Source organism: Leptinotarsa decemlineata, unplaced genomic scaffold, assembly GCF_025532065.1.
Source record: "Leptinotarsa decemlineata unplaced genomic scaffold, Ldec_3_MD MMD2_tig00078363_RagTag_RagTag, whole genome shotgun sequence".
NCBI classification, from domain to species: domain Eukaryota; kingdom Metazoa; phylum Arthropoda; class Insecta; order Coleoptera; family Chrysomelidae; genus Leptinotarsa; species Leptinotarsa decemlineata.
This window is the reverse complement of record NW_027412728.1, coordinates 1,709,899-1,781,987: the sequence shown is the minus strand read 5'-3', so window position 1 is coordinate 1,781,987 and position 72,089 is coordinate 1,709,899. Positions and strand designations below refer to the sequence as shown.

The window sequence follows — 72,089 nt, the reverse complement described above, 5'->3', positions numbered from 1 at the left end:
TTCGTCGACGGCCAGTTTGACTTGTGCAAAGGATCCTTCGCCAATGGTCTCGAGTAATTTGTATCTGCCAATTGTATCCTTCTTCTGCATAGAGTTTTCTTTTGTAGATGCTGAGTCTCTCTCAGTCGATTCGTCTGCAATGTCATTTCTGGGAAGTGGAGAAACGTTCCTTAATAGACTTCTAGTGCACTCCATTTCGCAATTCACTTTGTATTTGTGATGTTTTTTTGTACAAGAATCTTCTTTTCACAACGGACCAGATATTTCTTTGTCTATACACAAACAATAATTTCATGCACACAACTCCTTGATCATATGATATAGATAGGTATAATGATAGAATCACTAATGGTAAGTTCGTCAAAGCGAGGTGTTATATACGACCAAGTACCAGCTTAGGTACCTGAAAGTAAGTAGGTAGTAGATAATTACCTGATCAGGTACCTGAAATTTTGTGGTGGATTTTCGAGTATCTTAATTGAACTGAACCACAATTAGAATTCTCTAATTGTTGGCTAGCCAAATTTACCAACGACATAGATGAGTTTCTAGATACCCGTCAAATTTTCTGAAATTCGGGAAATAGTATCGTTGTCTCTGCTCCTGGTTGTGTAAGAGTCTAATATCTGTGGAGAGAAGCATTTCAAAGCCATATTAGGAAGAGTTTTTCACCAATATTATTCACTACAAAGTGGATGAAATACTGTATAAGCAGTTGGGGCTTTTCCTTTGTTACTTATCATATCGATCGGAGGGTCATTATCTCCCAAATCTGGGATCTGTACTACAGGCTTCTGACCCCATAATCTATCATACAGATCCTGTACGTCCGCATTTGGACACCCGATCTCGGGGGCGTCCGACCAGTCCACGTTGTTACGGACGTACCTTGCCACAAGGGACGGATAATCGTTGTACAGGTCTTGGGTTTTGGCGTAGAGGTAGCGCCTGCGACTACCCCGGCCTCTACCCGCTCCCCTCTTAGGCTTTGGGATTTTAGGGCGGCCGTCGGTCTGGACGACGCTAAGAAACCACGAGTACATAATAATAATAATAATAATAATAAGACGTTTATTAATCCGAATTCACAATTACATGACCAGTATAATAATACATATATTTTGTGATATACAGATTAATTGGCCTATTGTCAGCTTTCTGATACGAGTTCAGGTGCTGTTGAGGCCCAGAGGGAGAATGTATATACTGAGACTAAGATTGAGATTATTATATTTCGAATATTATGAAAACTGTCAGGTGAGTACTAAATATCTTAATGTTGAGATAGCTTCTCTTTTACCATTCTTTTGAATGACGCCATCGATTTTGTGAAGTCAGTGATCCGAAATTTGTTCAGAAGATTTGCCGTGCAGTATGTGAAGGAACGTTTGAATATCTCTTTCTTATGGGAGGGTATAGTTATAATTCCTCTTCTACGAATATTTACATTATGAACATGGCTTCTAAAGATGATTTTTTTGTGTAAATAAGGAGGTTTTTCGTATTTTAGGATTTTATAGAAGAAACAGGTTGTATGAAGTAGTCTTCGATTATACATATTCATCCAACGTATTTCCTTCATTTTATGCGACACTCTCTGTCTTCGCCTTATACCAAATATCAACCTTACACAAGAATTTTGTAATTTCTGAATGCGCCCGGAATCTCTATTATCTAAACACGGCCCATATATGCTATCACAGAAGTTCATGTGTGAGAGAACAATTGAATCACATAGTTCTTTCTTTGTGCTTTGATTTAGAAATTTTCTCTGGGGGTAGATCATTTTCAAATTAGCATAGCCAATTCTCAACTTTGACGTGACATGCTCCGTGAATTTGAGTTTATTGTCAATTATCAAACCCAGATTTCTAGCGGATGTTCTGAAAGAAATAATCGCATTATCTATACTAATGTTCAAAGATGCCTGCAATTCTTCTCTGATTCTATCATTACAAAAAAGTAGAGCCATGGATTTTTTTGGATTGATTTTCAATAAATGTTCATTTGATATTTCAAAAAGTTTTTGCAGATCATAGTTGAGGGAGTATTCTGCTGCTGCAGTATCTGATGGGTTGAAGGAAAAGTATAGCTGCGTGTCGTCTGCATATAGATGATACTTGCAAAAAGTTAATGACTTTACGAACTGTGCAGTATAAATCGCATAAAATAATGGACCCAAAATACTTCCTTGAGGTACACCAGTTGTGACAGCAATCGCCGTTGATGTCTGATTTTTATACACTACTCGCTGCAATCTGTTCGTTAGGAATGATTTTATCAAATCGCAAGCTCGCACAGAAAAGCCGATATGATTTAGAATTGCAAATAGAATTCTATGATTCAACATATCGAACGCTTTTGTGTAGTCCAGGAGTACCAGGATCGTTGCCTTACTTTCGTCCATTCCCCTCAGAACATCATCTGACACATCAGTCAATGCAGAGCTACAGCTGTAACCTGGCCGAAAACCTGATTGTTTCGCTGGTAAATAATTTATCGAGTTGATAAATGGTACTATTTGAGACTCAATGGCTCTTTCGAGCACTTTCGAAAGAACAGGTAGAACCGAAACTGAACGTAAGTGTGAAAACTCTGATGGTGAACTTATTTTTGGCAGAGGATTGACGAGAGCTCCCTTCCATAACTGTGGAAAATAGGAGTTTTTTATACAAGAGTTAATTATATACGTTATATGTGGCACAATAAAGGGGCAACATAGTATTATGAGAGTAATATTAAGGTTATCACACCCAAATGCTTTAGACTTAATACCTTTCAAAGTTTGAAAAACAAATTCTTCATTAACCTCCACGAATGTAAAAAAATGTGGTAATTTTTCAGCAGTATATTCATCTAGTAAACTAGTGCTTGGCTGGCGAGAGTTTTTACATGAGTCAACAAAGTACCGATTGAGTGCCTCAACGTCCTGTAGTTTTTCTGGTAATGAAGCATTGTTTTTCTTTTTAATGTTTAGTTTTTTCAGTTCTTGCCATTTTTGTTTTTGATTGAGTTTTTTGAATTTATAGTTCAGATACGCTTTTTTTTCGGCCCTTACAGCAGCAGTGACAAAATTTCTCATAGTTTTATAATGTTCCCTATGTTCCACCATTTTTGTTAAGCGATAACGATTGAGTGATTCATTCCTTAATTTTTGCATTCTGCGTATATTATCTGTAATCCATGGACTATATGGTTTTCTTTTGTTTGTTACGTGTCGAACAGGTGCATGATGGTTGAAAAGTTGCAGTAAGTTATCTGTTAAAAAAATAATTTTCTGTTCTATGTTTTCAATCGAGTACAAAATGTCCCATGCTATGTTTTCGAGGTCCCTCTGAAAACAGAGCATATCTATGTTACCTAGAGACCTAAAACTGAATGAATAATTATGACAGGCTTTTAGTTCTACATTCATGGAACAGTAAACGAGCATGTGATCAGATATATCAAGATCCCGAACGCCAGAATCACAAACATCTTGAGAATTGGTGAAAATCAAATCAATCAATGTTGAAGAATTGCCAGCTATTCTAGTGGGTTGGTTGATAATTTGTAATAAACCAAATGTGTCCACTAGATTCTTAAGAGTAACCACATAGTTATCATTATTCATGAACATATTGACATTGAAGTCACCTAATATTATAATGTCATCAGTTTCACTGAATAATTCAGTTAAAGTGTCTTCGAAGTGATTTATGAATTGTGCAAAGTTCGAATTGGGAGGGCGATATATATTTCCTATGATAATTTTTCTATTTGGAATTGTAGTTTCAATCCATATCTCTTCCAAAAAGTCTCTGGAATCCTGATACAATATCTTACATTTCAAATGATTTTTTATATAAATTCCAACACCCCCACCTCTCCCATTCCGATCCTGCCTGATGAAATCATAATCTTTTATTTGTACCATTTTTCCACTTATACCTTCATGCAACCAGCTTTCAGAAATTCCCAGTATGTCATATTTGAAATTTTCTAAATGATCTCTAACAATATCGAAATCATTGAGAAGCGATCTCACATTAATATGTCCGCAATCAAACATTGTCAATGAAATTTCAATCAGCAAATCAAGAGATAACAAAGTTTATTGATATATTAGATGAATTAAAGAATACAAGAAAATAGATTTTATAAAGTGCTATCCAGATCGAGACGTACAATCAAAAGTTTGTTTTCACTTTTCTTTATTATTACGAGTCACGATTCTTTTTTCTGTTTGTTTTTTAATAGATTTTCTGTTCGAAGTCGCTTCTTCTTTTTCTTCTTGTGTTGATTTTTCTTCTTCCTCGTCGTTCTCAAAATTCAAAGCTTCTTCGAGAGAAAACTTTTTTCCATCGATTACTAATTTGTTTCCTTTGATAACGCAGCTATTGTACTTTCCTGACTTTTCCAATTTCAATCGATAATCTCTGAGATTTTTGTATTCGTTTCGCTGTGCTGGGGTTAAATCCTCAGAAATTGCAATTGGACTTCCTTTTAGTTTATTTCCGTTGCCAAGAATTTCTCTTTTTTTGGCATACGAGATTAGTTCTATTTTCAATGGTGCTGTTCTTGATTTTCCGAGAAGATGGAAATCAGAAATGTCTGTTTTTTCTATATTCACCTCAACCCGCTTTCCAATTTCCGAACAGATGAAGTCTGCAGAGATCTCTGTTGAAGGTTTATTTACTCCGAAGATGACTATATTTCGTTTGCGTGATGTTCTGTCCAGATTTTCAATTTCAGTCTTAAGCTTTTTATTCTCTTCTTCGAGCTGTTCAATTTTCAAAGTCTGGTCATTAATCTTATTCAGTAATTTCTTCTCGGTGGAATCTATAGCACCCTTGAGATCATTTCTGGCTCCTTGAATTTCTTCCAGTATTCGTCTAGAACTCTCCTCTATAGCCTTTTTTATTGCTTCATTCATCATTGACATTCGATGTTAATTTTTACCGTGTGAGATCTCCTTAACTGAAGTAACTTTTTACTGGCGAATGAGTGACAAAAAATTATTGTTTTCAGTGTACCTGTCCAATTTATCAGCAAGCCCAGATGATTCAAACTCTAATTACTACTGAATAATCGAATGTAATACATACAGTTTTTATCTCAGGGTGCACTTTGTGTTCGTATACAGTTGTGCTATAACTTTCAAATAGGTTGTTGCACTTGTTTCACCGAATTTCTACACTTTTTTCAGGAGCACACATAAAACAGTTCGTTCTGCTTAGTTTTGATCGTTTTATCAATGAACCCCTGGGGTACGTCATGGTCCCAAAACGACGACTGCTCCAAACCAGCACCCAAGTTCGTAAAAGCCGTTAATTCAACTTGAGATCGTTGGGCATTCTGGGGTATCTGTTGAGCGAGAACCGACTCAACGATCTCTCTGCGCCACTCCCTATACTCTAAAGTGGCGCGCTGGATGGATTCCAACTCTCTGACTTGGGCCGCAGCCTCTTCTTGCATAGCCAGGAGTGGATCCGCCACCCCGCGGGCTGGACTGTCGGGCAGATTTATTGTTTCCTCGATTTCATCGAGGTTTTCTTGGCGCCCTGCGGCTAAAGGAGGCTCAAGAGGTAACTCAATACGTATTCAAGAACAACTGGTGAGTGACTTTATTTTTTTGTGCAATTTATAGGGTTCCAGTGAGGGGGCCACTATTCCTGATTGAACTTGATGTGGAAAGTAAAGAAGTAGCCATTTGCTTCCACATACAATATTGCTGTCTTGGGCAAGTGAAATCGGTAGCTCTCAACTCAACTCACCGTCTGTATTCTTCTGAGAAAACTGTAGAACTTGTAGTTTTTAGGAGTGCTGACTTATTCAAATTGCAAGTTTTGAAATGGTCTTCCAGGTCTATTGAATTATTAGTCGATACCATTTTATTTGAGCCCTCTGATCCGTTAATTTATGCAAGGACAATACTAATAAAATTGGGATTTTGAAGAGAATTTCAAAAACGTTCTTCCTGAAAGAAAAATATATTATGTGTTTTGTTCCTAAGGTAACGTGTAAGCGACAACGTGACGTCACTGCGGTGCGTTAACTGAGTTTGTTTTGCCTTTTTGTTGTTGTAAGTAAATTTATATCAAATGTTAAGGGGCAATCCTATCTTTGGTGTGAATTGATTATTTAGTAATTTGTACCGATACGCTTAACCTGTTTATTATTGTAATATAATTGTTAATCATCTTTATATCGTTCCGATTTGTCTGTTCATACCCAGTCATTCTGGGCAGTCTACTAGTCAAGACTGGCTCATTGATGAATAGTGATGCCTATTAAAATCAACTCAGGAAAATCTAATAAAATTGATCTCGTGGACCCACCCCGACCGACACTCGAGCTTGGGTACGAGTTCACGCACCTCAGCTATTAGACAGATGAACAAGGTACATAACACTATTTGAGTAGTGCGTAACACAATTTTGGCGCCCAACGTGGGGCCCTAAATGAGTTGAGAAGCTACAGGTTTTGTCTTAAATACTTATAGGTCATATGATGAAAAAAATATAAATTTGTATATGTGTATATATATTCTGTTGTGGAAGGTTGTGTCACTATTTTCAATAGAAGATTGGTTATCGTTGAATTGTTATTCACACACTGGCTCAAAATGGATGTCAATAGACTTTTGAAGGATGAGGTGAAGTATGAATTGCTTGTTAGAGGGTTCTCAGGGCTTCAGGCGGAAACTGTTACATCTATGCGGCGTCAGTTACAAGAAATTATCAGAACAGAAACATTCGGGGATATTGTTACAGATGCTGGCTTCAACCCGGTTCCGTTAGATGAAATTCAAATTATCACGAAAAAAACGGAAAGTTTAGAACAGTTCGTAGATAGTTGGCGTGATAGTGGCAAAAAAAAGGGAATGGAGTTGTTGATACGAAACTGAAACATTTGTATGGTAAAGTAAAACGACTCAGATTAGAAGATAAGCCTGAGAATAGAGTTCTTTGTAGCGCTGTTTCAAACATAATGGCTCGGCTTGAAGCCATAGAGGTAGACGCCGATAAAATTCAACAAGCACTTCAGATGGAGTTTTTGGCTCGTAGCAGGGGTGATGCATTCTCGCAACTATCCAGTGAACCTACTAACTCAAGCACTAGTACTATTATAACTAATATTCACAAACATCAATTTGAACCTAGGAAATGGGAAGTATCTGCTTTTTGGGAGATTGTTGAAGAGAAAAGGCGAGCAAGCAATATTTCTCATGGCGAACTTCTGACTTGTGTTAGCGATCTTTTACAGGGTGTCGCAGCCATTAGGTATCGTTCAGTTCAGAATGGAATTAAGTATTGAAAGGATTTTGAAAATTTGATAAGGGAACAATTTCAACCCTATAACTATGAACAAGAAATTTGGGCCGAGATCAAAAGTAGAACGCAGGGTCCAGAGGAGCGTTTAGGCATATATTTTGCTGTTATGGATAACCTGTTCTAACGCCTACCTACGATCCCTACAGAAGATCAAAGGCTGACCATTTTGCAGCAAAATATACACCCTTATTTCATTCATAATCTAGGTCTTGCCTCATATAGTACCGTTGAAGTATTATTGAAAGTTTGTAAGAAATTGGAGGATGATAGGGATATGGTGGGTAAATTTGAACCTTCTCCCACTCAACGAGATAATTTACTTGAGCCGGACTTGGCTTATCGGGGTGACTCTTGTATGAGTATCCCTGGTCCTTCTAGGAGGTTGATGGCATCGAAATAAGTTTTGGAATTGTCTAGAAGTTGAACATCGGTTCTCGACCTGTTCAAAAGTAGAAAGAAGAGATTTTGTTTCGGCTGCGGATGAGATGGCGTCATAAGAGCTCAGTGCCCAAAGTGTTCGTGAAACGGTCATGGCGACGAAGCTACCGGACGTCGCTCTACAGGCCAATCCCGGTAGATCTTCCATAGCCGATTTAGCTGAACACGGTTGAAACCGCTTTAAAAAAACCTGGAGTAGACTACCTTTCAAATGAAGAATCTGAAGATCCAAGACCTTATGTTAAAGTATATATTTTTTAAGTTTGGTTTGTGTATTTGTTAGATTCGGGTGCAGCCCAGACAGTTATGGGTCGACAGGGTTGGCGAAAACTGCAACAAAGGGGCATAATTACTTTGACTAACAAAACATCCGTTTCCGTCATGGTGGCAAATGGTGCTTCATGTAAGGCTATCGGCATTAATGATATCATAATCGAACAGTCAGCAGTTCTTTCGTATGGCAAGGGCGGCGTGGTATTCATACGAGGTCTACTCCTTATTTTTATGTGAGAGGTTTTATATGATATCAACTAGTAAATTTATCAGCACGGTACATTAGTATTTTATTCAGCTGTTCGGATTGACTTCGTGAATATTCGTTCGAACAATGCAGTGACATTACTACCAATAGACTGAATTTTTCTAACCACTTCAATAGTTCAGAAAGGACGCAGATAATTTCCATGGTACATGACAAACTTTCTTGACTGATTCAGAATAGTCATTCAACACTTGATCTATTTCAGTACCCAACTATCTTCATCTACAACACCGAATTACTGATTATTCAATAATTAGTAATACAACATTTGAGAGCTGTCATCGGACGCATGGCAGCTGTGAAACATCGAATTCATTTTGCATAAGTTATATACACAAAAAACAAATTATGACAGGATTTGATATGTCATAATGTAGAGTTCCTGATTCCATGTTGTTCACTCAATTAACATTATTTTCATTAAATACAAACATTCATTTCCAATAGTGAAAACTCAATTATTTTAATCAGTGACTTCAGTAATAATTATATTCGATGTAGCCTCTGACGTTATTACTGTGACAATTGGTAGATGATCACTGAAATATTGTTACGGTTTGAATTGTCCACCCCGTAACTTCAAAAACTGAATTGGTCCGATAAGCCGTTCGCCGTCCGCTCGCAGCTCGTTTAAGTGGAGAATTCGTTCCTTGAAAAGAAAAGGGTGTATGTGAAAGATGATATTAAATATAATCACACTGTGATAAGTATCGTTGGGTGCAGAACAATACAAACTGAGCTGAATATAGAGCATCATCCAATCCTTATTACTGCACTGTATAGATCTCCTTCTACAAAGGCAGAAGACTTTATCACCAAACTCAAAGAATATCTGAAAGAAACAAAGAATCATAATTAAGATAATCGTATTATTATTGGGGATATGAATTTGAATATCAACAACGATATAGACGTAGTTTCTGATTACATAAACCACATGAGTGAATATAACTTTATCTCCATGATAAACAGAAATACCAGAATACAAAAAGAGTCAAAGACATGCATAGACCATATATTTTTGAGAGCGCGCAAATATATATATATATATATATATATATATATATATATATATATATATATATATATATATATATATATATATATATATATATATATATATATATACAGGGTGTCCCTGGACTTCCTCTTTTCCTCTCAGGAATGTATAGATGGGGTCAAAATATCACCAGTACTTCATATAAGTTTTTTTCCTAAAAGTCTTCGTAACCAAGTTACGGGCCCTCGAAGTTACAAAATGAAAAATGTTTTTCTTTGATAACTTTTCAAGTGAATATTCAAAATCATCCAAATTTTGGTAATTGACTAAACAAATGAATTCCGTCGATGAGCTTTCATGCAGGAGTCAGTTGTTTTGCTACAAAGTCAGGAACGGACTACCCCCGATGGTCCACACCCCAAAACTTTGAAATGACAGATATTTTTAATATTTTTCAACAAAATAAGGTTACTTGGACAATTTTATGAATAAAAGTACTCGTGTGGAAAGTCGATCGGAGCAACGAGTCTTGATAAAAATGTAGTTCTACTCGACGACATCAAAGCCGCTCGTCCACCATTATTTGAAATGAATAATTATCAAAGCAGAAATAATAATGCTAACGTTAATTCAACAACATTTATAACAGGAATAATACAAAGTATGCTAAAATGAAGTCGTAAACAAAAAGTACAGTACCTATATGGAAGTTTAAGTCACAATTGTGATAGCAGATATTTTTTCAAAAGAAATATCAAGTTCTGTAGATTCGTGGTGTTTTTAAACTAACAAGCTACTCTACTATGAAATATCGAATTCATTCCATATTTTGTATGTACATAATACGTGTGGAATAATCACGTTTCGTGTTGATCAGTTATCTGAATCTCATGAAACTCAACATTCGAATGTTTCAAATTCTTCTTCACAGCTAAACTGTTGAGGAGTTTCACTGATAATTATAATTTTATGGGAGAAATTCTTTAACACGAATCTAAATTTAGCTGAAAAAACGCACATCGGAAAAAATATTTACTATACTAATAAAAAGCAAACGAATGAACTACAAAAACGGCTGCACATGATCAGGTGAAAAATATCCAGGGAATAATTATGTTCCATTTCTTTCCCAGATGTTGACAAAAAAACCTTTTAGAAAGTTTTGATAAAAAATGAGAAACTGGAATGCGATTTTGTTTTGTTGAGTGTTGCGTTGTCATATGACTATCATTGTATTGTCAATATTCTATAGGATATTTTGAATTTTTTTGATATGGCCGAACAGTTTACATTCAATGAATATGCAGATATGCATGTACTTTATGGACGAGCATTTTGTAATGCTGCAGAAGCTCGTCGTCTGTATTCCGAGCATTTTCCCAATCGAAAGGTACCGTCAAGAGAAACATTCGAGCGTGTCGATCGCAGCTTGAGGGAGACAGGTATGTAATAATTGATAATTAATTTGAGCACGTTGTTTTATTTCGATATTATTGTAGGTACAGTTTTGCCAAAACGAGGTGGTGAGGGCGCTCCTAGGACTGTACGTACCGTTGTATTGGAGGAAAATATTTTGGAAGCCGATGATCCTTCAATGAGCATCAGAAATCTATCAGAACAGTTCCATACATCCAAGTCCACTATTCATAGAATAATTAGGGAACAACTGCTCCACCCATTTCACATCCAGAAGGTACATGCCATGACACCTCAAGATTTTCCAGCACGACTGGAATATGCCAATTGGTTCATGGATAGGCAAAGAGAGGATATGACTTTTATTAATCGAGTTTTATTCACTGATGAAGCAGGTTTCAGTAGAGATGGAGTTATCAACTCTCATAATCTCCATATATGGGCCGAAGAAAATCCCCATGGGATATTGCAAACCAAACACCAACGGAAATTCAACGTGAATGTTTGGGCTGGTATCATAGGAAACCATCTTATAGGACCATTCGTTCTACAGGACCGATTGAATGGAGAACGTTATTTGGAGTTCATTCAGAACGATTTGAATGGACTTTTGGAACATGTTCCATTGCAAACCCGAAGAGATATGTGGTTTATGCATGATGGCGCTCCTCCTCATTTTAGTTTGATTGTGCGTGAACATCTGAACCATATTTTCCACAATAGATGGATTGGTAGAGGTGGACCATATTCATGGCCATCGCGGTCTCCGGATTTAAATCCATTGGATTTGTTTCTGTGGGGACATCTAAAAAGCCTTGTTTACGCTACACCTACTCACACAAGAGATGCATTGTTGAATAGAATAACATTACATTGTGAAGCCATACGAAACGACCCTGGAATGCTATTTCAAGTACAGAGAGAAGAAAATGTATAGAGAGAGAAGGTGGTCATATCGAGCAGTTTCTGTAGCGGATTTTTCATTTCTGTTTGCTCTTGAGGCTCTTGAGTTTCGTTAGTTAAACGTGTTTGATTGATGTCGTCGAGTGAAACTACATTTTTATCAAGACTCGTTGCTCCGATCGACTTTCCACACGAGTACTTTTATTCATAAAATTGTCCAAGTAACCTTAATTTGTTGAAAAATATTGAAAAATATCTGTCATTTCAAAGTTTTGGGGTATGGACCATCGGGGGTAGTCCGTTCCTGACTTTGTAGCAAAACAACTGACTCCTGCATGAAAGCTCATCGAAGGAATTCATTTGTTTAGTCAATTACCAAAATTTGGATGATTTTGAATATTCACTTGAAAAGTTATCAAAGAAAAACATTATTCATTTTGTAACTTCAAGGGCCCGTTACTTGGTAACGAAGGATTTTAGGAAAAAAAGTTATATGAAGTACTGGTAATATTTTGACCCCATCTATACATTCCCGAGAGGAAAAGAGGAAAAGAGGAAGTGTAGGGACACCCTGTATATATACACACGACGCATGTACGGCGGCAATTTATGATACATGCATAACAGATCATAAAAGTAGCTTACTAATGATTCCAAACGAAAAAATGATGTCAACATCCAAACTAACTAGAGTAAAACATTACGTACAATACGAACTGGTTAAACAAAATATTAGAGAATCTGAGAACCTCACACCAGTTACTGATAACGAGATCATAGAAATAAAATTACTCTCTGAAGAATAGAAAATCGCCAGGACATGATGGTATCAGAGCAGAAGATCTCAAGGAATTAGCAACTGAAATCACACCCTTACCAACACTTTTGATAAATAATGTATTTCAAACCGGTCAATGTCCAAACAAGTTCAAAAAATTGATAGTCACACCCATATTCAAAAAAGGAAAACCGAAGGTAGTCAGTAACTACAGGCCGATATCTCTTGTAACAAGTTTCAATAAGGTATTCAAAAAAACACTGAATTCGAGGATAACTCAATACATTGATAAATATACGCTTATTTCTTGCAAACAATATGGTTTTAGTCTCTCAACTAATGATGCAATTGCTGCACTAACACAGGAAATAAACGGACACATAGATCAGAGACGGCCGGCATTATGTGTATTTTAAGACTAAGCAAAAGCTTTCGACACTGTTGACCACGATCAGTTGTTGGAGGTATTAAATAAATCAAGAATACGAGGCAAAACACAACTACTTTTCAGAAGTATTTGAATAGCAGAAGGCAAATGGTGAAAGTGAACAATACTCTCAGTTCTGAAAGAGAAATTACTTATGGTATACCCACAGGGTACTGTGATTGGACCTACATTATTTTCATTATATATCAACAGCCTAATTACCATGAAGGTAGATGGTTCCATTTACAGTTTTGCAGATGATACGGCCATAAAATATACTGATGATAGTTGGGAAAAATCGAAAATGAAAGTTGAAACTCAAATTAATGTATCGCAATCAATTTTTGAAAAACAAAATTTCTACCCTTTGCAAGTTACTACCCAACTATAATGAAATAATAATTAATAACAACGGAAAAAAGTAGAAGTTCTAAGAACAGACCATAATAAATACCTGGGAGTCACAATTGATTCACATCTTAGATGGAATGAACATATTTAAGGAATAACTAAATCATAGAGATGTTTTATTCTATAAATTGAAGTACTTGAGATCCGTTCTCAATATCAATCACCTCAAAATAATTTACTGCGCATTGGTACAATCTAGGATCCAATATGTCATTCTCATCAGTTGAGGTGGCATATTAGACATTCACCTGAAAAAAGCTGAGGTATTACAAAAAAAAATAATTGAAATTATGTACATTAAAAAGAATGGCTACCCCTCTAATTATATTTTTAGAGATTCAAAGCTACTTGATGTACGACATTTATATATGTATAATATAATATTGTATATCTTCAAAAATAAAAAAATCTCTTCAGCAAATCGGTCATGATTATAATATTCGCACTGAAACAAAAGGTAATGTACAGCTATACGCAACAGAAAAGTCAATTGGGCAACACTCTTACAAATACCACAGTGCAAAAATTTTTAATTACTTACCTGATCTGTACACAACATACATTCATAAAATGAATAATATTAACCTGATGAAAACCATCTTCAAAATGTATGTATATACCTAATACTGATAGAGATATCATTCATGATATACTCATGAATAAATAAATAATTCTCGTTAGTACTTTAAAATAAAATATCTACGTTGTCATTGTTCGTTCACACTCGTTCACTGCTGAATGTATTTTCATTCATATATATATTTTCTCAATTTAATATTAAATTTTTGTCATCGCCTTGTTTAAATGTAAAATCAACTCTGCACATCAGTTATGCATCGCTCAACAAAAGAATTCCCATGCACAACTTCGGTTTCAGTGGGTTTCCCCATGTTTGTTTGTATTGCATTGTTCACGTGTTACTATCTTGTGCTGTTGTATATTTATAAATAAACATTGTTATTATTATTATTATGATATTATTGCACAGATAAATGCACACTTCAGTTATGAAATATAAAAGTCTAATTGCCTAACTGATGACTGCTCACTCCCACTTTCTAAATTATCAGTGTCAGACATATTTTATTTTCAATTGTTTGAAAGAATTATTTATCTATTCGAACACAGGTTATGTATGTTATATGAAATTATACAATGGCTCATTATCCAGAACTACGTCGTATTAATGGCGCAGTTATAGAAGAACCTTGAAATCAGCAAAGACTCAGCATTTCCTGTTTACCAGTCTAGAAATAGAACACAAAGGACTTCCAGTAGGAATTACCTATAAAAGCAGGCAAGACCCGAAGTCAGCGTTCATAAGTTATTATTACTTGTATAATTCACTTCAGCTCATGAAGTTCAATAATTGTATTTGTGAACCAAAATAAATTGTGTTTTTAAAAAGCTCATATTTGAAAACCAAATATAACAAAGTGGCGCAATCGTACGGATTTCTAAAAACGTAGAAACCCCAAGCCAATAAAGAAGAGAGGCACCAGAGAAGTTCGTACGGTGATCCAATATCTTCAAAGAGAAAAGAACCAAAAAAGCAACCCAAGTGGAAGGACGGTCTCTTCAACACTGAAGAAACACGTGTAAGTCGCAAGCCGTTACTCATCTGCAGTGGAGTTCTGCCTTATGAAGTAGGATTTCATACTCCACAAAGAAGGGAAGCCCAAGAAACGAAACCGCATAGATTTAAGAAGAAACCAAACCAAAACCCCGTCTTGAGAGTCCTGTGGATTAGGAACACCTAGTGAAGCCTCTGACAGCGAATCGCAAGACAACCCCAATCGTCAAAACCCTGTTGAAACCTCCTGTGGACTAGGAACACCCAGTGAAGCCCCTGACAGAGGATTTCAGCAACCCAGCACCGCAAATGTAAGTGACTTTGAATTATCATCTTAATTGATTGTAATTTAAGTTCTCTTATCCATTCCATTCTCACCCAATTTCATCCAAAACCATCTTGAAACTATCTTCATACAGCTGAAGACGAAAGACAACTGAAAAAAGAAATACCTTCATACTGCTGAAGAAAACTGAAAGTAACAACATCTGAAACTTGTATATTACAAAACTTTCTAAAATGCCAAATCAAGATCCAGAAGTCGAATCATACAAACTGTCCGAATTATTTTCACTAATACCAGATTATGATGGCGACACTATTTTATTGAACACATTTTTGAATGCATGTGATCAAGGGTTCGCATTAGCTACCAACGATCAGAAATGTCTGCTCATCACACATTTCAAAAATAGATTAAAAGGAAAAGCAGCAATTTTGGTAATTTCTCAAAATCCTATAACATATACTGCTATTAAACAATTATTAACTACTCATTTTGGTAATTCTCGTGATATCAATTCACTCATTCGAGATTTGCTACGAATGAAACAGCCCAATGGAGAATCAAGTATTGCTTTCCACTCACGCATACAAACTCACAATGCTAAAATGATTTTTTGCGTTAATAAATCAAACTCTACGCTAGAACAAAAAGACGCACAAATTACATTAATAAATAATATGTCATTAAACACCCTTTTGACAGGTTTAGAACCACGAATTGGACAAATAATACGTGCAAGCAACCCTCAAAACATGACGGAAGCCGCACAAAGAATAAAAAGAGAAACACAACTTTCATATTTTGTGTCCCAAAAAGCCTCAAAACCAAATTTCAATCCATCACAAAAACAAAGACCGAATCAAAACTTCAGGTCACATTTTCCAATACAATCAAATCAATTTCCAAGACAAATAAATCAATATTCAAGACAAACACAATTTCCACAAAGTCAAAATCGGAGTAATTTTCAAAATCGAATGAATTTTCAACGTGCAAATTTTCAAAATCAAAATCGACCTAATTTCCAAACTCAAGTACGTCCCCAAGTAAACCCCAACTTTTCTAACAATGCACAATCACAAAGACAAACAAACATTCAACCAAGATCCAACACGAATTTCCAACAACAAAAAAATTCTATCATTCAACCCAATCCGAATTTTCAAAGACCCAATATTCAAAAAACACACTGTATGAATCCTGAATATAATTATTATGAAACAAATGAAAACACTTATTACGACCCAAGTTATGATCAACCCAATTATGAATATGAATGCATTGATTATACTGCTAATCAAGAATCATATTATGAATCTGAAACGCAATATGACACGCAACAATATTATCAATAGGAATATGATGACGCTTCTAATTATTTCCAAACCAACCTTGAACCAATTAATGACTATCCTACTGAAAACAATGAACAATACCGGGATTTTCAGATAGACCACCTATCAATAAAACCGCCTATCACCAAAATGTCCAGCGAGACTTCAGACAAAGACATCTCACAAGAAGTAATAACCCAGATATTCCTAATATAAATGCCAGAATAAAAACAGTTAGTCCGAATAATTTATACTATATTCATGATATAACAAAAACTTTCAAGTTACTAATTGATACGAGAGCAGGTATTTCAATTTTGAAACCTAAAACAGCCGCAACACTCATAGAACGAATTTCAGAAAAATTAACAATCTCAGGTATCACTGAAGAAAAGATCCCTGTAACAGAATCAACCCTCGTTCATTTCCAACCAAATGATCCACATAAAGTGTATATTTGTGATTTAGACATCGAATTTGATGGAATTTTAGGATGTGACTTCCTAGAACATTATCAAGGAACTGTTGATATCAAAAATCGTAAATTAATATTGAGCTATAAAACCGTTCCATTAATGAAAGCAATTGACCCAATTGCAGAACAACAACAAAATGAAATCCAAATAAATACCCCTGTAACTCAAATTCTAAAAGTAATGAATATAATTGAAATTGAATCACGAACAGAAAAAATTTTCAAATTAAATTACAACTTAAAAAATTGCGAAGCAATATTGCTTGTTTCTGAAAAAGAAAAAGTACGCCTACCAAACGCATTAATGAAAATAAATGAAAAAGGTGAATTTCTTACAACAATAACAAACCCAAATGCAATTTCGAAAACAATTGATTTTTCTGATTTAAAATTAGAACCAATTGAAAATTCAAAAAATCATATTGAATTAATGCATTTCAATGAATATTAAAATGAACCTATTATCGATCGAAGACATGAAATAAAAAATAACCTTAGACTTGAACATCTAAATGACGAAGAGAAAGAACTAATAACAAATTTATGTTTAGAATTCTCCGATATTTTCTATTCAGAAGGTAATAAATTAACTTTTACTAATGAGATCAAACACACAATTGATACTAAAGATGCTAAACCAATATTCACAAAATCCTATCGATATCCTCATGTCCATAAAGAAGAAGTAAAGTCCCAAATTTCAAAAATGCTTGAACAAGATATCATAAGACCCTCAATTTCACCATGGTCATCCCCTGTATGGGTAGTGCCAAAAAAGCTTGACGCCTCCGGAAAACAAAAATGGAGAGTAGTCATTGACTATAGAAAACTAAATTAAGTAACTATTGACAAGTATCCTTTGCCGAATATAAGTGACTTATTAGATCAATTAGGACAATGTACATATTTCACAACTTTAGACCTTGCTTCAGGTTTCCACCAAATTGAAGTAGATGAACAAGATATTCCAAAAACAGCTTTTTCAGTAGAAAACGGACATTATGAATTTACTAGAACCCCATATGGATTAAAAAATTCTCCAAATACCTTTCAGCGTGTAATGGATAACATTCTGCTAGGAATCCAAAACGAAAGATGTCTAGTTTACATGGATGAAATCATAATATATTCCGCAACCTTACCAGACCATATTTCTCGATTAACCGAAGTGTTTAAACGATTAAGAAAAGCTAATCTTAAAATTCAACCCTGTAAATGCGAATTTTTAAGAAAAGAAGTGGCATACTTAGGTCATAAAATAACAGAACACGAAGTAAATCCAAATCCAGATAAAATCGACGCATTAACTAAATATCCAGAACCGATCAATCAAAAAGAAATAAAATCATTTCTAGGACTTGCCGGATATTATCGTAGATTTATCCCAAACTTTGCTAAAATCACGAAACCAATGACAAAACTTTTACGAAAAGACATCCCTTTCCTATTCGACGAAGAATGTAAAAAGGCATTCGACCAATTAAAACATATTCTATCCCAATCACCGATACTAATTTATCCCAATTTTACTGAACCATTTATTTTAACAACTGATGCAAGTGCATTCGCCCTCGGTGCAATTTTATCACAAGGACGCATAGGTCATGATTTACCCATTGCTTATGCATCGCGAACATTATGTCCTGCAGAAACTAAATATTCCACTATCGAACGTGAATTACTCGCGATAGTGTGGGCCGTGAAACATTTTAGACCATATTTATACGGAAGAAAATTTAAACTATTCTGTGACCATAAACCCTTAACATGGATCTTTAGTATAAAAACCCTGGTAGTAGACTCGCCAGATGGAGACTGAAACTCGAAGAATATGACTAAGAAATAATTTACAAACCTGGAAAACATAATAAAAACGCAGACGCTTTGTTCCGTGAAACATTTTAAAAACGCTTCTGAATTTCATAGAAAATCATTTACAAGTAACAGCGATAACGAATCTTAAACTTCAGTAAAAACTGAAATTTCTCCTGAAACTCTCACCGAAGAATTCAAAAACTTTTATGCACTATGTCAAACCAAATCGGTAATCGACTATTCGAAAATAAAATTTTCTAATTCCCAATTACTAGACCGGAACCATAAAAATATATTAATTGTTTTTCAACAGAACAAACTTCAAGAAATACATGAAAAAATTATAGAAGACCTATTCGAAGAAAATTATGACTTCGGATATAGGAAAATAAACATCTTATCAAGTAATACTGTGAAAAATCGCAAGTACCATATCATTGCAACACCTTTCGATCCAAATGATGCATTATCTCACATGTTCATATCCCTGTATATTGACCAACACCTATTCAAACCCAATGAAATCTATTATGTTGAAAATAATCCTGATTTACCGTTACAAGAAATTTTATCTTACAATTTAGCTGACGTTGAAAACATAAAATTTATATTTTGTGAAAATCTAATAACAACACCCGACAAAGACCAAATACCTATTATTTTAGATCAATATCATAATGGAAAAGCGAATCTTCATAAAGGAATAAATGAAACTCTGAGAAGAATAAAACAAAAATATGAATGGCAAGGAATAACCAAAGATGTAGAAACGTATATTAAAAAATGTGAAATTTGTCAAAAATCTAAAATTTGTAGAAAAAATCTAAAAAACCCTTTTGTGATAACTGAAACACCAAAAACACCTTCCGAAAGAATAAATATTGATATTTTACAAATTCCAACCAATACATACGTCCTCACAATTCGAGATGAACTTACTAAATTTACACAAGCCTATCCTCTCGAAAATAAATCAGCCAAATCAGTAATCCATACGCTTATGATATATTTCCAACACTATGGAACCCCTCTTAGAATCCATTGTGATTCAGGGAAAGAATTCAACAATATCATGATGAAAGATTTATGTCAACTTTATAACATGAAATTAACATTCTCAAGTATTGACCACCCTCAATCGAACGGATCTTTAGAAAGATTCCACGCAACTTTGACGGAAATGATCAGAGCCTATCTCGCAGAAACCCCTGATGGACATCCCCTAGCTATATTGCCATATGCAATCATATGCTATAATAACTCGACCAATAAAACACATGGTTTCACACCATACGAACTCGTCTTCGGACATACGTCAGGACGACCCCCTGAGCAAACATATAACCAAGAACAATTAATTAGTAAATATATATGTGATTTAAATAATCGAATATCATATTTTTATAAACTAGCAAGAGAAAGAATTCACAGAAGTAAAGAAAAAGCAAAACAACGTTTTGATGAACAAATAAGTCAAACTCACTATGAATTCAAAATAGGAGAGAAAGTATATGTCAAAGAAAGCCAAATAGGTACAAAGTTACAAAACAAATTTAATGGACCTTTTGAAATCCTTGAATTATATAAAAACTCAGCCCTTCTCAAAAACCTTGAAACGAATCAAGAAAGTAAAATAAATTTTGATAAAATGAAACCCTATCACGATTAATTTCTTACAGATGCAATCACAACTACTACTACTCATCATTCTACCCCTGTGTGCATCACAATATATACTACAAGCAATAAATAACACTATTGGAGTGTATTATCATGATGAAGGACATTCAAAAATATCAAATGACCATTGGACGCTACTGGTATACAAAGATTTAAACCCCGTAAGAAAAGCTCTAGATCATAATCAAAATATTTTAAATGAAATGATCTTAGTATTTGAAACCAACAATCAAATGATGATTTCTTTTTATACTGATATTAAAGCGCATACTAACGTACTCAACCAAATTTCGAATTCGCTTGAATCTAAATATTTCCAAATAAAATGGATACAGAAGATTTTTCGCCTGAAAAACAGAGACGAAAACGTGGATTAATAAACGGTGTAGGAAGTATTTGGAAAGCTATATCTGGAAACCTTGATTCCTCAGACGGAGAATATTTTACAAATTCAATAAACCAATTATACAAAGATGAACATCAAATCGAGAATTTATTAAAAAATCAAATTTCAGTTACAACCTCAGTAATAAGAAACTTTAATGAGACTATTCAAAAATTACAAGTTGATGAAGCTACTTTTAATGAAGATATTAAAAAGATAAAAAAATCTATATACGAGTTGTCTGATGAATTACAACTAATTACAGCAAAGCACAAAACAATTGAAATATGTGAATCACTCTTAGAAAGTTATATTTTCATAGAAGATTATCTAAATGAAATCTTAGAATCAATCACTTTTGCTAAATTACGTATTATACATCCATCGAATATAAAACCAAAAGATTTAGTAGATTCTCTTCAAGAAATCTCAATGCTATTACAAAATAATTTTTTACCTCTACAACCAAAAATAAGTTCAGTAGCTAAATACCTTGAAATAATACAACTTGTAGCTTTTCAAACAGAATCAAAAATTGTATATGTTTTGAAAATACCCCTTGTTGAACCTGAAATATACAGAGTGTACCGACTTTACCCAATTCCTATATTGGATAATAGAACCGGATTACATCATATCATACCTACTAATATAAAGTACATAGGAAAAGATGATGAATCATTATCATACGTGATCATACCCAATTTTGAAAATTGTAAACCCTTATTTTATAGAGGAAAAATTTGTGAAAGACTTTTGCCTTATCCTATTGATAACACTGCTATTTGTGAAGCTCAAATAGTCAGACATTTGTTACAACTACCAAAAGTTTGTAAAATGAGCCTTCTTTTTGCAAAAGATTATAATGCCTATGAAATAGAATTTAATACATGGTTAATTCTAGTTTCAGACCCATTACCAATTACTGTAACGTGTAACAAAGAATCAAAAACGAATATTATAGAAACAAATTCAATTTTGAAAATGAATGAAAATTGTAATGCATTCATTGGCAGCACAAGAGTACATGCCAAAAAGCTATTCTATTCAAGTAAAAATATTACATATAAAATGAATGAAATAAAAATTCCATATCAATGTTGTTCAGGACTACCTGAAAAACAAAATTTCCCAAAACTGAAACCTCTGAAGTTAAATAAAATAAATGCTGATGATTTAAATACAGCTCAATTCAAATTCAATGAATATTCTCAATTAGATAAATTGATTAATGAACCTTTCGTCTCAAAACATATTTCATGGATTACCTATGTAACAATTGCTCTTGTAATGTTTTTGATTATATTATATTGTTTTTGTAAATGTAAAAATAATAGAATTGTGAGAATTGGTATTATGACATCAAGAAATGATGGACCACCACCTCCAGCACCAAGTACGCGAAGTAAATTCAGAGCTATAACCAGATTCTTCCCTAGAAAAAGACCTAGCTATCATATTGAAGAACCCGACGAAGAAGAAATCGAACTCAACTCAAATTCTAACAAGAATTATGCCTGAAAAGTAGCTGCAAGGTATAGCATCAACTTTTTCATAAAAAGGGGAGCTGTTATATGAAATTATACAATGGCTCATTATCCAGAACTACGTCGTATTAATGGTGCAGTTATAGAAGAACCTTGAAATCAGCAAAGACTCAGCATTTCCTGTTTACCAGTCTAGAAATAGAACACAAAGGACTTCCAGTGGGAATTACCTATAAAAGCAGGCAAGACCCGAAGTCAGCGTTCATAAGTTATTATTACTTGTATAATTCACTTCAGCTCATGAAGTTCAATAATTATATTTGTGAACAAAAATAAATTGTGTTTTCAAAAAGCTTATATTTGAAAACCAAATATAACATGTATACATACATATGTATATCAAACGTGAAAAGTTGTAGAGCAATATTGAACAAACCTACATTCCTAATAAGAATAATGAAATCAGAATACATCTATTAGCAATTGAAGATCTTCGTGAAAGATTGGAAGTTATTTAGAAAGTGATATAAAAAAATTTGATAAGATAAAGGAATTCCTGCTTAATTTGTCATGAAGTTTGGTACAGTTGCCTGAAATACGAATCTTTTCAAACTAAAACTACTTAAAAATTTCTGTCTGTTTTCCAGGAGATTAGGTACAATTACTACGTTCCACTGAAAGCGGAAACTCATTATTCTCCTCTATTGAAAACTGAAACAAAAAAAGAGATTAGGTACAATTACTACGTTCCACTTATTAGAAATAGAAAATGCGAGAAATATTGGTAATGATATAATAAAAGATGATAAATATCAGATACAATGATGATCTGCATCAATTTGAAATTGATGCGAATTTGTGGACTATCTGCATCAGTAATGATGATAATGATGTTCATATTTCTACATAGGATGTGAATTTTCACATTCCTGAGTCAACCACTTATCTTTCCGGATTATCTGTAAGTTAGGCCTTTTGAGAGGATCTCTAACCAAAAGCGTCTTCAGGATATTTGCACAGTCCGTGCTTACATGAGAAGGGATCAGACATTTGCCAAAAAGCACTTGCACCCTTATTTCTGGTAGTGTTGAACCGTTGAAGGGTAAAGTACCTGTCACGAGAAAGTATAATATGATGCCTAATGACCAAACATCAACTTCAGGCCCATCGTATTCAATATTCATAAACATCTCAGGTGCTGCAAAATGTAGGCTACCACAAAATGTATGTACTTTGATTCCCGGGGTGAATTCTCTTGCGAAACCAAAGTCGGCAATTTTCACGTTCATTTCGCTATCAAACAATATGTTTCCATCTTTCAAATCCCTGTGGATAATCTTTTTCTTGTGGCAGTACTCCACCGCAGAGACAATCTGTCTAAACTTCGCCCTGGCTTCCCTTTCATCCATCCTACCGTGGCGGACAATGTAATCAAACATATCTCCCCCCGAGGCGTATTCCATAACAATGTGATAGGTTGTTTTTGTTTCGATGACTCGAAATAATTTCAAAATGTTCGGGTGGTCTAACATTCTCATTGTTTTTGATTCTCTATATAATTTCCACATTGAATCAGGCTTAAGATGAGTCTTGTCCATGATCTTGATCGCAACCTTCCTACCGGTGAGTTCGTCGATGGCCAGTTTGACTTGTGCAAAGGATCCTTCGCCAATGGTCTCGAATAATTTGTATCTGCCAATTGTTGTATCCTTCTTCTGCATAGAGTTTTCTTTTGTAGATGCTGAGTCTCTCTCAGTCGATTCGTCTGCAATGTCATTTCTGGGAAGTGGAGAAACGTTCCTAAATAGACTTCTAGTGCACTCCATTTCGCAATTCACTTTGTATTTCTGATGTTTTTCTGTACAGGAATCTTCTCTTCACAACAGACAATAATTTCATGCACACAACTCGTTGATCATATGATATAGTATAATGATAGAATCATTTCTAGTAAGTTCGTCAAAGCGATGTGTTATATACGACCAAGTAGGTACCTGAAAGCTTAGGTACCTGAAAGTAAGTAGGTAGAAAATATTTACCTGTTCCGGTACTTGTACAGGTACCTGAAATTTTTTGGTGGATTTTCAAGTATCTCTATTGAACTGGCTCAAATTGAATTTACCAACGACATAGATGAGTTTCTAGATACCCGTGAAATTTTCTGAATTTCGGGAAATGGTAAGTTTTTAATGAGTATAATAGAAAGTGCTAGTGTGAAGCTCAAAAATGTATCGTTGTCGAGCTACAGCAGCTCAAAGTTCCATGCGTGAAACAGTACTTACATCAGTGATAATTCAGGAAGTGAAATGAGAACTATTTCTGGAAAAAAATCATAAAATTCAATTTTTACATTATATCATTTCTGTCGTAATCTGTTCTTTGATGCATATCACTTTTACAAAATAATTCCGATGTTTGACATCTGCCAGGCGTCTCGTGACGTCTCACAATTTTTTTATAACAGAGTATAAATCTACTCCTTGAAGGGGAAATACCAACATTATCAATTCAGTGAATTATTATCAGTATTATAGTTGTGTTCTACACTTGTAGACGAATGAAAACCACGAAAACTTCACCTGGAAGTATGCAAAATAATTATGAATAATACTATAATCATAGCTAGATGTTGGTATTAGGTATTTCTCTTATACATGTAGTACATCTATGGCTGCGATATAACAAAAATAATTGGGATCAAAATATTATAACTTATATTTCAACTAATCTTAAAATTTGACCCCTGACATCTACAAACATTGCACTGGATAATCATCATAAATCTTTACAATACCTTCAAGTGGATAGAATATGAGGATTTTGTGGGTTTCATGATATGAAGTAGCCTCTCTTTCCGATAGGAATGCTACTTTTCGAGGGGAAACACATCCTTTAGGAATAATTGATAGTTCTGAACTGATAGTTCTGAAATACCACAATTTAATTTTTAATGGAATGAAAATACAGCCAACCTCTTTTTTGTACATTGTTTCACTCGTCAGGATATTTATTCGAAGTTTTATATGTAGGTGTTGGCCAATGTTTCAATGAGGTTATACCCATATGAAAGTTTTCAAATTATGAAAGACAGAGAGTCGAGAAACTGGCAGAAAGTTGCAGAATTTATCAAAGCTCTGTCAGATACAAAATTATTCAGTTTTTTTTGTTTTCTACAGTTATTTGTAGAAACAGTTCAAAGAAAGTCAATATCTTCCATTTTGATTATTGATTTTCAGCAATTTACTCCATGCGAACATATCTTTTCCATATTCTTTTCGTTGGTGAAAAGATATAAAAGGTGCGTTGTGAAATAAAAATGGGAGGGTTACGATGGCCTCAAAACAACAGCGATACTCATTCGTCTGTACATTAATTTCCAGTAACTAATCGGAATGATAGAATTTGTATTTCAGAAATGAATTTGGCATACCAACTAATCTTCAGGTACATACATACTTTTTGAAGATGGTTTTCATCAGGTTAATATTATTTATTTTATGAATGTATGTTGTGTACAGATCAGGTAGGTAATTACAAATTTTTACACTCTGGTATTTGTGAGAGTGAAGCCCAATTGACTTTTTTGTGCGTATAGCTGTACATTACCTTTTGTTTTAGTGCAAGTATTATAATCATGACCGATTTTCTGAAGAGATGTTTAATTTTTGAAGATATACAATATTATATTATACATATATAACTGTCGTACATCAAGTAGCTTTGAATCTCTAAAAATATAATTAGAGGGTTAGTCATTATTTCTATTGTACATAATTTAATTATTTTTTTTGTAATACCTCAACTTTTCTCAGGTGGATGTCTAATATGCCACCCCAACTGATGAGTATGGCATATTGAAGCAGCCTAGATTGTACCAATGCGCAGTATATTATTTTGAGGTGATTGATATCGAGAACGGATCTCAAGTACTTGAGAATATACAATAAAACATCTCAATGATTCAGTTATTCCTTCAATATGTTCATTCCATCTGAGATGTGAATCAATTGTGACTCCCAGGTATTTATCATGGTCTGTTCTTAGGACTTCAATTTTTTTTTTTTCGTGGTTATTCATTATTGATTCTTTATAGTTGGGTAGTTGATTTTCCTAATTTGCAAAGAGTAGACATTTTGTTTTTTCAAAATTGATTGTGATACATTAATTTGGGTTTCAACTTCCATTTTAGATTTTTCCCAATCATCATCAGTATATATTATGGCCGTATCATTTACAGAACTGTAAATGGAACCATCTACCTTCATGGTATGTAGGCTGTTGATATATAATGAAAATAATATAGGTCCAATCACAGTACCCTGTGGGTATACCATAAGTAATTTCTCTTTCAGAACTGAGAATATTGTTCACTTTCACTATTTGCCTTCTGCTATTCAAATAACTTCTGAAAAGTAGTTGTGTTTTGCTTCGTATTCCTGATTCATTTAATACCTCCAACAACTGATCGTGGTCAACAGTGTCGAAAGCTTTTACTTAGTCTAAAAATACACACAATGCCCGCCGTCTCTGATATATGTGTCCGTTAATTTCCCCTGTTAGTGCAGCAATTGCATCATTAGTTGAGAGACCTTTTCTAAAACCATATTGTTTGCAAGAAATAAGCCTATATTTATCAATGTATGAAGCTATCCTCGAATTCAGTGCTTTTTTGAATACCTTATTGAAACTTGTAACAAGAGATATTGGCCTGTAGTTACTGACTACCTCCGGTTTTCCTTTTTTAAATATGGGTATGACTATCGATTTTTTGAACGTGTTTGGACATTGACTGGTTTGAAATATATTATTCATTAAAAGTGTTAGTTAGGGTGTGACTTCAGTTGCTATTTCCTTGAGTTCTTCTGCTCTGATACCATCATGTCCCGGCGATTTTCTATTTTTCAGAGAGTATATTATTTCTCCGATCTCGTTATCAGTAACTGATGTAAGGAAGAGTGAATTTGTATTATGAGTTTGTTCTGGAATATTCGTACTGGGTTTACTTATTTTATCTGCAAGCTATCTTCCTACATTCACGGAAAACTTATTGAATAAATCTGCATCCGATAAAACATGATTTCTTACCATAACCGTGTCTCCCCTACCAAAGGTCACAGGTCTTATTTGCAAATTATACCTGTCCGCACTTTTCTTATAAGCCGAATTCAATCTATTTTTCACCTCATTACGAACGCCTTCAAGTTCTTCAACATGCTTAGCTAAAGCACTCCTTTCATCGACCTCAAATTCCGGTGAACCTTCCAATGGCGTTGAATCATGTGGAGATTTTCCTGAGAGATTCAACTCCCTCCCAAAATTGAGATAAGCCGGTGTATAGCCTGTAACTTCATGGACTGCGGTCCGAAGGGCGAAACCTAGCTTAGGCAAGTGTAGGTTCTAATTCCGATGATTGTCTCCTACGTAGGATCTGATCATGGTTTTGAGTACCCGATTTATCCTCTCGGTAGGATTACTCTGCGTATGATAAAGAGGGTTGAGAATCATAGTACAGTTGTATCCCTTAACCATACTTCTGAATGATTTACCTACATACTGTCTACCATTATCACACAGCAGATATTCTGGAACCCCGTAAACCATAAAAACTTCAATTTCAATATGGCGTTGAATAACAGCAATAGTAGCTGTTTTGAGAGGAAATAATAAGGAATATTTCGTGAAGACATCTGCTACAACCAACAAAAACCTATTTCTGTGAGAAATTGAAGGGGACTGTCCCATGATGTCAGTGCACACAACTTGCCAAGGTCGGGTCACCTTCCTTGTACCCATAATACCAGATGGAGCCCTCTGCTCTGGTATTTCGCAACTTTTTTCTTCATACTCGTCCAATAATAAGTTTGGGCAACTCTCTGTGAAGTTTTGGAAATACCAAAGTGCCCTGCCGTAATGTCATCGTGACACTCAATGAGTACCTCTCCTCTCTTTGTCCTTGGGACCACTAGTTTCCATTCAAAAGTCTCCTCTAAGTGAGATCCTCTACTCAACACATACTTGAAGAGCTTACCTGCCTCGATTTTCCATAATGGATACCGAACAGGTATGATCTCAACATTTTCCAGCTGCCGCCAATACCTACTGTTAACATCGACCAGATCTAACAGAGTAACTACTCGCGATAACGCATCTGGGACTTGATGATATTTACCCTTCCTATGCACCACTTCAAAATCGTAGGCTTGGAGTTGCAATACCCAACGTCCAAGCCTCCCAGATGGAACTTTCAAGTAAGCTAGCCACTTGAGACTGGCGTGGTCACTAACAACCTGAAAATGGACCCCCTCCAAAAAACAGCGAATTTTTTTTTATTGCTCAGATAACAGCCAAGCATTCCAGCTCTATTGCACAGTACTTGGTTTCGCAAGAGTTTAAATATTCATAGAAAGCAGAAACTAGTGATGAAAAATCAAAGCTCAACCAACAAAATGTAGCGATGCGGTCCCTCAATGTGTACAGGGTGTCTAAAAATACATCATTTCAGAAAAAACCATAGTATCAATGTATAGATAGGTCATTTCAAAATACATCATTTGAAAAAAACAATTCGGTTTAACAGAAGTCTAGCGTTCCTACATGTCAAAAAAATAATAAGTCATATCGTTGTTAACCAAGTTAGCATTATCAGGAGAAGGTGTCGCGGAGTTGCGTTTTGTTTATTTAATGATCAAAAATGGGAAAAGCGGAGTATTCGACGGTTTTACATGCCTTTTAACTGTTTTACGTGCGTTTATTCGTTATGGGAAACGAATGCAGATTTCTTCGACAGAGAAAAATCAAAGATGGCCTAACATGTCAGAAGGGCACTAGGCCACATCTTCTTCATTCATAGTTGAATCTCAACGTGCAGCTCATCAAATGAAAGGGAAATGAATGCAAAATTCATCGACAAAGGAAAAATAAAAATAACGTGATAAGTCAGAAGGGCAGAATCTCAACGTGCAGCACACCAAATGAAGGGGAAATGAATGAAAAATTTATCGACAGAGAAAAAACAAGGCACTGAACCACATCTCCGTTAATTATAGTTGAGTCTCAACGTGCAGCACATTGAATGAAAGAAAAATGAATGCAAAACTTATCGACAGAGAAAAAACAAAGATGGCCCAACATATCTGCAGGGCACTAGGCCGCACCTTCGATATTAATAGTTGAATCTCAACTGCAGCAAATCGATTGAAAAGAAAACGAATGCAAACTTGATCGACAGGGAAAAAACCAAAATGGCTTTATATAACACAGGGGCACTAAGCCACATCTTCGAAAATCATAGTTGAATCTCAACGTGCAGCACATCAAATGAAAGGGAGATGAATGCAAAATTTATCGACAGAGAAAAAACAAAGATGGCCTAATATGTCAGAAGGGCACTAGGCCACATCTTCGTCAATCATAGATGAATCTCAACGGGCAGCACATCTGAAGAAAGGAAAACGAATGCAGAATTCATCGACAAAAAACAAAGATGTCGTTATATGTCAGAGGGGCACTAAGCCACATCTTCGATAATCATATTTGAATCTGAACGTGCAGCACTTCGAATGAAAGGGAAACGAATGCAAAATTCAACGACAAAAAAAACAAAGATGGCGTTATATGTCAGAGGGGCATTGAGCCACATCTTCGATAATCATAGTTGAATCTCAACGTGCAGCACATCGAATGAAAGGGAAGCGAATGCAAAATTCATCGACAGAGAAAAAACAAAGATGGCCTCACATGTAAGAGGGGCACTAAGCCACATATTCGTTACTCATAGTTCATCGCAACGTGCAGCACATCAAACGAAAGGGAAATGAATGCAAAATTCATCAACATAGAAAAAGCAAAGATGGCCTAACATGTCGGAAGGGTACCAGGCCACATCTTCGTTATCAATAGTCGCATCTCAACGTGCAGCACATCGAATGAAAGGTGAACGAATGCAAAATTCATCGACAGAGAAAAAACAAAGATGGCCTAATATGTCAGAAAGGCACTAGGCCACATATTGTAGTTTCGAATATAACTGGAGTATTTCCTCATCATCAAACCCGTATTGTAACACCTCCACACGTGTTTCGATCGCAAAATGATAAGAATATTGGTTCAGTGTTGGGAGAAAACACCAGTACTATTCATATATTTCGTGTTGTTCAGTTATGAAATTGATGAAACTGCCAAAATAATTTTCTCCACTTGTTACTTAATTTATTTTGCAGACTGTCATAGTACAATGAAAAAAATTGAATAACTATGTATCCCTTTATAATAACAATAATATTCGTTTGTGAATATTCAATAACCCTTGTCTAATCGCGTATTTAGAAATCATCGTATTCCATTGATAGTATCCGTACTTCCCGTTTATCAATGGACACGAAACGTTCAGTGGTCCAAACATCAAAATATCATTCTTCCAAAAACAATTTGTTGCATCATCCATTTTATTATCTGCATTATTATACCAAGATACGAGGGAAGACCCTCCGTCAGTTTACGGTGGGTTTATCATCCAGAAAACCTTTGTTTAACTTCACAAACATTCGTTGCATGTCGTAATTCATTCCGGGCCCAATATTTTTCTAGGCGGCAAGAAAATAGGTGACGAATCGTTTAGTGGCTCCAACAGTCCCATTTCTATCAATTTTGCTGCCCATGGTGGTGTGTCTCTGAAAGGTGCAGGACCATCCTTAATTGTTTGCACTTTATCAGATTTCGGTGCTTCGTTCTTCAAATTCCAACATTTCACCGGAAGGTCACCTTCGCGATCCACGTTTATATATTTCCGTTTTGAATTCGGAAATTCAAAACACCCTTTATCCTTCTCCTCGACTGTAGTCCTTCCATTCGAATGAATAGTTTCCTGCACTGTCTTCCAGGTACGAAGATACGTGTGTCATGTTTCTGAATGGGCCTAGGACCTCCAGTCATGTCTTCCAACAGTCCAATTTTCAATAATCTTGCTGCCCATGGTGGTGTGTCGCTGAAAAGTGCGGGGCGGTTCTTATTTGTTTGCACTTTTCCAGAATTTATCTCGGCTTTTTCTAATTTCAAACGTTTTTGCGGTAAGTCACCCTCATGATCCAGCTCAACATATTTTCGTTTCAAAGCGGAAAATTCAGGAAACCGTGCGCCTTCCTTCGTGACTTTGTCATTAGTACACGTTTTTTTATTCATCCTTCCCTTTTCTTTGTCGAATCGAACCTTCATAGGTCTATCCGCCGGGATCTTACTCTTCTCCATCGTCGGTTTACAAAGTTCATTTTTCCTCTTGGAACCATCAGTACACCTCTTTTGTTCCGTGCTATTCGCCTTCTCGTCAGACTGGATCTTCGTACCCGAAGATATGTCGGTGTTCTGTCCATTCGAGTAAACAGTTTTTTGCACTCTCTTTCCGGTAATCGGTTTAGTTCTATTACATTTTCCACAAGGTACGAAGTTGCGTGGGTCATATTCCTGAATCGGCGGTAGAATTTCAGTCATGTCCGAACGTTCCATTTTAGCATTCGTGTTACTCATATCTATCGAAATAATTTTCTGAGTTTCCAAAAATTCATCCCTTCTTGAAGGCGATTTCAACGGAGATAACATTTTCACACGGAACACCTGTGATGCCAGGATTGAATTCACTTCATCCCTATCAACGCCAAACGTCTTCATGGGCCTATCCGCCGGAATCTTACTATTCTCCATCGGCTTCCACGGTTCATTATCCCTCTTGGAGCCATCAGTACACCTTTTTTTCTTCGTGCATCTAACCACCCCATCAGATTGAATCCTCATACCAGAATATATGTCGGTGTTCTCTCCATTCGAATGAGCAGAGCAACCGGTAATCGGTTCAGTTCTGTTATATTTTCAGCTATGTCCGAATGTTCCGTTCTTACGGATGCTGGTAACTTTTTCTGAGAATCCACCAATTTATTTCTTCCTGGAGACGATTTCAACGACGATAACATTTTCAAACGGAACTTCTCTGATGCCATAATTGAATTCTCTTCGTCCGAATCATCGCCAAAAAGTTCTTTCATCTTCTTTTTGATATCGACCGTTGTTTTACTTGGTGGGCTCCCTTTCTTCAATTCTGAAACGATTTCGCGTTTATCCCCAACGTTCGCAACAGGCCTCTTTGACAAAAAGTATTTACCGTCCATTGTTCAGCGATTCAATCGACACCAAATCTGCTACCACACAAACACTGTCAATTTCAATACACACACAATTCTCTTGAACACCGCCACTATCAATGAATAATTGTTAAAATTTTGGCGTTTATATAGGATTATTCTCACTATCGCAACAGAGTTCTCAACCAATCAGAAAGCCGGAGTTAATGACTTTCTAAATTGACTGACCACCCAAGCAGAATGGAAGAAGGTAATGACGATAATTGAGAGGTTACATCTGATATGGAAAATATGCAAATTGGGTATGAAACTCATAAAATTCCAGGTCGATTTGAAACCCAATACACCAATATATTCTCTCAGCACGGTTTATTATTCGATTTTGACAATTTTTTCTATAGAAATGATATCTTCGAGAAATATGAAAACGAATTAAATATTCATAGAAAGCAGAAACTAGTGATGAAAAATCAAAGCTCAACCAACAAAATGTAGTGATGCGGTCCCTCAATGTGTACAGGGTGTCTAAAAATACATCATTTCAGAAAAAAACATAGTATCAATGTATATATAGGTCATTTCAAAATACATCATTTGAAAAAAAACAAGTCGGTTTAACAGAAGTCTAGCGTTCCTACATGTCAAAAAAATAATAAGTCGTATCGTTGTTAACCAAGTTAGCATTATCAGGAGAAGGTGTCGCGGAGTTGCGTATTGTTTATTTAATGATCAAAAATGGGAAAAGCGAAGTATTCGACGGTTTTACATGCGTTTCAACCGTTTTACGTGCGTTTAGAACGTCTCACATGCGTTTCGACCGTTTTGCATGCCTTTTAACTGTTTTACGTGCGTTTATTCGTTATGGGAAACGAATGCAGATTTCATCGACAGAGAAAAATCAAAGATGGCCTAACATGTCAGAAGGGCACTAGGCCACATCTTCTTTATTCATAGTTGAATCTCAACGTGCAGCTCATCAAATGAAAGGGAAATGAATGCAAAATTCATCGACAAAGGAAAAATAAAGATGTCGTGATAAGTCAGAAGGGCAGAATCTCAACGTGCAGCACACCCAATGAAGGGGAAATGAATGAAAAATGTATTTTCTCAAAACTTTTTCTAACTAACTGATTCGAAAGCTCCTTCTGATCTGGAGATAATAATTCCTTCGTTAAAATACCGTGCAACCTAGACTGCTCAAACTCCCAACATCCTGAAGAGAAGGTTGGAACGACTCTTATACTTTTCCAAAAATCAATACCTAGAATAATACCCATATCCACCTCTGGTACGACTAGACAGTTGATGACCTTCACTTTACCCTGCAAGTCAATAGGTAGACTCACCATGCCGATAGCCTCACATGAAGCTCTACTTGCCACCATGATGGAAACGGATGTTTCGTTAGACAAAGTCATTATGCCCATTTGTTGCAGTTTTTGCCAACCCTGTCGGCCTTCAAAAATATATACTTCAACATATGGTCTTCGATCTCCAGATACTTCACTCAAAAGGTAGTCTACTCTAGGTTTTTTAAAGCGGTTTCAACCGTGTCCAGCTAAACCGGCTATGGAAGATAACCAGGATTGGCCTGTAGAGCGACGTCCGGTAGCTTCGTCGCCATGACCGTTTCCCGAACACCTTGGGCACTGAGCTCTCATGACGCCATCTCGTCCGCAGCCAACACAAAATCTCTTCTTTTTACTTTTTGAACAGGTCGAATAAACAACATGGAATCCGGAAAAAATTCGTAATATTTCATCTCCACATTATGACATATCAAATCCTGTCATAATTTGTTTTTTGTGCATATAACTTATACAAAAGGAATCCAATGTTACACATCTGCCATGCGTCCGATGACAGCTCTATTGGTAGTAATGTCACTGCATTGTTCGAACGAATATTCACGAAGTCAATTCGAAGAGCTGAATAAAAGACTGATGTACCGTGCTGATAAAATTACTACTTAATATCATATAAAACCTCCCACATAAAAATAAGGAGTAGACCTCGTATGAATACCACACCGCCCTTGCCATACAAAGAAACTGTCGACGTTCGGTTACTATTTAATTTTTATTCCATTCGAATTGACTTCGCATATATTATACTCGAATAATTATTCAGGTAATTGGAACACCCGAATGCTGACTGTTCGATTATGATATCAGTAATTTTTTCAGCTGGTGCTGAGATATCGCGTACTCGTAGGAGACCCAGTACCTTTCCAAAAAAAAATTGGAACATTATGGTCGTTCGAGTTAGAAACTAATTAGTCTAACACAGTCCCAATAACTCTTTCCCTGTTTCACTCGCGCATCTTTCAGATTGTTTGTAGCAAGATTATTTCACTTCTATCATGTGCCTTGTCAGCCAATGTTTTATACGTTCTCAAAATACTATACAAATGATTTCATCATCTACATTTTGTATATTTTTTTTGCATCAATTTTCTCGTTGGTTGATTCAACTCAATTTCCTCGAATCGTCTTGGTTCTTTGTTCCTTGTTTTGTTTTCTCCCAAGCTCTATGTTTTCTCATTCCTGCTGGGTTAAGGAACGAGCCAAAGTCGTTAATTCTTTTTTCGTAATAGTTCCACTTTTCATTTTAGCGCTTTAGTAGATACTTTTATGTGCGAATAGCCGCGCTCGACGTTGATTTTACCGAAATGTGTGAAACTCAAAAACATTGCATAGAAAATTGAAACACCTTTCACATGAATTATCACAAGAAATTTCAGGCAAGAGAAATACCATATATCGAATATTACAAGGTTCATCACAAAATATATTTTGAGCATTGACAGAACAAATATCTCTTTATTCTTCTCTATCGAATACTAAAACAAAAAAAGGGATCAGGTACAATTACTACGTTTCACTTATAAGAAATAGAAAATGCGAGAAATATTGGTAACGATATAATAAAAGATGAAAAATATCAGATACAATAATGATCTGCATCAATTTGAAATTGATGCGAATTTTGTGGACTGCATCCGTTGTTCCATTTATTCCATTTTGGGGTCTGTTCGCTTTTGTAGCTCTACTTCGTTTGTCAAGATGTCTTACATTCTGTCACAAACAATATTCGACTGCCGACCAACTGGAGTACTATTATCATTACTATTAAATGGCACTTGATAGTGTACCTGTTGTTCATATTTCTACATAGGATTCGAATTTTCAGATTCCTGATTCAACCACTTATCTTTCCGGATTATCTGTAAGTTAGGCCTTTTGAGAGGATCTCTAACCAATAGCGTCTTCAGGATATTTGCACAGTCCGTGCTCACATAAGAAGGGATCACACATTTGCCAAAAAGCACTTGCAGCCTTATTTCTGGTAGTGTTGAACCGTTAAAGGGTAAAGTACCTGTCACGAGAAAGAATAATATGATGCCTAATGACCAAACATCAACTTCAGGCCCATCGTATTCTATATTCATGAACATCTCGGGAGCTGCAAAATGTAGGCTACCACAAAATGTATTTACTTTGATTCCCGGGGTGAATTCTCTTGCGAAACCGAAGTCGGCAATTTTTACGTTCATTTCGCTATCAAACAATATGTTTCCATCTTTCAAATCCCTGTGGATAATCTTCTTCATGTGGCAGTACTCCACCGCAGAGACAATCTGTCTAAACTTCGCCCTGGCTTCCCTTTCATCCATCCTACCGTGGCGGACAATGTAATCAAACATATCACCCCCGAGGCGTATTCCATAACAATGTGATAGGTTGTTTTCGTTTCGATGACTCGAAATAATTTCAATATGTTCGGGTGGTCTAACATTCTCATTGTTTTTGATTCTCTATATAATTTCCACATTGTATTTTTCTTATACTCTTTTACATGTAGTACACCTATGGCTGCGATATAACAAAAATAATTCGGATCATAATATTATAACTTATATTTCAACTATTCTTAAAATATGACCCCTTGCATCTACAAACATTGCACTGGATAATTATCATAAATTTTTACAATACCTACAAGTGTACTTGTGATATACTGTTTGGAACCTTTGATGTGGTAATGAATATTACTGAAGTTTTTTCCCAACACCAAATCGTTATTTTTACACCTCGACACGTGATTCGATCACCAAGTGATCATCTTCAAGAGGAAGATAAAACAGTTTTATCTTCCTCTTGAAGATGAGGAAGACTAGAGGGGTTTCCCCTCGAAAAGTAGCATTCCTACTTGAAAATACAGCGAACCTCTTTTTTGTACATTGTTTCACTCGTCAGGATATTTGTTTGAATTTTTATATATAGGTGTTGGCCAATGTTTCAATGCGGTTATACCCATCTGAAAGTATTCAAATTGTGAGAGATAGAGAGTCGAGAAACTGGCAGAAAGTTGCAGAATTTATCAAAGCTCTGTCAGATACAAAATTATTCAGTTTTTTTTGTTTTCTACAGTTATTTGTAGAAACAGTTCAAAGAATGTCAATATCTTCCATTTTGATTATTGATTTTCAGCAATTTACTCCATGCGAACATATCTTTTCCATATTCTTTTCGTTGGTGAAAAGATATAAAAGGTGCGTTGTGAAATAAAAATGGGAGGGTGACGATGGCCTCAAAACAACAGCGATACTCATTCGTCTGTACATTAATTTCCAGTAACTAATCGGAATGATAGAATTTGTATTTCAGAAAGACAGATTCGTTCTCAAGTCCATGATTGGGATAGTTTAGTAAGTAAATTGAAGAAAGATTTTTTAGTATCTGATTATGATGATGAGATTTGTGAACAGATAAAGAAAAGGAAACAAGGTAGAAATGAGCCGATTGTTCTTTTTATTGCTTGTATGGAAACATTATTAGTAGTGGTTCACAGCTGATTCTCGGCCTCCCCACACCACTATGACGTATTAATTGCTTTTTTATTGGTTGTTGTTTAGTGAAGTCAAGGCGATGTGACCTTGAAGTGTCTGGTGTATGGATCGTTCAGAATTTTTTTTTTCGGTTCTGGGCCTCCCCCCACCACTATGACGTATCAATTGCTTTTTTGTTGTTGTTCAATAACATCAAGGCGATGTGACCTTGAAGTGTCTGGTGCAGGGATCGTTCAGAATTTTTTTTTTTCATATGAAATTTTGTGTGTGTATGTGTGTGTGACATAGTGACGTAATTACATTTGGTTGGTGTGTGGGAATGCACGGTACAGGGTTTACATTTTTCATTTATGTTCATGACCTTGAACATGGAATTCAACTTTGAGATTAGGAAACTAGATTGCATACATTGTAAAGTCAGGGTTTGATATTGTCCTTCATGTGTACTCTGTACCTGTTTGTACAGAATAAACATACGTCTGAATACCACGAAGATCCATCGACTGATGAGCGGTCCTTCTTCACCAGTTTGGACGGTATCCATCGTGACAGAGAGCGTACACGTCTGCACTCCGTAAAGTTTCAACGACCACTGTTTGCTTGTATCGCCTTCTGTCAACACATCGAGTTGGAATTGGTTGTGGTGGTGGTGGCGGGGAGGGGGGGGGCAGCGCCTGTGTTCGACGCATCGAGTTGGCTTCGACCTTGATCTACGTCACACCCTTAACGTACGTCACAAGGTAATAAGGATAAGGCGACTTTGAGGTAGTGTTTTAGATTTGACTTTGAATGACTTTCATTCACACTTCATATTTTCACAGCTATTTCGAACAATGTTCAAAGTCGCATAACCTTGGGGTTGACCTTGAGATTTTAGTCTGTCTCGGATCACATTAACATTGAAATGACCTCTACATACGTCACATGATCATGTGCTTGTCTATGTACAAACATACGTCTGCATACTTCGAAGATCCTCCATGTAATGAATGTTCCATCGGCGTGAGCTCGCCAAGTTAGTAGTGGTGTGACGTCACAGCAGCAGCAACCGTTCAACGGTAAGAGAGCGAGATGTTCACTCCACGACGTGCGGCTGAGTAATGCGTATTCATCGGTGTGCCCTTACCTCTATCGATGCAGTAAAGACTGACGTAACGCATCGCTCTAGCCTCGCTATCGATGGTGACACGCAGACGGCCGAGGACTGTGCTAACGTCTGCCCTCTCCGAGAGCGCAACGATCACAGCCTGTTTGTATCGACATCCAGTTGGGAGGTGGGCTTGGCTGTGACGTCAGGCATCTCTAGTGGGTAGCGAAGTAGGGTGAACTGAAGAGAGTTAAATAACGTGCATTTGTATAGATAATATTGAAGAATCTCGTGAAGTATTAATCTGAAAATTATCAACTTGAGCTGTACCAAGGTATGGTTAGGTGTGACGTCAGGCATCTCTAGTGGGTAGCGAAGTAAGGTGAACTGAAGAGAGTTAAATAACGTGCATTTTTATAGATAATATTGAAGAATCTCGTGAAGTATTAATCTGAAAATTATCAACTTGAGCTGTGCCAAGGTATAGTTAGGGCGAATTGAATAAATATAACAATTGACAGAAATTCTCCCTATTATAGCAAAATTTGATCTCACATTTTCGCTTTGAAACCTCATTGAACTATTGAGGCCCGCGTCGAACTGCAAAGTTAAAGGTTATAAAATGATTAGAGATAAGTAATGAGAAGAGTTCATTGCATGTATTCAAATGATTCAACATGAAACAAACCAATAAAGCACAAGTGATAAGAAATGAGAGTTCAGAGAGTGAATTCTTGTTGCTTGTAACTATCCAATGGAATTCAAGATCTGAATCTTGTGCAATGTTATATTCATGATGACGAATAAAAGAACGGTTATTATTTAGGTCTATTTTATGTACGGAAAACACTGAAGAGAGTGAAATTGAATTACAGAATACATATTCGGAAAAGAAATAAATATAGTAGGATTTGGAAAAATCTTGAGGTTTGGTTAGAATTTAAAAATTGTCGAAAGAGACAACTGCTCTGATGAGCCGATTTTCTATAGTTTGTGCCTGTATTTCTTGGTCCCGTATGACAAAAACTTGTCGATTTTGATATTGCACGTAGCTTTTGCATTCCGTTTCGACCTTCACAGCATATGACATCAACGTAAATATAACTGAAAAGTAGGATGTGCCATCACTTTGATCGAAAATAAATTCATTCACCTGTCATTGCCAGATTTACCCGGCAAGTTTGGTTTGACTTTGAAATAAATGCAAGGTTATTATCTGCCCCAAAACAGATGCGTAGACTCAACACATAACATTTTACAGGAGAACAGACTGACATTTCTCACGCATATGCATGTCTAACATGAACTAGGTACCGCATACTCAATGATGATTCAAAATGCTACACTATATTTTTTCTTGAAATATGATTACATTACAATTTGAACCAAAATAGTGGATGATATTGACGTAACTTCAACTGAAACGTGGGTATCGCCTCACTTTGGTCTCTTTTTTCCACACATTGGCAAATCTGATGGTGAAGTTTGGTTTAACCTTGAAACTAAATACTAGGATTTTCTCGAGGGTCGAGTTTTCATGTATGCCGATGACACAACATTGTGACGTCCCCAGATCTGAATGAAATTGAAAATGAAACGAAACTAGTAATCAATGAATTCGAATGTTGGTGTAGAAACAATCATTTAATAAATAATGGAAATAAAACAACATTTATCCAGTTCTCAAGTGAGTATCAGCGCCCTTTCCAAATAAATCTAGGTTTCGAAACTGAATTGTCTTTCAATAATCACATCGAATACTTGTGCACTTCTCTGAAAAACGTATTTTGCCTTCCTAACAATGAAATTAAATTTTTTGAGACATAATCTCTTGGATATATACTATGGTCTAGTGTATTCTAAGCTTAATATAAATATTACCATTTGGGGACACTCATCAGAAATAAATAGAATCTTTATAAGGCAAAAACGCTTCATTAGACTAATTTTTGATCTCAAATACAGAGAATCTTGTAAGAAAACATTCCAAGACACAAATTTTTTCACATTACCATGCATTTATCTTTACAAAATATTAAGCTACGTTCATGTACATTCCCATTTGCTAACAAGAAATGAGGAAATTTACTGTCATTAAACGAGACGGAGAAACGATTTCCATCAGGAAAAAATGAACCATAATGAAAGAAATTTTCTCATATTCAAGAAAAAAGTCAAAGACTTTTTTGTAACAAGTTGTTTTTACTTCCTGATATGTAGACTGCAGGGTATTTTATAATTAAAACTCTCCACGTCCACTCAATACAATATATTTCCGAATAATGAATAATACGCATTATCGTATTTTACATCCCAACTTAAAAAGACGATAAGGTTTTTGCCTTGCGTTACTCATCTTCGCGTTCACCGATGAGTCGTAATAGAAATACTGGGTGTCGGCAATACGGGATGTCCGCACGGCCATCCTGTGAATCTTTCGTCCTCGAAAGGATAGTCTGAAACAAAAGAAACAATTGAGATTTTTATTATGTTTTATTCTACCATAATGTGGTGCCTCGGGTGGCAATCATTGAAGTCCCTATGATGGCGATCAATTAGTGCCAAGATAGCGATCTCTAGTGCCAAAGATGGCGATCGGTTTGGTGCCTAATATGGCGATCTCTAGTGCCTAAGATGGCGATCTCTAATGCCCAAGATGGCAATCTCTAATGCCTAAGATGGCGATCAGTTTAGTGCCTGAGATGGCGAACTCTAATGCCTAAGATGGCGATCTCTAGTGCCTAAGATGGCGATCTCTAATGCCTAAGATGGCGATCAGTTTAGTGCCTAAGATGGCGATCTCTAATGCCTAAGATGGCGATCAGTTTAGTGCCTAAGATGGCGATCTCTAGTGCCTAAGATGGCGATCTCTAATGCCTAAGATGGCGATCAGTTTAGTGCCTAAGATGGCGATCTCTAATGCCTAAGATGGCGATCAGTTTAGTGCATAAGATGGCGATCTCTAGTGCCTAAGATGGCGATCAGTTTAGTGCCTAAGATGGCGATCTCTAATGCCTAAGATGGCGATCTCTAGTGCCTAAGATGGCGATCTCTAATGCCTAAGATGGCGATCTATAATGCCTAAGATGGCGATCTCTAATGCCTAAGATGGCGATCAGTTCAGTTATCGTTTTTAATATTTACCTTAGAAAATTTGAATTTTGAAAGGCTTTATATCCTCCAAGCAAACAACTCCTTCGTATGGTCGGCTGGAACGTTCAGTGTGAATATCCTCTCTCACTCGATACCTATCGTTTGCTAGAACCTCTACTATCTTGAAGGGGCCGCGAAATTTTGGAAGTAACTTCTTACTTTCATTGTTGGCCGGGAAACTTGTTACTTTTGTTAATACTAGATCCCCAACTGAGACAAATTTTGGAGGACCACGTCTTTTGTTGAATGCCACATCTTGCTCGATTCTATTTTTCTCTAGGTTTTTGGCAGCTTTTCTCCTGATTTTTGTGACGTCTAATTCTTCTTCTGATGAATGATGAAGATCAGTACCTGTTCTCAACTGGTACCCAAATAGCAGTTCTGCGGGCGTATATTTTGTGATACGGTGTTTTGTAGAATTGATTCCCTGTTGAATCTCAATTATTTTGTTATCCCAATCATTTTTGCTGGTTTGTGCGCCAGATGTTGCCAGAGCATCCAGAATCGTTTTATTCATACGTTCAGCTTGTCCATTTGCTCTGGGCATCCCGACAGCTGTTGTGAATAACCGTATTCCATTGACGACGGACCATTCTTTGAATTCAGTTGAGGTGAAAGCCGACCCAGGATCTGTTATTATACATTTTGGGTTTCCCAGAAGTGAGAATAATTCTTGAAGAGCATCAATTGCACATTTGGAAGATGTATTTGGAACTGGCTTGATACACGTATATTTTGAAAACCCGTTCACAATGACGAGGATGTATTTATTACCATTCAAGGTTTCGACAAATGGTCCAAGATGATCCACATGCAGCGTATGGTGTGGTCTAGCGTACTTGGGAATAGAATGCAAATAACCAGGCTTTTTGCCACCATGTTCTTTGTAATATAAGCAATAAAGACACGAATTAATATATTTTTTTACGAACCGGTTCATTTTAGGAAACCAGTAGGCTCGTTTTATCCTATCGATTGTTTTGTCGTAACCAAAATGACCAATATCATCATGGTTTGCTTTAGTGATTTGCCACCTACACAATTTTGGAACAAACAGTCTTCTACCTTGTTGCGTAATTCGATAAACCTTATTTCCGCGAAGATCGTAATCATTGAAAATATCTTTGTGTTCGATACTATTGCCGCTTAATAAAATCTCTTTAATTTGATTGATTTGATCATCTAAGCTTTGAGTCTCTCCTAAATAATCGTTTTCACTTATTACGGATATTTGCATTTTTTCGGGATCAAGGTCACGAAAATTTCGACTTAATGCATCAACGTGCTGCATTTGATGACCTGCCCTATGCTCGAGTTGAAACGTGAAATCTTGTAAAAAAAGAATCCAGCGAGCAACGCGGGGAACAAGTGTCTGCTTATTCCACGCATTTTTCCCTGCATTGCAGTCTGTGAAAATAGTAAACATATGTCCCAGCAAATAATAACGGAATCTGTCGAGGGTTTTTACAATTGCAAGCAATTCTAACTCAAATGAATGATAATTTTTTTCAGGTCCAGTAGTTTGTTTACTGAAGTAGGCAATAGGTTTTTCTAAATTGTCTTGTTTTTGAGTCAAAATTCCAGCAAAACCATCACGGCTAGCATCAGTATAAACAAGTACAGGCAATTTCGGGTTGAAAATTGCCAGTATTGGTTTGGAACATATTTTCACTTTTAAAGAGTCTATTATTTTTGTATGGTTTTCATTCCATTCCCAGCTAGAGTCTTTTTTTAAAAGTTTTGTTAGTGGTGCAGACAGTCGAGCAAAATTTTTAATGAATTTCCGGAAGTAGCCAACTAAACCCAAAAATTGGCGCAATTGATGTTGATTCTTTGGGTATGGAAAATTTTCGACAGCCTCTATTTTTGAACTAGAGGGTGATATTTTATTCAAAGATATTTCATAACCTAGATATTTAATTTTCTTCAGCATAAATGATGATTTGTTTAGTTTTATTGTCAAACCGTATTCTTTTATTATTTCTAAAACCATTTGTAAAATATTTAGACCATCTGAAATAGTTTTTGAAGGTATGAGTAAGTCATCAAGGTAAGGTATAACATTATAATTACGTAAAGGTGAGAATATTTCATTCATAAATTGTTGAAAGATAGACGGGGCATTACATAATCCAAATGGAACTCTAGTATATTCATAATGTCCTTCCGGTGTCACAAATGCAGTAAACGGAATAGAATTTGATTCCATTGGAATTTGGTGATAACCAGAAGCTAAATCGATACTCGTAAAGTATTCAAAACCTGATAAATTATCAATAATTTCCTCTATTATAGGCATTGGAAATTTATGTTTCACAGTTATTTTATTGAGTGCCCTATAATCAACCACTAGTCTTTTCTTATCATCACTTTTATTTACTAACAAAGCTGGACTGGAATAAGGTGATCTACTTTCTCGAATAATATTCGCATCTAGCAAGTCCTGTATGATTGTTCTAAAGGTTGATTTATCTTTTTCGGCAACACGATATGGTCTATGAGTAACTGGCTTCGTCGTGGTTAATTCTATAGATAATGAAACTGAATGCGCTTTACCCACTTTTTTTACTGACTCGAACACACATGTTTCATAAGACATCAACAATTCATAAAAAGCATTTAAATCAGATGAGGACATTTGTCTATGGTTGATGTTTCGTAGCCACTCTGGAATATCACGTTTGTTCAAAAAGTTCAGAGAATCATCAAATCTGTAATACATAATATTGGGGTTTTCTGTAAAGTTTGTACCTATCAAAATGTCAAAATTGAATCTGGAATTGTCGATAACATAATATTCAATATCTAAATTAACTTCATCCACTTGTGTTTGGGCGTTAACATATTGATTAACTGTAACACCATCCCCTAAAAATCCTGATAAAATAACGGGGTTGTCGAGATCCTGCACCTCCAATTTGAGTTTTTGTGCAACAGATAATTTAATAATTGAGCAATCGCTACCACAATCTATGAACGCTTCGCATTCATTTCCGTTGAGGGTAATTTTTTTATTAAATTTTGACTGTGGCTTGGAATTTTCAATACGGTTTATATGTTCGGTTTTTTTGAAACTATTTCTCGAGCCTTTGTGATTTTCTGAATTTTTCTTTGAATTCTTATATTGTTTTTTGAGACAATTTAGTTCAATGTGACCTTTTAAATGACAAAAATTACAAATTTGGTATCTATGGTGACAATTAGAACGGTCATGGCCTGATTTTCCGCATGACATACATATTTTGACTTTATTTTCATGAGAAAAATGTTTACTAATAGAAGGTTTGAAATAACTTGGACCCGCTTGCATCATTGAGGTCCGAGATCTAGGATGCGGATCAGAAACTATGTTATTATTCCCTGGGGCATTTGGCAAAGTGTGAATTTTATTTTTCAAATATGCTCCCAGCATGTTAGGATCTACCATGTTGGAAGCTTCAATAGCTGCCGTTATATTACTATCATTGATAGCTCCACAAATCAAAGAAACTTTATCAGCGTCAGAAAATTTCACTTTTAATTTGTCGATTTTAGCTATATGTTCAAAGTGAAAATCATATAACGAACAACCCTCAGTTGGCCTATGATTTACTAAGTCCATTAATAGCTTGAATGCATTTCGGCTAGGCTGAAAAGTTGATATGAAAATATTTTTCCAATTTTCCCAAGTAAACTGTGACCAACCCAACTCGCTTTCTATATAGTTATCCAACCACAGCTTGGCATTACCTTTTAGTTTATTTAAAGCTTGAAAAATCATCAAATTATCTGGCCACTTGTACAAGTTAGCATTATATTGAATGATCTCTATCCAATCATTGATGTCCGTTGTTTTTGGATCAAACTCTGGTATCATTGAGAAAATATTAAAACTTGTACCTGTTTGTACTGAAGATGCCTCCATTCTTGGTTGGTAAATTGGTGGGGTATAACTTACATTTTCTCGGTGGATTTTCGATTTCCTATTGGTTTTACGTCTATAATACTCATCATCACTTGATGTCGAACTATCCTCTGAAGACGATGACGATGGTGGCCGATGACGAGGTTTCTTTCGGTGTCGTCCCATATTTGAGAATCCAACTTCAGTGGCACTGGCACAAAACACAACTATACGTTCTTAACCACTTCTGATGTAGACTGCAGGGTATTTTATAATTAAAACTCTCCACGTCCACTCAATACAATATATTTCCGAATAATGAATAATACGCATTATCGTATTTTACATCCCAACTTAAAAAGACGATGAGGTTTTTGCCTTGCGTTACTCATCTTCGCGTTCACCGATGAGTCGTAATAGAAATACTGGGTGTCGGCAATACGGGATGTCCGCAGATAGAGAATGAAAATAATATTTTTGTGTAACATGTGCTGTTATTGATATAAGTGCTATAAGATAAAATATCTTTTGTAAAATGTGACGTGTCACATAAACATTCATGTATCAAAAATGATGACTAAAATTTGACATTGACTTCTACGTCAATGTCATGCTAGACGGAGTTTTGTAGACATGTAGTGTCAACACTTGACATTTTACAGGAGAACAGACTGATATTTCTCACACATATGCATGCCCTACATGAACTTCCGCATGCTTAAAAATGATGTAATAATTCAAAATGTCACACTACGTTTTTCTTTTCGAAACATTATTGATTACAAATCTGAAGCCATACAGTAGATGATTTTGATATGATTTCCACTGAAAAGCAGGTTTGTTCTCACTTTGGTCTGTTTCTACCCCAGCATGTCAAGATCTGACAGAGCAGTTTGGTTTGAGCTTGAAACTGAACGCCCAGGTTGTGCTAGACGGAGATTTGCGGAGTTTCCAAAAGAGATGCGTAGGGTCATGCCATTTTGCAGTAGAATAGATTGATATTTCTCACACATGCATTTGCTCGCCTAACAAGAACTTTCACGTATTGCAGTACAATCTAATCATTTGAAATTCAACACTATATTGCAGTGTCTGACGGTGGAGTGTGGTTTGACTGTGAAAATGAATACAAAGTTCATTCTTAGCGAAAATCATGCTAAACGGGGTTTGGAAGTTCTCCAAAACAATGTATACAGTCACAACACACCATTTTGCAGCGAAAAAGACATATTTTTCACACCTAAATATATTCTCGACATGAACTTTTACATGTCGCAATACACATATTTCAATTTGAAATGTATCACTATCTTCTTCTTAAAACCCAATATTATCCAAGATTCAAGCCAATATACGATATGACGTAAGCGTGTATTCAACTGAAAAGGAGATATTTCCACACTTCAACCTGAAAACTGATTCCTCCCTTCCACCATTTCATGATCTGACTTTGAAGTTGAGTTTGATCTTCAACTTGACTACGTGGTCATTTTCTGTCGATGTCCTGCTATACTGGTTTGTGAGTCCCCAAATATTACATAATGCACACATTTTTCGTACATACACACGCATGCTTCACACCATGCATGCTTATGTTTATGTTGTAGTATTTTTCTCGAGAGAATTTATATGGTTGAAGTTGCGATGATTCTGCAACCGTGTTAGGAATAACACGTTAAAAGGTAAGACCTCGTTAGTCCTTAGCTCGCAACATCTCAACTTCTGAGAGTTGTCGTTCGTAAGAGGGCGACAGCTGATTAACGGAAAAACAGATTTCAAACAGAAACAGAACATTTACTTGCTGCATGATAAAGATACAGTAATGCAACTTGTCGCTATCGAATTGGGTACTGTAATAGCGTGATCAACATTTTTGTCAACATTTTTAGTGTTGTTCCTGTGAATATAGTGTTTCAGACTAATATATCATCATAGAAATTCAGTTTTCTGATATACTATGATTCCATAAGACATGTGTCTCAATAGCAGATTTTATTCATATTCATATTTGGTCACATTACTGTTCACTGTACACTAATTTACTGTTCGAGGAATATTTTTCAGGCTCTCCATTTCGGTCAATCAGTTATTGTTGAACCTGCTTCCGCAATTTTGAAAAATGTTTGCTGATTTGATGAAATATATCGCATCTATCTTGAGCCTCATAATAGATGAATACAAGGAGAAAACAGTGAAGGATAGACTTGAACAGTGTTATGAGGCTTCTAAACGAATAAAAAAAGATCTGAAAAATACTACTACTATGGGTGGGAAATAAAATCTACTAGCATTCTTAATCAGATGAAATTTGAGATGAAGAAAGGAGCAGGCCTGATTAGCCGGAAAGAGGCATCCTCTAATCGAGTACATTGGGATGATTCAGAATCGGCTTTTAATTCGCGTATCCGGACTGAAGTGATTACTAATCTCAAGCATAACAACCTTACCCCATTTTTGATCGACTATAAGACCCTTTTTGTGACACTAATTCAAAATGCTTTGAAAAAAGATGCATTTTTAAAGGTTGATATGACATTCGGTGGAGAATTTGAGGTTGTCAAAGGCGATCGAATCTTCAACGAATATAAGTATTTCTCAATATCTAACGCATCCATCCATAGTAACACTGATATGAATATGTGGTTTGAGGATCATGTTATGGAGCCAATCATGATAAAGTTGGAAGAGTTTCAGGAACGTGACAGAGGTTAGACGTTGAAAGCAGTAGTGAATTTGGGGGTTACCGTAAACAAATTTGTGCCGCAGAGAGGTTCATCATACACTGAACTGCCTTCTCAAATCAAACGAAAAATCATGATAATGCCTGCTTCGCTTGTGCCATTGTTTCGGCGTTGTATCCAGTTCCCCATGGACAACATTCAGATCACATCCTATCTTATCCTGACTATTCAAAAGTCCTGAAGTTGTGAGGTATTCACTTTCCGATGAAAATTATTCAGATAAATAGTTTCGAAGAGCAGAATGATCTCTCAGTCGATGTTTAACGTTGAAACTTTTTAAATCCAAGTATACTGTAATACCGCTAAGATTAAGCATAGCAAAAAATGAAAGCAAACATCTGAATCTACTCATGATTCAAGACATGTATTACGATGAAAAATGTAAGGATTCAATAAATGTCTATGATGTTACGTCACCAACCAGAAAACACTTTGTTTGAATGAAAGAGCTATCTAGTTTGGTGAGTAATCAACTCGACAACCATAATAGAAAAAAATATTTTTGCCATAGGTGTTTTCACTGTTTTTCCACGCAAGCAATGTTAGATAAACACCTTGAAGACTGCTCGCAGACAAAGGAATGCCTACCAGAATTACCTATGGTGGGAAAATATATTTTTAGGTTCAGAAATTTCAAAAATAAAATTACATCGCCTTTCGTCATATATGCCGAGTGTATTGGTATCTGCATAAGATGGCAATAAATATCAACGACACATTCCGGCATCTATTGGATATTATGTGAAACGCTCTTATGATGATACACTACTATCATTTTATCGATCATTTCGTGATGAAAATTTTATGAAATGGTTTGCAGACGAGATAGGTCAGTTTGCTGAAGATGTTGCAACTGTGTTCCAGTGTCGATGTAAATATATCAGCCAGCCAGGAACCATTTTTTCAGGCAGCAACTCATTGTTATATATGTGACAAACCATTCAATATATCAGACAAAATAGTATGCGACCATAATCGTCAAATACCTAAAAATAATTGATCGCCAACCATCACACACAATGAGTGCATTTAAAACTATCAAGATAATCCAACAATTCCCATCGTGTTTCATAACTTATCAGGGTATGATGCACATTTTGTTATAGAAAATATTGCATTGGATCTCAATGGAAGTGTCGCCGTTAGGCCGATAACAAAGGAAAAGTATATCTCCTTCATTAAAAATATTTCTGGTAGCAAGATCCACTTCAGGTTTTGTAACTCATTCAGATTCATGAGTTTTTCGCTGGATACGTTAGTATCATATCTATCAGATTTTCCAAATCTCATATCACAGTTCTCCAACCGCTCGAATGATGAAGAGTAGATTTTGACAAAAAAGGGTGTAATGCCGTATGACTATATCGATTCTTTCAAAAGATTGTTTACCCCCTATCGAAACCTTTTGCAACATATTGAAGGAAAAACCGTGTCCTAGGAGATCTTACTTACGTGCCAAGCTGATATGGGCTACTTTTAATATAAACACATCGGGAAAATATACGAATCTGTATTTGAAGACGGATGTTATGCTTCTGGCTATGTCTTCGAGCAGTTCCGCTCAAGTTGTCAAAAAACTTACGGTTTGGATCCTGCCCATTATATCACTCTACCTGGCTATACATGGGATGCTATGTTATTCAAAACGAAACAGCAACTTGAACTTCTCACCGATGTAGATCAGTTGATGTTTTTCGAAAAGGGAACAAGAGGTGGACTGAGTCAAGTTTGATCCAAGCGAAGAGTCACAGCTAATAACAAATACATGGGTGATATCTTATGATAAAGCCAAAGCTGACTCATACCTAATGTATTTCGATGTCAATAATCAATATGGTTGGGCAATGTCTCAATATCTACCATACGGCTGGTTTGAGTAGATGGACACCAACATTGATATCACAACTGTGCCTGATGATTCCTCGGAAGGTTATATACTAGACGTTGATATGGAGTATCCAAACAACCTTCACGATATGCATAAGGATTTACCGTTTTGCCCCGATCATGTGGATCCTAAGACAAAAAAATCTCGAACCGAAACTACATCGGATGTGAAACAATTTGAATTGATGGCTACTCTACAGTCGAAGAAATAGTATGTGAATCATTATAGAAATCTTAAGCAGGCCTTAGAAAATGGTCTCATTTTGAACAAGATTCATCGTGTTCTGAAGTTCAAGCAGTCTACATGGTTGAAGCCCTACAAAGGCTTGAACACACGTTTGCGAACTGCTGCCTCGAATGATATTGAAAAGAACCTATTCAAACTAATGCCGTATTTGATATGTACTGCTATCTTCAAAACTCAATTTTTGTCCCATATATATAAATATTTATTTCAGGGAAAACTATGGAAAATCTGAGAAAGCACTCTGATGTTCGCCTTGTAACGAGTTGGGATGGGCAATATGGTGCCGAAACCAGAATCTCCAATCCTCGGTTCAAGAGTTTGACTGTCTTCGATGAAAACTTGACTGCCATTGAATTGGGAAAATCCAAAATATTCTTATATATATATATATATATATATATATAAATATGAAAGTTATTGAGTGTCTTGATATATAAACATGAGTGCTATGTACGATATTTTAACTTCTGTTTATATATATATATATATATATATATATATATATATATATATATATATATATATATATATATATATATATATATATATATATGTTGGAATGGTAGTACTGGATTTGGCAAAGTTGACCACATATAATTTCCATTATGAATACATGGCTCCTAGGTATAGAGAAAATTTTTGCGCAGTTTATACTGACACGGACAGTTTGATTTATGGAATTATAAATTATGATCCATATGAGATGATAAAAAATGATTGTCATCAGTATTTCGATACTAGCGATTATCAATCAGATATCATTTACAATATATCCCGAGCGAATAAGAAAGTGATTGGATTGATAAAGGATGAGAACAACAGAAAGCTTATGCTCGACTTCATTGGACTCAGATCTAAATTATACTCAACTAAAACTGCAATGTCAGAAGATCAAATCACTGATCTGAAAAAAAGATTGAAGCAGGAGAATTATGAAAATGATGAAATCAAACAAATTGTGGCCAATTTTGGAGTATCCAAGAAAGCGAAGGGCGTTTAACATAATGTTGTCAAAACAAAAATCGCTTTCGAAGATTACGTGGCCTGTTTGGAAAATTATACCGAAAAAGCAATCACACAAAAAAATTAATAAATTCCTATAAGCATAGGGTGTATTCAACAGAACAACCGGAGATTGTTCTGAATCCTAACGATGATAAACGCTATCTAATTCCTGAAACCTACCATACTCTTCCATGGGAACATTACTCAATTCAAAATCTATGAATATCGATTAATAACAATATCAACTACAAATTATTATTCTCGTCTCACATGAACGGTTCTTGTACGAGTGAAAATCACATATCACATTGAAAGTTTTTGTTAATATATTATCTTGTTGCTGATATACAGGTGTATTTTTGTGAGTCAAATCAGAACTATTGGAAAAATGAACCCTACTGTCATTTATTTCGAATTGAACCACACACCTATTTTCTTTCGAGAGAGGTTTTATATAGGGCTATTGGCATAAAAATTCAGTTTTGACCAAATTGCAGTATATTTCATAGCAAAGCACTCCATTAATTATGAATCTCGATATTATAGAAAATGCCAAGTCGAACAAACATGTTATTATCAGCATATACCCTTTTCAATATTAGTCCTTATTTAGATTAAAATCTTCCATAATTACCAATCAACCACATCTATCCTTCCACTATTCTAGACAAATATCTTCAATTTCATCAAAAGTCAAATATGGAGCTACATAATCGAAAATTGGTATGATGGAGATTGCGATCATACTGTTGGAATGGAACAATCACATTACAATTGTAGCGAATCAATTGTTTTGCTATTCGTCTGTAGTTTTGATCTAAATACATAACATCGATATCTTTATGGCTATACATTGAAAACATTTTCTCAAATTTGTACCAATATATTTCAAATACGCACTTGGTGTTATGAGAGTTTACTTGATTTTGAGATTTACTGGTGTGTAATTTTTCTGCGTATCAGTAGAATGGCTTCAGTTTTATAGGGAGACTAGATCAAGTTTATTTTTTTTCGACCATTCTTAGCTGGAAATAATGCCCAAACATAACACATTTATGATTCAATACCGGACAGCCCTGTTTCGACCCGCCTCAGCTCTCATCAGTGGTGTTACGCTGAACCACAAATTCATTGCTAGAATCAACTGTAATTGAAGAACAAGCTATAGTTAAGAAGCGGGTTTACATCTCTGCCCACGGCGGGGGTGGAGTTTGCAGACCGGTTTCGGGCAGTTTGGCCACTCGACTACGGCCCATTGTTTACTCTCTTACATAATAATTATAAGTAGAAACCAGGTGAATATTAGGTGGTTCCTCAACAGATAGTTTCGGGTCTATAATGAACGTAATATTTGACTTTTGATGAAATTGAAGATATTTGTCTAGAATAGTGGAAGGATAGATGTGGTTGATTGGTAATTATGGAAGATTTTATTCTCAATAAGGACTAATATTGAAAAGGGTATATGCTGATAATAACATGTTTGTTCGACTTGGCATTTTCTATAATATCGAGATTCATAATTAATGGAGTGCTTTGCTATGAAATATACTGCAATTTGGTCAAAACTGAATTTTTATGCCAATAGCCCTATATAAAACCTCTCTCGGAAGAAAATAGGTGTGTGGTTCAGTTCGAAATAAATGACAGTAGGGTTCATTTTTCCAATAGTTCTGATTTGACTCACAAAAATACACCTGTATATCAGCAACAAGATAATATATTAACAAAAACTTTCAATGTGATATGTGATTTTCACTCGTACATGGAACCGTTCATGTGAGACGAGAATAATAATTTGTAGTTGATATTGTTATTAATCGATATTCATAGATTTTGAATTGAGTAATGTTCCCATGGAAGAGTATGGTAGGTTTCAGGAATTAGATAGCGTTTATCATCGTTAGGATTCAGAACAATCTCCGGTTATTCTGTTGAATACACCCTATGCTTATAGGAATTTATTAATTTTTTTGTGTGATTGCTTTTTCGGTATAATTTTCCAAACAGGCCACGTAATCTTCGAAAGCGATTTTTGTTTTGACAACATTATGTTAAACGCCCTTCGCTTTCTTGGATACTCCAAAATTGGCCACAATTTGTTTGATTTCATCATTTTCATAATTCTCCTGCTTCAATCTTTTTTTCAGATCAGTGATTTGATCTTCTGACGTTGCAGTTTTAGTTGAGTATAATTTAGATCTGAGTCCAATAAAGTCGAGCATAAGCTTTCTGTTGTTCTCATCCTTCATCATTCCAATCACTTTCTTATTCGCTCGGGGAATATTGTAAATGATATCTGATTGATAATCGCTAGTATCGAAATACTGATGACAATCATTTTTTATCATCTCATATGGATCATAATTTATAATTCCATAAATCAAACTGTCCGTGTCAGTATAAACTGCGCAAAAATTTTCTCTATACCTAGGAGCCATGTATTCATAATGGAAATTATATGTGGTCAACTTTGCCAAATCCAGTACTACCATTCCAACATATATATATATATATATATATATATATATATATATATATATATATATATATATATATATATATATATATATATATATATATATATATATATATATATATATATATATATATATATATATATATATATATATATATATATATATATATATATATATAGGTTTGTGGAAGAATATTTTGGATTTTCCCAATTCAATGGCAGTCAAGTTTTCATCGAAGACAGTCAAACTCTCGAACCGAGGATTGGAGATTCTGGCTTCGGCACCATATCGCCCATCCCAACTCGTTACAAGGCGAACATCAGAGTGCTTTCTCAGATTTTCCATAGTTTTCCCTGAAATAAATATTTATATATATGGGACAAAAATTGAGTTTTGAAGATAGCAGTACATATCAAATACGGCATTAGTTTGAATAGGTTCTTTTCAATATCATTCGAGGCAGCAGTTCGCAAACGTGTGTTCAAGCCTTTGTAGGGCTTCAACCATGTAGACTGCTTGAACTTCAGAACACGATGAATCTTGTTCAAAATGAGACCATTTTCTAAGGCCTGCTTAAGATTTCTATAATGATTCACATACTATTTCTTCGACTGTAGAGTAGCCGTCAATTTAAATTGTTTCACATCCGATGTACTTTCGGTTCGAGATTTTTTTGTCTTAGGATCCACATGATCGGGGCAAAACGGTAAATCCTTATGCATATCGTGAAGGTTGTTTGGATACTCCATATCAACGTCTAGTATATAACCTTCCGAGGCATCATCAGGCACAGTTGTGATATCAATGTTGGTGTCCATCTACTCAAACCAGCCGTATGGTAGATATTGAGACATTGCCCAACCATATTGATTATTAACATCGAAATACATTAGGTATGAGTCAGCTTTGGCTTTATCATAAGATATCACCCATGTATTTGTTATTAGCTGTGACTCTTCGCTTGGATCAAACTTGACTCAGTCCACCTCTTGTTCCCTTTTCGAAAAACATCAACTGATCTACATCGGTGAGAAGTTCAAGTTGCTGTTTCGTTTTGAATAACATAGCATCCCATGTATAGCCAGGCCGAGTGATATAATGGGCAGGCTCCAAACCGTAAGTTTTTTGACAACTTGAGCGGAACTGCTCGAAGACATAGCCAGAAGCATAACATCCGTCTTCAAATACAGATTCGTATATTTTCCCGATGTGTTTATATTAAAAGTAGCCCATATCAGCTTGGCACGTAAGTAAGATCTCCTAGGACACGGTTTTTCCTTCAATATGTTGCAAAAGGTTTCGATAGGGGGTAAACAATCTTTTGAAAGAATCGATATAGTCATACGGCATTACACCCTTTTTTGTCAAAATCTACTCTTCATCATTCGAGCGGTTGGAGAACTGTGATATGAGATTTGGAAAATCTGATAGATATGATACTAACGTATCCAGCGAAAAACTCATGAATCTGAATGAGTTAAAAAACCTGAAGTGGATCTTGCTACCAGAAATATTTTTAATGAAGGAGATATACTTTTCCTTTGTTATCGGCCTAACGGCGACACTTCCATTGAGATCCAATGCAATATTTTCTATAACAAAATGTGCATCATACCCTGATAAGTTATGAAACACGATGGGAATTGTTGGATTATCTTGATAGTTTTAAATGCACTCATTGTGTGTGATGGTTGGCGATTAATTATTTTTAGGTATTTGACGATTATGGTCGCATACTATTTTGTCTGATATATTGAATGGTTTGTCACATATATGACAATGAGTTGCTGCCTGAAAAAATGGTTCCTGGCTGGCTGATATATTTACATCGACACTGGAACACAGTTGCAACATCTTCAGCAAACTGACCTATCTCGTCTGCAAACCATTTCATACAATTTTCATCACGAAATGATCGATAAAATGATAGTAGTGTATCATCATAAGAGCGTTTCACATAATATCCAATAGATGCCGGAATGTGTCGTTGATATTTATTGCCATCTTATGCAGATACCAATATACTCGGCATATATGACGAAAGGCGATGTAATTTTATTTTTGAAATTTTTGAACCTAAAAATATATTTTCCCTCCATAGGTAATTTTGGTAGGCATTCCTTTGTCTGCGAGCAGTCTTCAAGGTGTTTATCTAACGTTGCTTGCGTGGAAAAACAGTGAAAACACCTATGGCAAAAATATTTTTTTCTATTATGGTTGTCGAGTTGATTACTCACCAAACTAGATAGCTCTTTCATTCAAACAAAGTGTTTTCTGGTTGGTGACGTAACATCATAGACATTTATTGAATCCTTACATTTTTCATCGTAATACATGTCTTGAATCATGACTAGATTCAGATGTTTGCTTTTATTTTTCGCTATGCTTAATCTTAGCGGTATGACAGTATACTTGGATTTAAAAAGTTTCAACGTTAAACATCGACTGAGAGATCATTCTGCTCTTCGAAACTATTTATCTGAATAATTTTCATCGGAAAGTGAATACCTCACAACTTCAGAACTTTTGAATAGTCAGGATAAGATAGGATGTGATCTGAATGTTGTCCATGGGGAACTGGATACAACGCCGAAACAATGGCACAAGCGAAGCAGGCATTATCATGATTTTTCGTTTGATTTGAGAAGGCAGTTCAGTGTATGATGAACCTCTCTGCGGCACAAATTTGTTTACGGTAACCCCCAAATTCACTACTGCTTGCAACGTCTAACCTCTGTCACGTTCCTGAAACTCTTCCAACTTTATCATGATGGGCTCCATAACATGATCCTCAAACCACATATTCATATCAGTGTTACTATGGATGGATGCGTTAGATATTGAGAAATACTTATATTCGTTGAAGATTCGATCGCCTTTGACAACCTCAAATTCTCCACCGAATGTCATATTAACCTTCAAAAATGCATCTTTTTTCAAAGCATTTTGAATTAGTGTCACAAAAAGGGTCTTATAGTCGATCAAAAATGGGGTAAGGTTCTTATGCTTGAGATTAGTAATCACTTCAGTCCGGATACGCGAATTAAAAGCCGATTCTGAATCATCCCAATGTACTCGATTAGAGGATGCCTCTTTCCGGCTAATCAGGCCTGCTCCTTTCTTCATCTCAAATTTCATCTGATTAAGAATGCTAGTAGATTTTATTTCCCACCCATAGTAGTAGTATTTTTCAGATCTTTTTTTATTCGTTTAGAAGCCTTATAACACTGTTCAAGTCTATCCTTCACTGTTTTCTCCTTGTATTCATCTATTATGAGGCTCAAGATAGATGCGATATATTTCATCAAATCAGCAAACATTTTTCAAAATTGCAGAAGCAGGTTCAACAATAACTGATTGACCGAAATGGAGAGCCAGAAAAATATTCCTCGAACAGTAAATTAGTGTACAGTGAACAGTAATGTGACCAAATATGAATATGAATAAAATCTGCTATTGAGACACATGTCTTATGGAATCATAGTATATCAGAAAACTGAATTTCTATGATGATATATTAGTCTGAAACACTATATTCACAGGAACAACACTAAAAATGTTGACAAAAATGTTGATCACGCTATTACAGTACCCAATTCGATAGCGACAAGTTGCATTACTGTATCTTTATCATGCAGCAAGTAAATGTTCTGTTTCTGTTTGAAATCTGTTTTTCCGTTAATCAGCTGTCGCCCTCTTACGAACGACAACTCTCAGAAGTTGAGATGTTGCGAGCTAAGGACTAACGAGGTCTTACCTTTCAACGTGTTATTCCTAACACGGTTGCAGAATCATCGCAACTTCAACCATATAAATTCTCTCGAGAAAAATACTACAACATAAACATAAGCATGCATGGTGTGAAGCATGCGTGTGTATGTACGAAAAATGTGTGCATTAAGTAATATTTGGGGACTTACAAACCAGTATAGCAGGACATCGACAGAAAATGACCACGTAGTTAAGTTGAAGATCAAACTCAACTTCAAAGTCAGATCATGAAATGGTGGAAGGGAGGAATCAGTTGTCAGGTTGAAGTGTGGAAATATCTCCTTTTCAGTTGAATACACGCTTATGTCATATGGTATATTGGCTTGAATCTTGGATAATATTGGGTTTTAAGAAGAAGATAGTGATACATTTCAAATTGAAATATGTGTATTGCGACATGTAAAAGTTCATGTCGAGAATATATTTAGGTGTGAAAAATATGTCTTTTTCGCTGCAAAATGGTGTGTTGTGACTGTATACATTGTTTTGGAGAACTTCCAAACCCCGTTTAGCATGATTTTCGCTAAGAATGAACTTTGTATTCATTTTCACAGTCAAACCACACTCCACCGTCAGACACTGCAATATAGTGTTGAATTTCAAATGATTAAATCATCTAAAAGAACAATTCGTTCAGGCCAGTCTCAACACCCTACACAGTAGGTTAATGGACTGACACCTATCAGAAAACAACTACTCCCCTGGCTAATACCACGAAGGGCGTTGGATTATATCCGACAGGTGTCAGTGCAGGATTCTTCACTGAAGTTATTCCTGCATATGCTGTTGGCGACACAACTGCCGCAATAGATTTTCAATTATTGGAACACACTTGCAGACCGGTTTCGGGCTGTTTGGCCACTCGTCAGTGCAAGGTAGTGTATATCATCAACATAAAGTCGATGATTTCCGATAATTGAAAATCGAATTCCGTCAGAGTATACGTGAAAGATTCAAATGATTAGATTGTACTGCAATACGTGAAAGTTCTTGTTAGGCGAGCAAATGCATGTGTGAGAAATATCAATCTATTCTACTGCAAAATGGCATGACCCTACGCATCTCTTTTGGAAACTCCGCAAATCTCCGTCTAGCACAACCTGGGCGTTCAGTTTCAAGCTCAAACCAAACTGCTCTGTCAGATCTTGACATGCTGGGGTAGAAACAGACCAAAGTGAGAACAAACCTGCTTTTCAGTGGAAATCATATCAAAATCATCTACTGTATGGCTTCAGATTTGTAATCAATAATGTTTCGAAAAGAAAAACGTAGTGTGACATTTTGAATTATTACATCATTTTCAAGCATGCGGAAGTTCATGAAGGGCATGCATATGTGTGAGAAATATCAGTCTGTTCTCCTGTAAAATGTCAAGTGTTGACACTACATGTCTACAAAACTCCGTCTAGCATGACATTGACGTAGAAGTCAATGTCAAATTTTAGTCATCATTTTTGATACATGAATGTTTATGTGACACGTCACATTTTACAAAAGATATTTTATCTTATAGCACTTATATCAATAACAGCACATGTTACACAAAAATATTATTTTCATTCTCTATCAGGAAGTAAAAACAACTTGTTACAAAAAAGTCTTTGACTTTTTTCTTGAATATGAGAAAATTTCTTTCATTATGGTTCATTTTTTCCTGATGGAAATCGTTTCTCCGTCTCGTTTAATGACAGTAAATTTCCTCATTTCTTGTTAGCAAATGGGAATGTACATGAACGTAGCTTAATATTTTGTAAAGATAAATGCATGGTAATGTGAAAAAATTTGTGTCTTGGAATGTTTTCTTACAAGATTCTCTGTATTTGAGATCAAAAATTAGTCTAATGAAGCGTTTTTGCCTTATAAAGATTCTATTTATTTCTGATGAGTGTCCCCAAATGGTAATATTTATATTAAGCTTAGAATACACTAGACCATAGTATATATCCAAGAGATTATGTCTCAAAAAATTTAATTTCATTGTTAGGAAGGTAAAATACGTTTTTCAGAGAAGTGCACAAGTATTCGATGTGATTATTGAAAGACAATTCAGTTTCGAAACCAAGATTTATTTGGAAAGGGCGCTGATACTCACTTGAGAACTGGATAAATGTTGTTTTATTTCCATTATTTATTAAATGATTGTTTCTACACCAACATTCGAATTCATTGATTACTAGTTTCGTTTCATTTTCAATTTCATTCAGATCTGGGGACGTCACAATGTTGTGTCATCGGCATACATGAAAACTCGACCCTCGAGAAAATCCTAGTATTTAGTTTCAAGGTTAAACCAAACTTCACCATCAGATTTGCCAATGTGTGGAAAAAAGAGACCAAAGTGAGGCGATACCCACGTTTCAGTTGAAGTTACGTCAATATCATCCACTATTTTGGTTCAAATTGTAATGTAATCATATTTCAAGAAAAAATATAGTGTAGCATTTTGAATCATCATTGAGTATGCGGTACCTAGTTCATGTTAGACATGCATATGCGTGAGAAATGTCAGTCTGTTCTCCTGTAAAATGTTATGTGTTGAGTCTACGCATCTGTTTTGGGGCAGATAATAACCTTGCATTTATTTCAAAGTCAAACCAAACTTGCCGGGTAAATCTGGCAATGACAGGTGAATGAATTTATTTTCGATCAAAGTGATGGCACATCCTACTTTTCAGTTATATTTACGCTGATGTCATATGCTGTGAAGGTCGAAACGGAATGCAAAAGCTACGTGCAATATCAAAATCGACAAGTTTTTGTCATACGGGACCAAGAAATACAGGCACAAACTATAGAAAATCGGCTCATCAGAGCAGTTGTCTCTTTCGACAATTTTTAAATTCTAACCAAACCTCAAGATTTTTCCAAATCCTACTATATTTATTTCTTTTCCGAATATGTATTCTGTAATTCAATTTCACTCTCTTCAGTGTTTTCCGTACATAAAATAGACCTAAATAATAACCGTTCTTTTATTCGTCATCATGAATATAACATTGCACAAGATTCAGATCTTGAATTCCATTGGATAGTTACAAGCAACAAGAATTCACTCTCTGAACTCTCATTTCTTATCACTTGTGCTTTATTGGTTTGTTTCATGTTGAATCATTTGAATACATGCAATGAACTCTTCTCATTACTTATCTCTAATCATTTTATAACCTTTAACTTTGCAGTTCGACGCGGGCCTCAATAGTTCAATGAGGTTTCAAAGCGAAAATGTGAGATCAAATTTTGCTATAATAGAGAGAATTTCTGTCAATTGTTATATTTATCCAATTCGCCCTAACTATACCTTGGCACAGCTCAAGTTGATAATTTTCAGATTAATACTTCACGAGATTCTTCAATATTATCTATAAAAATGCACGTTATTTAACTCTCTTCAGTTCACCTTACTTCGCTACCCACTAGAGATGCCTGACGTCACACCTAACCATACCTTGGTACAGCTCAAGTTGATAATTTTCAGATTAATACTTCACGAGATTCTTCAATATTATCTATACAAATGCACGTTATTTAACTCTCTTCAGTTCACCCTACTTCGCTACCCACTAGAGATGCCTGACGTCACAGCCAAGCCCACCTCCCAACTGGATGTCGATACAAACAGGCTGTGATCGTTGCGCTCTCGGAGAGGGCAGACGTTAGCACAGTCCTCGGCCGTCTGCGTGTCACCATCGATAGCGAGGCTAGAGCGATGCGTTACGTCAGTCTTTACTGCATCGATAGAGGTAAGGGCACACCGATGAATACGCATTACTCAGCCGCACGTCGTGGAGTGAACATCTCGCTCTCTTACCGTTGAACGGTTGCTGCTGCTGTGACGTCACACCACTACTAACTTGGCGAGCTCACGCCGATGGAACATTCATTACATGGAGGATCTTCGAAGTATGCAGACGTATGTTTGTACATAGACAAGCACATGATCATGTGACGTATGTAGAGGTCATTTCAATGTTAATGTGATCCGAGACAGACTTAAATCTCAAGGTCAACCCCAAGGTTATGCGACTTTGAACATTGTTCGAAATAGCTGTGAAAATATGAAGTGTGAATGAAAGTCATTTAAAGTCAAATCTAAAACACTACCTCAAAGTCGCCTTATCCTTATTACCTTGTGACGTACGTTAAGGGTGTGACGTAGATCAAGGTCGAAGCCAACTCGATGCGTCGAACACAGGCGCTGCCCCCCCCTCCCCACCACCACCACAACCAATTCCAACTCGATGTGTTGACAGAAGGCGATACAAGCAAACAGTGGTCGTTGAAACTTTACGGAGTGCAGACGTGTACGCTCTCTGTCAAGGTCATGAACATAAATGAAAAATGTAAACCCTGTATCGTGCATTCCCACACACCAACCAAATGTAATTACGTCACTATGTCACACACACACATACACACACAAAATTTCATATAAAAAAAGAAATTCTGAACGATCCCTGCACCAGACACTTCAAGGTCACATCGCCTTGATGCTACAAACAACAACAAAAAAGTAATTGATACGTCATAGTGGTGGGGGGAGGCCCAGAACCGAATAAAAAAATTCTGAACGATCCATACACCAGACACTTCAAGGTCACATCGCCTTGACTTCACTAAACAACAACCAATAAAAAAGCAATTAATACGTCATAGTGGTGGGGGGAGGCCGAGAATCAGCTGTAAACCACTACTATTATTCCGTAGACTTAGTCGAGGGGCAGCGGAAACAACTAAAATGAAATTTATCAAGTTAGGTCTTCACGCTGAATACAGAAAACGTCTTGCTCTCAGTGATGTAGATAGTATAGAAACTTTGAGTAATTTATGTAAAAAGTTAGAGGAAGCTGATGTACTCAGTTTAGCTTCAGGTTCTCAAAACTTCAGAACTACTCACTGTTTGATAGATCCTGAACTTGCTTGTTCAGATGTTCAGTCTTCTCAGTATGACACGAAGTTTAGGAGGAACAGTAAACCACCAAATAAAAATTATAGGAATGAAAAACGTGATAACAATCTGAGTGTAAGTCAGTCTAGAAATAAACAGGTTAATGTTACAAGTTCTAGTACAAGTCAAGTATTATGTTGGCGTTGTTTACAACCAAATCATATTTTCAGAGATTGTAGGGCTACTGATGGGATAGTGAAAAGGTTTTGTTTTAAATGTGGATGTCCTGATGTGGTATACAAGGAATGTAAAAAGTGTCAGGGAAACTAAACAAGGAGGTGAATTATTTTAGCTCGGGTTCTCCTCCAAGGTTACACAGAGCCAAAGACAATCATCCTAAAGATTCAAATTCAAAATTATTTGACATTGACGGTTGGAATGATTGGAAACTTACAGTAAGGAATTTTTATAAATCATCCATTAATAATGTTTCGCCTTTTTATATTCAAAAACCTAATGATAATAGACCTTATATTTCTGTTAAAATTTTAGATCAAAATGTTATCTGCTTATTGGACAGTGGTGCCAACGTTTCAGTTTGTGGCCAGAAATCTTTAAATTTTCTGAAGAAACATAATCTCAACATCAACATTTCTGCCTTGAAACATGTAACAATAGTTGATGGTACTAGTCAGTCAGTCCAAGGGATAGTAGATTTACCTGTCAGGGTGGGCAATGTTGTACAAATTGTCCCTACAATAGTTGTTCCTTCACTTCCTCATTCCTTTATTTTTGGTAGTGACTTCTGTTGTCAGTTTAAGATAGAAATTGATTTTAATGATAAAAGCTGGAAAGTTCATAGTGTGGTTACGAATAATTCGGTACAAGTTGTTTCTAGTGATCTTGTTGATAGTCAGAATTTGGATTTGTCTGATTTTTTAGAAATATCACCAAATGAAAAGTCTCAAGCTCAACAAGTAATTGAGTCATTTAATGAAATAAGCAGTGAAGTTCGTTTGGGTCGAACTGATAAAATAAAATCAATGCTTGATACAGGGGATGCCAAACCTTTTCGAGTCAAACAATATTTGATGTCACCATATATGTTGAGAATTTTAAATACGGAGTTGGACTAAATGATTAAGCTTAATGTTGTAGAACCTTCTCGGAGTCCTTACAATAGTCCCGTACTTTTAGTTAAAAAACCCTCAGGGGAGTACCGTTTTTGCTTTGATGGAAGAAAGCTGAATGAAATAACGAAACATGACAGCTATCCACTTCCACGCATTGATAGAATTTTGAATCAACTGAGAGATGCAAATTACATTTCGAGCATTGATCTTAGGAAAGCATTTTGGCAAATTCCTCTTGATGAGTCATCAAAGGAAAAACTTCATTTACCGTTCCAGGACGAGGTTCCTTTCAGTTCACTGTTACACCTTTTGGATTATCTAATAATGCACAGACTCAGCAAAGACTTTGTGACGCTTTGTTTGGTGCTAAGTATGAACCTAACATATTCACTTATCTTGATGATATTATTATAACGTCTAAAACGTTTTCTGAGCATCTGTCTCTTCTTACAGAGGTAAAAAATATTCTTAAAGATGCCAATTTAACCATAAATCCTAAGAAATGTGAATTTTTTAAGACTTCGTTAAAATACTTGGGGTATGTTATTGATAGAGGAGGGATACGAACAGACCCAGATAAGGTCGCAGTAATGGTTAACTATCCACGTCCTACTACTAGCACAGAAATCAAAAGATTTATTGGCATGTGTTCCTGGTACAGAAGGTTTATAGAAAATTTTTCTAGTTTAATGGCTCCTATTTCAGGACTTCTAAAAGGTAAAAAGAAAGGGCAACCAATCACCTGGTCTGCCGAGGCTGAAGATGCTTTCATTAGAATTAAGAGTGCACTTGTTTCTTCTCCTATACTAACTTCTCCCAACTTTGAAAAACCGTTCACTATAGCCTGTGATGCAAGTGACTATGGTATTGGGGGTGTCTTGACACAAGAGTTAGATGGACAAGAAAGAGTGATTGCCTATGCGTCTAGATCTTTGTCTCGTGCTGAACATAATTATACAGTTACAAAGAGAGAATTACTGAGTTTGATTTTTCTTATTGATAAATTTCGTCCATATATTGAGGGAACTGTTTTTAAGGTTTTTACAGATCATAGCAGCCTTTTGTGGCTGAACAACTTAAAAGATCCATGTGGTAGACTTGCTAGATGGGCCGTAAAACTTCGGCAACATACTTTCGAGTTGATACACCGAAAGGGTTCGGCTAATGTAGTTCCAGATTTTCTTTCGCGCATCCCTTCTAAAGATGCACCCGATAATGTCCCAGAGGTAAATTTAATAGATATAGTAGTTGAAAAACTGGATGAGTAGTATGTTTCACTCAGAAGTAAAGTTTTAAGTGATCCAAATTCATTTCCCCAATGGAAAGTTATGGAAAATCTTTTGTATAAATATATTCCGTCCAAGATTCCTTTTGAATCTAATGAGAAGGAGTGGAAAGTACTTGTTCCAAAATCACAACGTTTAGAGGTTATTAGTGATTCCCATGATCCACCTACTTGCTCTCATTTTGGAATTTATAAAACTTTTTCTCGGATTCAGCAAAATTACTACTGGCCAAAAATGTTATATGATGTTAAGAAGTTTGTTCGTTCTTGTAAAATTTGTCAATCACAGAAAATAGCCAACACTTCACGAATGGGCCTGATGGGCTGTGAAAAACAAGTCAAATTTCCTTTTAAGTTTTAGCAGTTGATCTTATGGGACATTTTCCCAGGTCTTCACGTGGCTTCACTTATTTACTTGTAGTTGCAGACTGGTTTTCGAAATACACTCTGTTATGTCCACTTCGTGATGCTAAAGCTCCTAGTATAATGAAATTTATTGAAAATCAAGTATTTTTGGTGTACGGAACCCCCCAAATGATTATAACAGACAATGCCACTTATTTTGCCGGAAAAATATTCAAAACACTTGCTGATTCATATAAAGTAAAAATTTGATTTACACCGAGGTATGCTCCCCAGTGTAATTTTGTGGAACGAAACAATAAGACAATCGGACAAGCCATACGTTGGTATATTGATGAACATAAAGATTGGGATAAAGAATTATCAAAAATACAGTTTGCTATAAATACCTCTGTTCATGAAGTACATAATTATTCACCCGCGTTTTTAGTTTTTGCCAGAAATATCCCTTTGTCTGGAAAATATTATGGGACTATTTCAAGCACTAAAGATATTGAATTACAGCCTGATAGGACTGATTATGTAGATAAAACTTCTGGTTTGGATACCGTTTTTGCTGAAGTTAAAGATAAGCTACATAAAGCCTATCAGAGAAATTCACGAGCTTACAATTTGAGAAAGAGAGACTATTCATTTGAGGTTGGTGATAGAGTTTGGCGTCGCAATAAGGTTCTGTCAGAAGCTGCGGCCAAGTTCAGTGCTAAATTAGCTCCTAAATACGTCTTATGTATTGTTAGAAGAAAGGTTTCACGTTTGGTTTATTCTTTGGAATTTGAGGATGGTGCTCCAGCAGGTGACTGGCACATTAAAGATTTGAAACCTTATTTTGGGTCCAATTCCGACGTTTCAGTTGGATAATTTAGATGTTTCAGATAGTGAGTCTTTGAGGTCACTATATTTTGAGAATGTTGTTTGGATACAACATATTGTTGAGTCTAACTTTTTTGGTCTTATTCAAACGTTTCATTTAGATGGTTCAGATAAAAGGGTTTTTAAAAAACCACTATACTTTGGGAAAGCTTGAATGCAACATATTTTAGGGTCTGCTTTTTTATTTAATTCAGACGTTTCGGTTAGTGGTTGCTGCTTCAGGTAGTGAGTTTTTGAAACCAGTACATTTTCAAAAAAATGTTAGAGTGTATATAGGGTCTGCTTTTTTATTTAATTCAGACGTTTCGGGTGGATGCTGTTTCCATTTCAGATAGTGAGTGTTGAGAACACTAATTTTTGAGAAGGTTGTCTGAGTACAACATAATTTTGATTTCTTGGGTACTCCTTGGTATTTGAATAATACCGTGTAAATTTTTAGTTAGTTTTTGGAAATTTTGGATAGACTTAACCGATAGAGACTTAGATTCCGATTTTGACCTTTTTCCGATTTTGACTTACCGATAGTGACTCCTAGAAGGATGTTTGGTACGCATAGTTACTGCTCCAAATATTTTCCATGTATTTTTTTGAATTTTTTAGTGTAGAGGAAAATTATGAATCCAGGGGGATTCAAATTTTGTTGGGAGAGGGGTTGTGTAGCGATTAAATTTTCGCTACTTTACTTTGTTAATTTCAGAAGTTTTTCTGTAGAGACCTATGGTGGTATAGTTGCTTGCCTACCATCAATTTGGACAATTCTCTTAGATCAGATGTCCAACTTTCGGGGCGACCCGAGTTCGTTCGTTTGTTTTCGTGTTGGCGTGGTCCTAGATGGCTAACGATGCCAAGAGGCAGTGTAGACACCTCGGTTTCTGACCGAATGTGCTGAACGCGTTGGGATTTTTACCCGTTCAGTCTGGGTGAGTGGCGTGGAACGTGTCAACAATGGCAGTTTGCACCATCTTCACGAGTAGGGAGATGGGAGGGGAAGAATTCTCTGACAGGAAGTTAGTCACTCCGAGTCACTCAGTCGGTGAGGAGGTGAGTTGATTGATGGTGGAGAGCAGCGATCGTTACGGAAGAGGGGCAGAATTTGTCTGGTTTTGGCTTCCTTCTTCCAAAGTTTTATTTAGACCCACAAGAATCCATCGGACGATCACCTTGACGCCCTTTCCGAACAGGGTTACGCCGTTGAGATCAAGTCCATAGCCCCCCCACGACTTTTGGTAAATAAAAAATAACCTTCGCCAAGAGAAAGTTTTTAGAGAGGACAGATTTTTTTGTTGGAAGAATAGTTTTTATGGAAAGATCGTTCTTGGAAAAATAGTTTTTTCGTTATTTCGGAGGAATGTAAATTGAAGGAGAGACAATTTTTTGAGGAACCGTTTTTGGAACGGATTATTTTGGGAAGAAAGACAAACCATCATCGGGATACGCTTCGTATGATTTTTGATGAAACCCTTTTGAATTGTGGAAGTTTTGGACCCCGCTGAAAATTCATCCAGGAGAATTCCACCGTTGACTCCTACCACGGCTCCAGTGAACAGGTTTTATTAATATTAAGAACCATTTAATTTGTAAAATCTGATTTTGATACTCAGGTATATCTATGTATCTCAACCATATGTAAAACCACCACAGTACTGTGTGGCTGAAAATGCACACAATCCATCTGACAATTGAGTATAATTTGAGTATCCACTAACAGAAACATAATTTTTAATTTCTTTTGAAAAACTGTTCCTGAACCAGTGAAGAGCCAAATTTTAATAAAATTGTATGTGTTTATGTTTCATTCATTTGTCGATTCACACTCATCAACTTACGAACATCTTATGGTCAAGTATCTAATAGTTCTGGGTATACCATCTAAGTAGTCATTATTTGGTTGCGCAACTTTCCAAGTAAGTACTCTTTGACTAGATATTATAAAAAGTTGTAGTGGCGCCCCTCTCATTTTCCTTTGACCTTCAAATTACTGAAATTTTGCTCGAACCCATAGTGCCAACGAACCCATAGTGCCTACCGACGAAGAGCTGCCGTCTGCATTGTACCATTTAGATAAATTTTTGAAAATTTCCCTTTTGAGTGAAAGTTTGGTACAACCTCCAACAACTGATCGTGGTCAACAGTGTCGAAAGCTTTTACTTAGTCTAAAAATACACATAATGCTCGCCGTCTCTGATATATGTGTCCGTTAATTTCCCCTGTTAGTGCAGCAATTGCATCATTAGTTGAGAGACCTTTTCTAAAACCATATTGTTTGCAAGAAATAAGCCTATATTTATCAATGTATGAAGCTATCCTCGAATTCAGTGCTTTTTTGAATACCTTATTGAAACTTGTAACAGGAGATATTGGCCTGTAGTTACTGACTACCTCCGGTTTTCCTTTTTTAAATATGGGTATGACTATCGATATTTTGAACGTGTTTGGACATTGACCGGTTTGAAATATATTATTTATTAAAAGTGTTAGTGAGGGTGTGACTGCAGTTGCTATTTCCTTGAGTTCTTCTGCTCTGATACCATCATGTCCCGTCGATTTTCTATTTTTCAGAGAGTATATTATTTCTCCGATCTCGTTATCAGTAACTGATGTAAGGAAGAGTGAATTTGTATTATGAGTTTGTTCTGGAATATTCGTACTGGGTTTACTTATTTTATCTGCAAGCTGTCTTCCTACATTCACGGAAAACTTATTGAATAAATCTGCTTTGATGTTATCATCATGAGTTATTGTGCCGTCCTCATATTGTTTTTCTTCATTTGCGTTTTTTCATATGTATTGCTGTTGAAAACTAGTTCCCAGAGTTTTTTTGAGCTATTTAGGTAATTTTTTATTTCATTCTGGTAAAACTTATTTTGCCAATTTCATGAGTGTATTTGTGTGGGCTCTATATCCGATGTTTTTTTCAGATTTATTGCTGTTGTAAACTAGTTCCAAGAGTTTTTTTGAGCTATTTCAGCAATTTTTCATTTCGTTCTGGTAAAACTTTTGTTTTGCCAATTTTATAAGTGTATTTGTATGGGCTCTGTATTCGATGTATTTCTTCCATTTCGTATCGATTCGAGAATCTTTTTTATATTCACGATGTAATGCATTTTTATGATTGATTGAGTTAACAAGTTCCACCGTAATCCACTTTTTCCTTTTGTTTTCTTCTCTTCGTATCCTCTTACTCCGCGTATTCTGTTCAATCATTATTTCAAGAGTTTCTGTTGAATAATTGACCTGTTCATCGGTGATTTGTGGGTCAGTGTAGAGAGACCAGTCATGTTCTCTAATATTTTGTTTAGCCAGTTCATATTTTACGTAATGATTTACTCTAGTTAATTTGAATGTTGACACCATTTTTTCGTTTGGAATCATTAGTAAGGTACACTTATGATCTGTTATGCATGTATCATAAATTGCCGCCGTACATGCGTTGTGTATATATACAACTGCTTTGTTGCATATAGTGGACGATATTATAAGAGCACGTGACGAAAAAAATAATACAGTATTGGTACTTCTTGATTTTAGTAGAGCGTTCGATACTATTAAATTCGATTTAATGTTATTAATTCTTGGCTATATAGGACTCTCTGAAAATGCTATATCACTAATCAGATCGTATCTCACCAACCATCAACAAAAGGTTGCCATAGAAGAAAACAGCTCACAATATTTGAAATTGATATGTGGAGTGCCACGTGACACTTGGTTTCGCAAGAGTTTAAAGTCCTGCTGGCATTAGCAATAATTTTCTCTCCTTCCTCGAACTCCTAATACGGCACCCAAGGCCTTTTGACTGACATCCGTCTGGACATCTGGAAATCCGTCTGGTGCAGTTACCAAACATTGTTTAAGATCGGTGGAAGCTCTCAGTTTCTTCGTTTCATATGAACCGTTTATTTTTCTCAGTTAAATCTGTTAATGGAGCCACTCACGCTGAAGTTGAGGTTTCACAAATTCACACTTTTTCTGGTTTACCGTTAGCCCTGCATTAATCAACCTCTCAAATACTTTCCGCAACACAATAGCATGTGTCTCAAAGTCAGAGGTGGCGATGATGATATCGTCCAAGTGAATGAAGCAGAAGGGTTGAAAATCATTCCCCAGAGTATTTTCCGCAAATCTCTGCCACGTTGCGGACGCATTGTGTAACCCAAATGGCATTCTGGTAAATTCGTATGAGCCACGCCCCGGAACAATAAAAGTTTTGTCCCTTCTAGTTTCCTCAAGCTTTATCTGCCAATATGCACTCTTGAGATCTATTGATGACAAAAATTCATTATCTCGAATCATTAGCATCCCTTTTAGTTACTTTATTTAAGGCCCTATGATCCACACAAAATCTATACTTATTATCTGGCTTTTTCACCAATACTACCGGTGATGACTAAGCCGGGAAAGATGGCTGAACTACTCCTAACTCTAACATACGATCCAATTCGTCATTCATGATCTTCTGCATGTACGGAGATATCGCATAGTACCGTTGTCTAATCGGAGTGTGATCTCCAGTATCTATTTTATGTTCCACCCCCTTGGCGCAACCCAACTCAGTACCCATTTTCTCAAAACTTTTTTCTAACTAACTGATTCAAAAGCTCCTTCTGATCTGGAGATAATAATTCCTTCGTTAAAATACCGTGCAACCTAGACTGCTCAAACTCCCAACATCCTGAAGAGAAGGTTGGAACGACTCTTATACTTTTCCAAAAATCAATACCTAGAATAATACCCATATCCACCTCTGGTACGACTAGACAGTTGATGACCTTCACTTTACCCTGCAAGTCAATAGGTATACTCACCATGCCGATAGCCTCACATGAAGCTCTATTTGCCACCATGATGGAAACGGATGTTTCGTTAGACAAAGTCATTATGCCCATTTGTTGCAGTTTTTGCCAACCCTGTCGGCCTTCAAAAATATATACTTCAACATATGGTCTTTGATCTCCAGATACTTCACTCAAAAGGTAGTCTACTCTAGGTTTTTTAAAGCGGTTTCAACCGTGTCCAGCTAAACCGGCTATGGAAGATCTACCAGGATTGGCCTGTAGAGCGACGTCCGGTAGCTCATGACGCCATCTCGTCCGCAGCCAACACAAAATCTCTTCTTTTTACTTTTTGAACAGATCGAATAAACAACATGGAATCCGGAAAAAATTCGTAATATTTCATCTCTACATTATGACCTATCAAATCCTGTCATAATTTGTTTTTTGTGCATATAACTTACACAAAAGGAATCCAATGTTACACATCTGCCATGCGTCCGATGACAGCTCTATTGGTAGTAATGTCACTGCATTGTTCGAACGAATATTCACGAAGTCAATCCGAAGAGCTGAATGAAAGACTGATGTACCGTGCTGATAAAATTACTACTTAATATCATATAAAACCTTCCACATAATAATAAGGAGTAGACCTCGTATGAATACCACACCGCCCTTGCCATACAAAGAAACTGCCGACGTTCGGTTACTATTTAATTTTTATTCCATTCGAATTGACTTCGCATATATTATACTCGAATAATTATTCAGGTAATTGGAATACCTGAATGCTGACTGTTCGATTATGATATCAGTAATTTTTTCAGCTGGTGCTGAGATATCGCGTACTCGTAGGAGACCCAGTACCTTTCCAGGAAAAAATAGGAACATTATGGTCGTTCGAGTTAGAAAATAATTAGTCTAACACAGTCCCAATAACTCTTTCCCTGATTCACTCGCGCATCTTTCAGATTTTTTGTAGCAAGATTATTTCATTTCTATCATGTGTCTTGTCAGCCAATGTTTTATACGTTCTCAAAATACTATACAAATGATTTCATCATCTACATTTTGTATATTTTTTTGCATCAATTTTCTCGTTGGTTGATTCAACTCAATTTCCTCGAATCGTCTTGGTTCTTTGTTCCTTGTTTTGTTTTCTCCCAAGCTCTATGTTTTCTCATTCCTGCTGGGTTAAGGAACGAGCCAAAGTCGTTAATTCTTTTTTCGCAATAGTTCCACTTTTCACTCTAGCGCTTTAGTAGATACTTTTATGTGCG

The 72,089-nt window shown here is 35.9% G+C and overlaps 1 protein-coding gene and 2 pseudogenes across 1 annotated transcript; all 3 read right to left on the bottom strand.

Moving 5' to 3' along the window:
- LOC111516519 (MAP/microtubule affinity-regulating kinase 3 pseudogene) overlaps positions 1-707 on the bottom strand; it is a 1,433-nt pseudogene extending 726 nt beyond the window's left edge.
- A 16,715-nt stretch (positions 708-17,422) lies between these two features.
- Positions 17,423-24,133, bottom strand: LOC111515864 (MAP/microtubule affinity-regulating kinase 3-like). Its single transcript, XM_074185880.1, has 2 exons — positions 23,205-24,133; positions 17,423-17,563 (listed from the first exon to the last, which is right to left on the bottom strand). The coding sequence occupies exons 1-2, from the start codon at positions 24,089-24,091 to the stop codon at positions 17,485-17,487; spliced, it is 966 nt and encodes a 321-aa protein (XP_074041981.1). The 5' UTR covers positions 24,092-24,133; the 3' UTR covers positions 17,423-17,484.
- An 11,428-nt stretch (positions 24,134-35,561) lies between these two features.
- Positions 35,562-36,068, bottom strand: LOC141487105 (MAP/microtubule affinity-regulating kinase 3 pseudogene; annotated as a pseudogene).
- Between the last annotated feature and the right edge of the window lie 36,021 nt (positions 36,069-72,089).

Excerpts from the sequence above, each read along its gene's own strand:
- LOC111515864 (XM_074185880.1), bottom strand. The coding sequence starts at position 24,091 with ATGGAGTGCACTAGAAGTCTATTTAGGAACGTTTCTCCACTTCCCAGA. Across the intron at positions 17,564-23,204 it reads ATAATCCGGAAAGATAAGTG|GATATCGATAGGATTTTGTG; the intron begins GTTGACTCAGGA and ends TATGGACATGAG.